General features: G+C 34.4%; 6 protein-coding genes, 1 long non-coding RNA gene and 1 other non-coding gene across 9 annotated transcripts; 4 read left to right on the top strand and 4 right to left on the bottom strand.

Moving 5' to 3' along the window:
* The first annotated feature begins 9,570 nt into the window (after window positions 1–9,570).
* On the top strand, window positions 9,571–14,094 carry LOC103874388 (ubiquitin-like domain-containing protein CIP73). Its single transcript, XM_009152799.3, has 16 exons — window positions 9,571–9,810; window positions 10,173–10,298; window positions 10,511–10,628; window positions 10,817–10,897; window positions 10,998–11,110; window positions 11,202–11,279; window positions 11,350–11,451; window positions 11,555–11,624; window positions 11,710–11,873; window positions 12,059–12,223; window positions 12,338–12,403; window positions 12,486–12,609; window positions 12,720–12,998; window positions 13,182–13,498; window positions 13,667–13,744; window positions 13,855–14,094. The coding sequence occupies exons 2-16, from the start codon at window positions 10,185–10,187 to the stop codon at window positions 13,861–13,863; spliced, it is 1,878 nt and encodes a 625-aa protein (XP_009151047.1). The 5' UTR covers window positions 9,571–9,810; window positions 10,173–10,184; the 3' UTR covers window positions 13,864–14,094.
* Window positions 14,095–14,720: 626 nt separating this feature from the next.
* Window positions 14,721–14,832, bottom strand: MIR5717 (microRNA MIR5717). Its single transcript, NR_120826.1, has one exon. It is a non-coding gene; the product is annotated as a microRNA MIR5717 (primary transcript).
* Window positions 14,833–14,991: 159 nt separating this feature from the next.
* On the bottom strand, window positions 14,992–17,304 carry LOC103874387 (homeobox protein knotted-1-like 3). Of its 2 annotated transcripts, none has more exons than XM_009152798.3 (6): window positions 16,394–17,304; window positions 16,178–16,298; window positions 15,896–16,080; window positions 15,650–15,781; window positions 15,448–15,584; window positions 14,992–15,345 (listed from the first exon to the last, which is right to left on the bottom strand). In XM_009152798.3, exons 1-6 carry the CDS (start codon window positions 17,042–17,044, stop codon window positions 15,342–15,344), a joined length of 1,230 nt encoding a protein of 409 aa, XP_009151046.2. In that variant the 5' UTR covers window positions 17,045–17,304; the 3' UTR covers window positions 14,992–15,341. The 2 variants fall into 2 exon arrangements, with proteins under 2 accessions (XP_009151046.2, XP_009151045.2); XM_009152797.3 differs by having other exon boundaries at window positions 14,992–15,353; window positions 16,394–17,302.
* A 1,076-nt stretch (window positions 17,305–18,380) lies between these two features.
* On the top strand, window positions 18,381–25,229 carry LOC117125841. Its single transcript, XR_004448288.1, has 2 exons — window positions 18,381–21,175; window positions 21,271–25,229. It is a non-coding gene; the product is annotated as an uncharacterized LOC117125841 (long non-coding RNA).
* A 2,974-nt stretch (window positions 25,230–28,203) lies between these two features.
* LOC103874386 lies at window positions 28,204–30,051 on the bottom strand. Its single transcript, XM_033272462.1, has 3 exons — window positions 29,565–30,051; window positions 28,828–28,878; window positions 28,204–28,740 (listed from the first exon to the last, which is right to left on the bottom strand). Exons 1-3 carry the CDS (start codon window positions 29,801–29,803, stop codon window positions 28,692–28,694), a joined length of 339 nt encoding a protein of 112 aa, XP_033128353.1. The 5' UTR covers window positions 29,804–30,051; the 3' UTR covers window positions 28,204–28,691.
* Window positions 30,052–30,333: 282 nt separating this feature from the next.
* On the top strand, window positions 30,334–36,949 carry LOC108872312 (zinc finger BED domain-containing protein RICESLEEPER 2-like). Its single transcript, XM_018659785.2, has 6 exons — window positions 30,334–30,982; window positions 31,198–31,677; window positions 31,766–31,916; window positions 32,002–33,513; window positions 33,603–35,253; window positions 35,365–36,949. Exons 1-5 carry the CDS (start codon window positions 30,773–30,775, stop codon window positions 33,629–33,631), a joined length of 2,382 nt encoding a protein of 793 aa, XP_018515301.2. The 5' UTR covers window positions 30,334–30,772; the 3' UTR covers window positions 33,632–35,253; window positions 35,365–36,949.
* A 2,783-nt stretch (window positions 36,950–39,732) lies between these two features.
* Window positions 39,733–44,202, top strand: LOC103874385 (ethylene-responsive transcription factor ERF003). Its single transcript, XM_009152795.3, has 2 exons — window positions 39,733–43,352; window positions 43,473–44,202. The coding sequence occupies exons 1-2, from the start codon at window positions 43,138–43,140 to the stop codon at window positions 43,966–43,968; spliced, it is 711 nt and encodes a 236-aa protein (XP_009151043.1). The 5' UTR covers window positions 39,733–43,137; the 3' UTR covers window positions 43,969–44,202.
* Window positions 44,203–53,091: 8,889 nt separating this feature from the next.
* LOC103874384 (deSI-like protein At4g17486) lies at window positions 53,092–54,668 on the bottom strand. The gene is made up of 3 exons (XM_009152794.3): window positions 54,153–54,668; window positions 53,619–53,906; window positions 53,092–53,505 (listed from the first exon to the last, which is right to left on the bottom strand). Exons 1-3 carry the CDS (start codon window positions 54,292–54,294, stop codon window positions 53,273–53,275), a joined length of 663 nt encoding a protein of 220 aa, XP_009151042.1. The 5' UTR covers window positions 54,295–54,668; the 3' UTR covers window positions 53,092–53,272.
* Between the last annotated feature and the right edge of the window lie 4 nt (window positions 54,669–54,672).

Here is a 54,672-nt window from a genome sequence, read left to right as displayed (position 1 = left end):
TTAACACACATTTATTTTAGAAAATCTCTAAGATGAGTGGGTTTTAAACTTTTAAACAACAAAAAGCATATTAATGTTAGTATAACATTACCATAAGTCATAACCATATGATTAAAGTTTAGTTATAAAGTAAAAGTTGGATCAATCTATCGATAATAAAAATGCATGAATCTCTCGAAAATGAAACTTCTTCTCGTTTTCTTTTTTTTGCTTTTCTACTAATTCCCACTTTTAAATTATGAAATACTATTTCACATAAATCTGTTATGAACTCCACACTAAAAATGATTTATAATCTGTAAACTTGTTAGACATTTTCTTAGGATTTGATTTATTGGTATGTCATATACTAGGCCTATTAGTACAATTACCATTGTTCCATCTTTATTAAAATCAATGTTAGCATCATTTCTCTCTAAACTGGTTGGCTGATTTTCGTAATTTCAAGTGTAGAAAAGTATAAAAACCGCACAAGCCAGTCTTAACTTTACCATCTCCTCCAGTTCTTGTGGACTTCTATAACGGAGATCAAAGCATTCCTGGGAAATTAATAAATTATCATAACACTACGACTGTTTACTTTGTACTATTTTGTATACCAATATAAAATTAGCAAGAAATATATAAACATGTATTATATGTTTGAGATTCTCTTAGAGGTTAACCTAGTAGTATACATGGATCAAAGAAAAATTACAAAACAACTATACAAGCATGTAAAATACTCTTGGTAATATCTCGTGGGCCACACAATCTCGTTTAACCTAAACCATCTTTAGATAATTTAGGCCCATAATTAAATAGCCCAAATGTAGACTCATTTGAGTCGGTTTAACGGGGTTGGATCGCTTGCAGTCGCTAGTTATCGAGATAAGTATGCATTTGATTGGTGGAGGAATTTTAATTTTACCCTAAGTTCAATATAATTTTTTCAAATTTGTCTTTAAATAGGAATTATTTTTTATAAATACATTAATTTGTGATAAAAATTCTCGTAGGCAAAACTGATTCGGAATTGTCTTTCATTCCAAGTCCTAACTTGTATCTTAACCATGGTAGTAGGGGCAATGGCCATGGGTTCTTGGGTCCAAAATTTTATTTAGTGTGATTTTTGAAGTAATAAAAAGGCAAATCCCCTATATATTATTTGAGAAGCATTGCAACATTTTTTTTTGCCACGTGTCATCACTAGAATAATTCTTAGAATCTTTAGAGAAATATGTTGCTCCATCTAAATATATAATAAGTTTTTTATTAAACTACAATAAATACATTATTAATGTGCTTCATTATTTCCTTAAATAAGATTACAGAATTGCCTAATGTGGCTAAAGTATATATGACAATTAATGATTTTGAATAATAAAAATTTGATAAAAATAAGTGTGTATTATAATTATATTTGTTTAATTTTAAGCTATTAAAATAAATTAAACAATCATAGTAACCATATAATAAAAATTAAAAAAATTATTTATATATTGTATTTTAATTTTTTTAAAACGAGTATAAATTACTAAAACTGTTAAAAAATTTACATTCAAATTTTGTGATCTATGATTTAAAACTTTTGTTATGACATGATACAAATAATTAAAAAATAATATAACTTGAAAGTCTCATTTAATAAGTATCAAAAATAAAAGATATATAAATATATGTATCATTTTAAATTAAACCATATGCCATATAAAAATACATAAATATCTTAATTTTGAAATTTACTTTGAACATTGTTTTGATAAAAAAATTGAAAAAATATTGACAACTTAATTTTTTAAAATATTATAAATTACTTAAACCATTAATCCCACAGTGAAAATTTTGTTATCACCAATTTAGATTTTTAGCTATAACATATACAAATGATACCACCCTCTCAGCCGTTTCAACAAGAGGTTCGTGAGGAAGTTCGAGAGGAGGGTGAGATTAGGTCCGTTGCGGAGGCTCGCATAATGCCACCCTCTCAGGCGTTTCAAGTGGAACTGGCCAATACTCAGGCTGAGGGAACAACAGTCATCTCGGATCCTACTGACGTGGACCGTGGATTGGCAGAGGTACATGGTATGCAGGAGGATCAAGTTGACTTAGAAGATGAGGATGTGATGGACATGGATGAGATTAAGGCTCATCTACTTGAGAATGGGATTGATATGGATGCAGAGGATTTTTTAGAAGAGACAGCAGAGGAAGAAACTGAGGAAGTGATCAAGGAACAGGCAGAAGATAACAATGCTCATGTTACAGATGGGGGGACTGTGGAAGAGGAGCAAGGCCCGGTTGCTGGAAATGCGGAGAAGAAACAAGGACTACGTAAGAGGCTGTTCAAGGCATCGACCGGTACTGCGGGTAGTAGTAAATTGAGAGCATTTAATGCGCTTGCGTCCCCACGCAAGCGAGCTGCAGCGAAGCCAGGAGTGCGTCCGGGAGATACCATCAAGCAAGCGGAGAGTAAGGGTGCTTCAAACCTGAAACTTGGGACACAGAAGATTTGATTTATGGTTAGTAGATGTTCTAAAGGTTTCTCAAGCAGGCTGGGCTTGTCTTATGTTTTACTTTGTTTTCTGGTTTTAATAAGCTCTATGAGCAAGTGCGTTTTCTCTGTTTCGAAGTGTTGTAAGAGACTGGTTTTATTTGTGGTTTCCTTGGGGGAGAAGCAACGATTTAATACAACAGTCTTTTGTTATTGGCTTTGTAATCGTATTGGCTATTTTGATGGATATTGGATTAGAATAGAGTTCGTTGGGTTGGAATGGAAGCAGTTAAGTAGTAGTTTTATGGGTGAATGGTGTTTAATAAGTCTATCAAATAATCGGAAATGGCTGGTGAGGTTGTTAGTTTGTCAATGGTGGCACTTGAAGTTAGGGATTTTAGATTGCGTTTCTTTGGCATTGGAAATTTTGAATCAGGTACAAGTTGGATGGAGAGGATCGTATTATGAAGCACATGTCAAGCGAATTGATGGTTCTTTTTCAAACCAAGAAGAAAGCGGGTTTGGTTTTTTTGGTGAAAGGAAAATTTTTCACGTGGGGGTAGATGGCTTTGCATATATATTGCATGTCTTTGGTGGATCGAAAAGTTATAGTTTTTATTTTATTTATGGAAGCAGAGTTATATCATTATGGAGGCTACGTGGTAGAATTTGGATTATGTTAGCGGTCTCTTTCCCGATCATTATGGAATGGTCCAGACCACAACGAACGGTTAACAATTGGAGTGTGGAAATCGGGTATCATTACACCCATAGACTCAGCTCTCAAGAGCAATTTAAAATGTTTTTTAAATGCGGGTTTTAAGTTGGAATTGTCGAGGAATGGGAAGTAAGTGGACGCTAAGCTATTTAAAGGAGATAAGGTATAAACATAAACCGGATTTTTTGTTTTTATCAGAGACAAAGCAAGATTCAGAGTTTGTCCAAAAATGGCAAGCTCATTTGGGGTTTGATAATATCGTTACTATAGACCCGGTGGGGAGAAGTGGAGGATTAGCGCTTTTCTATAATAATGAGTATCAAGTTAAGGTATTATTCTCTAGTAATCGAATGATAGATGTGGAAGCGGAAGCCCTGGGTAAAACGGTCTATCTTACCTTTGTATATGGGGATCCAGTTCAAAAATTGCGAGAACAGGTATGGGAACGGTTAACTAGGTATGGACTGGCGAGATCCGATCCCTGGTTTATTATTGGAGATCTTAATGAGATTACTGGTAATCATGAAAAAGATGGTGGGGCTATTAGGAGTGCAGATTCTTTTATTCCTTTCAATAATATGATAAGAAATAGTGGTCTGCTAGAATTTCCAGCTAGGGGAAATAAAATGTCATGGCAAGGGAGAAGAGGAAAAGGGAAAGGGGCTGTGTTGGTTCGATGTCGGTTGGACCGTGCGCTAGCAAATGAAGAATGGCATACCCTATTCCCGTGTTCTTTTACAGAGTATCTTGGGATGGTGGCCTCTGATCACCGTCCTGTGGTAGCTTATATGGAAGATAAAGTTCCCAAACGGAGAGGACAGTTTCGGTTTGATAAAAGGTGGATTGGGCAAGAAGGTCTCTTAGAATCAATCTCCATGGGTTGGATAGATTCTAATGAGGAGCGGGCAGGAGGGGGCGCCGCAGGTATAGTGGCAAAAATTAGTAATTGTCGACATGAAATTGCTAGATGGCGGAAAAATAATCCACCTTATGGAAAGGAAAAAATAAATGAACTGCAACAGGCACTTGAAGAGGTGCAAACAGATAACTCTAGGTCACAAGAGGATATTCTGGAAGTGTCGAGGAAGTTACAAGAAGCATATAAGGATGAAGAAGATTATTGGCACCAAAAAAGCAGGAACATGTGGTATTCATCTGGGGATCTTAATACGAAATTTTATCATGCTTTAACTAGGCAGCGGAGAGTTCGCAATAGAATTGTTGGATTACACGATGCTAATGGGAATTGGATTACAGATGATAATGGTGTGGAGAAGGTGGCCGTGGACTATTTTGAGGATTTATTTACTACTACTTCCCCAGCGGAGTTTGACAGTTTTTTGGCAGAGATTACACCGAGCATTACTTCCCAGATGAATCAACGTCTGGTGAGGTTAGCGACGGAGGAAGAGGTTAAAGAGGCTTTGTTTATGATGCATCCAGAAAAGGCACCAGGGCCGGATGGCATGACAGCACTTTTTTTTCAACATTCTTGGCATCTTATAAAGAATGATTTGGTAGAAATGGTTAACCATTTCTTGGTTTCGGGGACTTTGGATGCACGTTTAAATATTACCAATATTTGTATGATACCAAAAACGGAGAGACCTACACGGATGACGGAATTGAGGCCAATCAGTCTTTGTAATGTTGGATATAAAATCATCTCAAAAGTCTTGTGTCAGCGCTTAAAAAGCTGTCTTCCTTCACTTATTTCCGAAACTCAATCGGCATTTGTGGCGGGAAGATTGATATCTGATAATATTCTTATTGCACAGGAAATGTTTCACGGATTGAGAACCAACAAGGCTTGTAAAGGAAAGTATATGGCAATTAAAACGGATATGAGTAAAGCATATGATAGGGTGGAATGGGGTTTTATTGAGGTTTTATTGGAAAAAATGGGGTTTGATCTTCACTGGATTAAGTTGATGATGGAATGTATTTCTTCGGTTCAATATAGGGTTCTTATCAATGGTCAACCACGTGGCCTTATTGTGCCACATAGGGGCTTACGTCAAGGAGATCCATTATCACCTTATTTATTTATTCTTTGCACTGAGGCTTTAATTGCAAATATAAAAAAGGCGGAGAGAGAACAACAAATTACAGGAATGAAGGTAGCTCGGGCTTGTCCATCGATTTCTCATCTGCTTTTTGCGGATGATAGTCTTTTCTTTTGTAGAGCCCAAAAAGAAGAGTGTCAAACAATTCTTAGGATTCTAAAGGAATATGAGGCAGTTTCAGGGCAACTCATAAATTTTGATAAGTCTTCTATCCAATTTGGATATAAGATTGAAGAATCTGTTAGACAGGAGTTAAGGGATATCTTGGGTATTCAGAATCTTGGAGGAATGGGATCATATCTTGGCTTACCAGAAAATCTAGGCGGATCCAAGATCCAGGTTTTCAGTTTTGTACAAGAGCGTTTAAATAATAGAGTCAATGGGTGGACTTTCAAGTTTTTCACAAAAGGGGGGAAAGAAGTGGTTATTAAGTCGGTGGTTACGGCATTACCAAATCATACGATGTCATGTTATCGTTTGCCTAAAGCAACGGTGAAAAAGCTGACAAGTGCGGTATCACAATTTTGGTGGAGTCCAGGGGGAAGTACGAGAGGTATGCACTGGAAATCATGGGACAAGGTATGTCTTGATAAGGAAGAAGGAGGGTTGGGTTTTAAAGATATCACTGATTTCAACACGGCAATGCTTGGTAAACAGTTATGGCGTCTGATAGAGAAGCCAAATACCTTATTTTCTCGAGTTTTCAAAGGTCGGTATTTTAGGAATGCTTCACCCTTGGAACCGATTCGTTCATATGCCCCGTCATACGGCTGGCGGAGTATTGTTTCTGCTAGATCTCTGGTTAGCAAAGGACTAATCAAAAGGGTGGGATCAGGGTCTTCCATATCTGTATGGAATGATCCATGGCTCCCAACCACTCGCCCGAGACCAGCAAATAAAAATCAACACAATTTATACCCGGACCTTACAGTAGAGTCTCTCATTGACTCTACCTCGCGAACATGGAATTTAGGGGCAATTCGGACTTTGGTGGATCCTCAGGATGCAAAACTAATAGAAAGTATCCCACTAAGTAGGATTCAACAGGTGGATAAAGATGGATGGCACTTTACGAAAAATGGTAAATATTCGGTTAAATCAGGATATCAAGTGGAACGGATTTATCCTGACAGAGAAAGGCCACCTTTACTGATTGGGCCAACGGTTGATGTCTTGAAGGCTTACTGCTGGAAAATAAGGTGTCCACCAAAGCTAAAACATTTCTTATGGCAATTGGTGACAGGGTGCATAGCGGTTCGGAAAAATTTACATGCAAGAGGAATGCAAGGGGATATTGGTTGTGTACGATGTGGAGCTCCCGAGGAATCTATAAACCATGTGTTTTTTGAATGCCCTCTAGCTGTTCAAGTTTGGGCCCTTTCGAAAATACCATCAAATCCAGATGTTTTTCCAACGAGCGCCCTCTTCACAAACATCGATCATCTATTCTGGAGAGTTTTTCCGCAGATGGAAGATCATCAGTTTGCATGGATACTTTGGTACATTTGGAAAGGTAGAAATAATAAGGTTTTCAGTAATTTGGACATGGATCCTATGGACACGCTAAAATTGGCTGAAACAGAATCCACATTGTGGGCTGAGGCACAAGTAAAGAATGATCAGAGGATACCATTACCATCAGCAGCTACGGTACTGCCGGCGATCCCAGGAAGATGGTGTTTTACGGATGGCTCGTGGAAGGAGGGTTTTAATTTTTCAGGACAAGGTTGGTTCAGTACTCTGGAAGGTTTTGATGGTTTGTTGGGGGCTCGAAATGTGAGGGCTACTCTCTCGCCTCTCCATGCAGAAATGGAAGCATTATTATGGGCAATGGAATGTATGAAGAACTTGCGTCAATCTCAAGTGACGTTTGCAACGGATTGTTCTCAACTGGTGAAGATGGTTTCGGAACCAGAGGAATGGCCAGCTTTTGCAAATTATTTGGAAGATATCAAGATCCTGAGGGAGAGCTTCACCCGATCAGAGCTCATCTATGTACCACGGACGCACAATTCAAAGGCGGATAGTCTAGCACGCAGTGCTCGAAATCAATCGTCTTTCGTCGTTCACATGGATGCAGATCACCCAGTTTGGTTCACAGAGTCAGTATGAGTCTGTATTTTGATGACAAAAAAAAAAAACATATACAAATGATAAAAAAAATATAAGCAAAAAGCATCATCTAATAAATATTATTAATATATAACATATATATGTTACTATCATTTAAATTTAATTATATATCATATCAAATAGAAAAAATATTTTTTCGATTTATAAAATTTATTTATATGTTCGCACCAATTTAGTTATATAAGTAGTAGATAATGACTTTTTAATTATTCAATATATATTTATTATTTCATAAATATGTTATAAATATATAATATATAAAATAATTTATATATATAATGTTCATCATTCGCAAGGCGCGGGTCTTAACCTAGTAGCTAGTAACTTCATAACAAAAAGGCCCATAAAAGGTTCGCATAAATTTTTTTAGTGTGTATTGTCTTTAGTATTTATAGGAACTCATATCTATTTTTTTATTTGTTGTGGGTTATTGAAATTCTTTAGTTGAACTTAAAAAATACAATGAAAAAATGTTTAAAATAGGGTTCATTTTTTTATGTTTGCCCAAGGCTATTAGATTGTTTAAAACGAGTCTGATCCATGCGCTTCATATTCGCATGGAGTTATTCTCCTCGAGCTCCATCAAGTATTTTATATTAACAAAGATGTAGGACTCTCGTAAAATAAAACACAAAATGTCGAGCCAAGAGCACCTAAATCGTAAGACCATGTATGGGGGCTGACGCCTGCGCAGTGCCGGAAGGTCAAGGAAGTTGGTGACCTGATGACAAGGAAGTTGGTGACCTGATGACAAGAAAGCTGGCGATCCAAGCTCCAGTGAACGATTGCTCGTTGAACTCAGTGAATTGCGCAAAAGTAAGATACTAAAAATTCAATTAACTCTCCTATATATTTTATAAATGTTTAAAATAATTATATAAAACATTTATAAAATTTTATAAATCAAACACCATCGCTAAATAGTAAATACTAATCTTTAGACCACGTCTAGTAGTTCACTCTGCTTTTTTTTTCAAAATAAAATAATTCTATAATAGATTTTTGCTTTAGTGAAAAATAGAATGAAGAACAAATATTTTATTCTATTATAAAATGATAAATAACAGAGTGAAAAAGAAAGAGAGTATTCGTTGCTAATGAGGATGATGTACTTGTGATTTGCGATCGCAAATTGGATAAAAACATTCATGCCAAAATGAAGAGGGCTAACTTGTGGAACGACATAAATACGTATCTATTCGACTTAGTTGGGGACAAAATTATTGTTATCTAGTTATTCCGAGCTTGAATTTCGATTCATACAGTTTACATGTTGTTTAGTAACTTGGCTATCCTTAACATTAGTTGAAACACATTCAAAACTAGAGTTAATCGGTCACTCCATAGCACATACATTTTTTTTTTCTAAAACCACCGATCCGATCAATCAATAAGGCATACAAAAAAAATGCATTAGTACCTTCGGGGTTTAATAACGTTGCATTTCCTGCCGTGAAACTTTAGCATATATCCAATGACGTCTAAACTGAACTGAAGATGCCTACTTCAAAATCAAAACCATGGAGAGAACACGGTATTGGCACCTCAATTTGCGTTTGCAGTTCATGGCCCAAAGGTTCGAGAGATAAAAGTCCACTATGGCTTGTGTTAATTGAAAACGTAGAAGACACACTGGAGATCACCATTCTTGTCCGATATTTTCAATTAAAACATATTCCTTCCGTTTTTTAATATAAGTTGTTTTAAAGCTATGCACATAAATTAAAAAAATCATTAATTTCTTATATTTTCGAAACAAAAACATCATTAATTATTTACCTAACCACAATTCAACTAATAAAAAAATAGAAAATATATTATTATTGGTCAGACAACATTAATTATTAATAAATGTTACATAGAAAACCGAAAACAATATATAATTTGGAACACAAAAATTTCTCTAAAACGATTTATATTGAAAAACGGAGGGAGTATAATATGAAAATCTTTAATCAATAGCCAGTTTAGACTCTTTACTAATGTACCAAATCAAGAATATTTTATTCTTTTTCCTTTTGTCAAACAAATATTTTATTCCTTAAGCTCTCGGATTCTGCAAATTTTTTTTGCTAATTAAATGATAAATAATTTAATATTTCTGACAAAAATGAGGATAATTCATAAAAAAAAATCATTTTAGTTGCCAAATTAGTATATTTTCTTTTCTTTTTGTTCAATAACTTAAAATTGACTCACGTGAGCTAATAATATAAAACGGAAGAAAGAAAGAAAGAAAAGGCAGAAAATAAAATCGAAAAAATATATCAAAAGGCTCTCTCTCTCACTGTCCTCGCCGCGGAATCGCCTTTCGAGCCTCGAAGAGACTCTCTCTCTAGGGTTCATAGATAGATTCCCCCTTCCTCCCTGCCCCTGCCTCAGCTTGCTTCGATTCTCTTCATCTCCGATCGAGTTTCTAGGTTTTGATTCTTCCTCCGTCGATGTATTTTCATTTCCTAGGGTTTAGATTCACTCTCTTCTCCTTTACTAACGCTTGTTTGAATTTCGTAGCTATTGTGTATTGTTTTTGCTATTTTTCAATTAGTTCTCGAAGTTGAGCTTGTTTATTGATGATGATCACATCTCTTAACAAGTTTGCTTCTTTTGTCATCCACCTGAGGAGATGAAAAGTTTCCGACTTTGATGTTGTATATGATGAGTCAGTTCTAATTTTGATCACAAGGTTGTTTTTTTTTTGTGTGTGCGAGTAGAGTAGTTTCTCGGCTTTGTTTAGGCCTTCTCACATTAGCTAAACTGTAAGCTGATGGTAATTTTTTTTCAGAGGTTTAAAAGGATGGCACACACTGGCAACGATGAAGTTATGGCATCTCAGTGTGCTAGTGCTATGGTTGAGATCAATATCAAGACTTTGGATTCTCAAACTCACACCTTACGTGTCGATAAATGTGTAAGCTAACAGACCTTTCTTTATCATGTTTTCGTATCCTTTATACTATGAACCTGATCACATCCTTATGATGCATAATGAAGGCTTTAAACTATGATAACAATGCTTTGGTTGAAGTCGTGGAACTAATGCCTTATCTTAGTCTTCACTTGTTTTGTTTGTGTGTGGCTTATATAGCCTTTTCAAAGATTGGTGTTCTGTTTCATTTTCAGGTTCCTGTTCCCGCTTTGAAGGAGCAAATTGCTTCCGTTACTGGGGTTGTTACAGAACAACAACGCTTGATATGTCGAGGTCAAGTAATGAAGGATGATCAACTTCTCTCAGCCTATCGTATCCTTCTCTTCTTTCCACCACGTTGCCGTGGTTCTTTCTTAGAGCTTTCGTTTTATTTGTGGACCCTAGTTTGCTCATGAGTTTGTCAAACCCTTGGTTTTGACTTCCATGTTTGTTAGTGTCGTGTAATAGCCTGTAATTTTGTTTCTTTCTCTGGATAAAGTTCTTTAACGGGTCCATCTTAGATGTTGAAGATGGCCACACTCTGCATATGGTTGTCAGACAACCCATTCCACCATTAGCCGAGGGTTTAGCTGGTAATGCAGGTTTGTTTCAAGTTCCCTCTGCTCTCATGATAGTTTTCATTTTCCAATGCTTGTGAGAGATTCTATTTCGACATGCTAAGTGTAGATTTTGTTTTTTCAGCGGCTGATCCTGCTGCAAGTGCGGGTGACCAGCCGAGCGGTCAACGATCACGAGTTTTAGTAGGATCCTTCAACATCGATCAAGCAGATGGAGTCTATTCAGATCTTGGTCAGGTGGACCCTCTTTTATCCGTTTCTGTTTTTTTTTTGTATGTGTTGGATTAGGTGTGAGCCTTTTCACGAGCTATGTTTCATTATCTGGCAGATTGTCTCAGCTGTTCTGGGTTCACTTGGGATCTCTAATACAGAAGGTGGTAATGGTGTGGAAGGAGTTGATGCTATGGTAAGTGCCTATAATATCCTGTGAGTCTCTATATCATTTTATATGTAAGCGACTGACGTTTTTTTGCCAGGGTCCCCTTCTTGAGAGTCTAACTCGGAGTTCTGGAGGACGATCTGTCACATCAAATGAGGCCGACCAGACATCTACACCCTTGGCATCTTCACAACCAGCTGTACTTGCTCCATTGATTCCATAATTTTTCATATCACACAATTTTTGTTAGTAAGGTTCATTATGTTTATGTTGATGAGAACTCTATATTTTTACCACTGCAGGTAATTCCAGATTCATTGTCAACCTTATCCGAATATCTGAATCATCTGAGACAAGAATTTGCTGCAAATGGTAAGGCTGTTTCTAAATGTTTGGTTCTGTGTTGAGAACAAATCTCGAGATTCTAATAGTGGTACTGTGTTCTTTTTTTTTGCAGGTAGCAATGCTAATAACTTGCAAGTTCCTGTAAATTCAATGGGAAATGTGCAAGAGTCTGCTTCTACTACTGGAGAGGGTCGGATTCCAAGGCCATCTCATTTGGCTGAAGTGCTGCAATCGACAAGGCAATTGTTGACCGGTGAAGTAGCAGATTGTTTATCTGTATGCCCTTTTCCTTTTGTCTTCTGTCTAATGAAGTCTTATCTGAATACCATTTTTTTTATTTACTTAGTGACATACAGTGTTTTTGCTATCTTTTTTTAACTGACTGACTTGAACTGGTATTGGGTGGTCAAAGTTATGGAAACAAGAATAACTAGTTAGTGTTTTGCATCTCCCTTCTGCAGAATCTCTCAAGGCAGCTGGTGGATCATGTTAACGTGACCGATCCCTCAACCCGAAGGTCGTGCCAGTCAAACATGATTCAGTCAGGAACCCTCTTGGAGAACTTAGGCATTTCGCTTATGGAGCTTGGCCGTACCACCATGATGCTCCGCCTGGGACAAACACCTGTGCGTACCTACATATTATGAATCTGATTCTTACATTTTTTATGATGCGTTACCTTTCATATAGTTCTGTTCACTCCCATATATCTATAAGAACGTTGTTATCTAAAATATTAGGATGATGCTGTTGTGAATGCTGGGCCTGCAGTGTTCATATCCCCTACAGGAGGAAATCCCTTGCCGGTTTGTCTCTTTGTTTTTTTTTCCTCTTCTTTAGCAGTGTGTACGCCCTTTAACTTCGTATCTACCTTTCTAATTCGTGTAGTCACACTCGTCTCGGACGGGGACGAGTATTGGAGGCCTACAAGCAGGAACTACACATTCTAGCCCTTTCGGTGGACAATCAGTTACCTCTACCCCTAGAAATATTGAGATAAGAATACGCACAGGTGCCGTTCTTACACTTAATATCTAACTTCTTTCCTACTATGTTGAAAATCTTGAGTTCAAGTGTTTTTAATACACCTTATATATGGATTTGTCTTGGTTATTATATTAGGATCTTGGATGCCCTCCAGTGGGACAAACCAGAGAGAAGAAAGTAATACACAACAAACCCCTGGACAGTCGGTCCCTCCTCCACCCAGCGGCACTACTGATTCTGCCCCTTCAGTGAGAGGGCCATCTGAAACTCCTCGAAATCCCGTGGCCTTAGTTATACCAGTTGTTGCTAGATATCAACAGGTATCTACTGGCGAACGTAACTCCACAGGACTAAATGGTGGACATCAGCCTGTCGCTGAATCTTCTAGGCAGCCACAGAGTGCCAGTACTCCAGGTAACATGCCTTCCGCTATGCTGCTGATTTATTTGTTAAAATGTCGTCTGGAGGAAACTGTTTTTTGTGTCGTTGTATGTTTGATTTGACGTGCTTAGACCGGGTAGTTTTTAAGTTGCATAAAGATGGATAGGCTGTGTCATAACTCATAAACATTTTGCGTCTCTGACTTCAAACATGTAGGTGATAGCAGTTCTGCTCCAGGCGCTCGAGGCTTCGCTGAGTTCAGAAACAGAATCCATCAGATTTTGAGACCCGTGACTAGTCGAGAAGAGCCTCAGGTGACAGTATATTCATCTGCCACAGCATCAACTGAAACAAACGAAGCAGTTTCAAATGCACAAGTAGAGCCAGCAGCAACAGGGATGGATGAAGGGAATTTCATATCAAGTGTTCTTCAGCAAATCATGCCATTCATATCTCACAACGTGCCTTCCTCAAGCTCAGCTGAAACTGCAGGCAGAGCCAGCAATAGCAATAGACAAGCCTCTTCAAGACAGGTACTTTCTATCTCCACTGTTTCGCCATCTTAACTTGTTGCATACTTATTTTTATCCGTAAAAGATTATGTAACACGTCATTTCACTTTTGTGATTAGTATTTGGATTACTTTTGATCTTTGAATTGTGTAAATAGAATACTAAGGAAATCACTTGCTTGTGATACAGGAGGAGGAAGGAGCAGAGAGAGGGGAATCAAGTAGGAGACCTGAACCACCGTCATCTCCAGAGTCAAAACGTCAGAAGGTAAAGCTAAATAAAATGAATTAGCCAACTAAAGATTCTATTGAGATTCCTTTGGTTTATGTTAGATATTGTAGACATTAAGATCTGATAATGTGTGTGTTTGCATGCAGAGAGAGTGAGAGAGTTTGTTGGCGCAAGAAAAAAAGAGCAAGGGAGTGGGAAGCACACACTTTTTGAAGAGTGATAGTTTTTTTTACTTCTTTGGTTATTTATTCTGAGCTTTTGTGATTTCAGAGATGGTTTTGACATTTCAATGGTATTTGGGTAGGGTTACCTAAAACATGTCCATTTTATTTATTTATATAAAATTATGTTACTTTCCCAAAATATAACTGCATTACATTGGGTTTTGCAAGCAGAAAGCTGGAAGGTATACAAAACAAAAACAGTAGAAACTTAGTGTGCACGATATTAAGTTACTATATGAATGAGCTAGTACGATACAAACTGAATGACTAACTGCGGGTGACTAAGGGTGAAAAGTCTTCCTCTGGACTTGTTGTTAAACTTCCATTATTAACATGAGTTTGAGAATAAGTGTAATAACTATGGCCTGGACCCCATAAAGTGTCTCTATTGTTACATGGATAAGATTTTGCTTTTGATACATTAACTTGGTTTGGTTTGGTTGTGTTGGTGGTAATAAATCAGCCTCTATTGGATACAGACTACAGAGGTTAGTAACAAGTACATCATACACTACACTTATGGATGTGACAATGAAAAGAAGGTAAGGTTTTGAATTCTACTTGTCATTTAAGAACAAGAGACAAAAATTGAATCATTACAAACTTAGAAAACTTGATAATTGAGACTGGATTGGGGAATGGTATTTTGACAAAAGATCGTATGATAGCTCACCATCACCAAGGAACCTTACAAGGCCTCCGCCTGGTGTTTCACAGAGTGTGGTATGTTTTACATGTCAGCGTAACATCTCTGACATATGATCATTACAAACACAGCTCAGAAGTTTTCTTCTAAGATCCCCAGTTTGGATTGTTTGCCTTGGCAGGTAACGTTAGTGAAGATGGTGAATGAAGCCAAGGCAAACAATCCAAACTGGGGATCATAGAGAGAGAGAGAGAGAGAGATATAAAGCTTATTTTGAATAGATATCTTATCTCAATGTTGACAATATCTCTCAAAACTACGTTTGTATAAGCTTCTCAAACAAAAGCTTATTCTGACATGTTAATTCTCCATTTCAGAACCACAACAAATGCATGGAGATTATATAGCTAGTGTGGTTCAAGTAGATTAAACTAATAATATAATCGTGTGGAACAAATCAAACAAAAATTGAATGGAAATCATATGATAGTGACAACTTTTTTTACTTTTGGGATACTGTGTACTTACTACTAATAAAAACATGGCATCACATAACCAAACTGCGTACTATGTTGTTGTAATTGCACAAAAAGTTACTTTCTAATACTGTCCCCTCTCTTCTATATAAGCCCAACTTCTCCTTCATTTTCTCACCTTTAACCCCTAAAAACCCTTTGCTTCAAATCCCAACCAATCCAGCTACAAATTCACTTCCATATATATATATGTTCTTTCCTACGTGAACCGCTCTCTTCCGCTATTGTCACCTGCATTGCTTTCATCCATGCACACAAAAATAGTTTCAGACTTGAGTCTAACCGATAAGTTTTTGGTTATGTCTTTTAAAACAATGGGAGTAAGTAAAATACCTTTTGCGTTTGTTCTTCAAGACAGTGGAAGAAGATGGATTGCTATGCCAGTTCCTCTTTCTCTGATTGATGAACCAATTGTTTATCTGCTTTAGCTGCAAACCTGTCTCCTGCACCAACCTCGCCTTATCTTCCTCCTGCAAATGCTCACTATTATTACTTGGGGAGAGAAAGAATAATGAGAGAGAGAGAGAGAGCTGACAGTAGGGTAAGGCCATTTGGAATGAGACTGCCACCATGCTTTGAGAACAGAGGTGGTGTCTCCTGGTAGCTTCCCAGCTCTTCTCTTCCTCAGTATCTCCTCTCTTATGTCTACTATCTTCTCCTTGTAACCCTTTTTTCCACACCAAAACAAACAAAGCTTAGAAGATCATTCATGTAAAACCTAATAGACTTCAAGTATTGGGTCTGAAGATTATAGTAGTTAATTAGTTTTTGCATATATTACCTGTTTGAGCTCATGTTTGAGTTCTTGTCTAACACGTTCCATCAAAGATCTCTCACTCTCAGTAGGAATCAAAGGACCAAAACCCAAAACATCTAATCCCCCATCGAACATATTAGCATCGCTCTCTACTTGTTCATCTTCATCGTCAGACATTGTTGCTCCCATTCCTTCACCAGGAGACACTCCTATCTCACCAACAAACAACACACACATGGTTTAATAACATAATAACCCGACAATTAGAAAAAAAAAAAAAAGAACTTGTCTTTTACTATGACTAACCGGTTAAGCTTTGAAGAGACTGCTCAATCTCCCAACAAGCCATCACAGCTTCCATCGCATGAACACGCACGTGCTGTTGCAGTTGCTCTTTGAAAGAACACAGAAGCAGCACATAATGCGTCTGTGTTATAATAAACTAAGATTAGTTTCATTTCATAACAATTACTATTAATTAATTTCATTTATATTATATTATAAAGTTTTCATTTTTATTACCATGAACTGGTCAAGCTCCTTGTCGTCGCCGACGAGTCCCTGCCCGCCGCCTCCTAGAGTCGAGTACTTGGCGACGACGTGCTGCGACTGAGCAAGCTGAGCGTCGATCCTCGGCAGCTGATCGACCGGAGTAGCGATTCTCAGACACGCGACGTGCGCCGACAGAAGCTGCTCGTAGAGAGGATGAGAGAGGATCTCCGCCTTGTGTCTCGCATTCTGCCAGCTCACGACTCCTTCTCCTCCTCCACCGTCGTTCTTGTTCTCGCCGCCGCTCATCATCTGCTCGGCTCCTCCTCCGGTTACGTCGTCGATGACGTCTCCGACGACGGAGGCTGCGGCGTTGTTGTTGTTGTTGTTGTTTGCGGTGCGTTGGAGGAAGGAGGAGGAGCGGGACAGCCACTGGTTAGCGGCGACGGCGGCGGAGGAAGGAGAGTCAGAGCTGCTCGCGGCGGTGGCGTTGGCGGTGGTCGTGTGGAGGTTGAGGAAGTTGTTGTCGGAACGGAGGAGAGCCGTGTTGAGCCAGTTGGGAGGCGCGGCGTCCTGGAAATGTTGTTGTTGTTGAGGAGGTGGAGGAGGCGGAGGAGGTTGGTGTTGGTCGGTGAAGTGATTGAAAGAGAGGTCTTGAGAGAGATGATTCTGATGAAACGCCATCGTTTTGTTTGACTTTTTTGTTGTTGTTGTTGTTGTGTTCGAATCTCCTGTGTGTCTGAGAGGGAAAGATAAAGAAAGAAGGAGGAGAAGGTGAATCTCTGCTTCTTATTATGACGATTGTTTCATATGTTTCTTCTATTATCAATCCACATAAAAACCTTTTTTTTCTTTTATTTAATCGAAAAAGTGACAGAGAAAACGTTTATGTGTGTTTTATATATATGTAAGGGTGTGCAGACTCCACAGAGCTGAGACGAGCGAGAGACATTAGACCATTTATTCTCTCTCTTTTTTTTACCAGAGTAATTATCAAAAACTATTTTTAAAAAAAGTTTTGGAAGTGCTTGACAAAAATGTTTTATTTTTGCCAAGGAAGAAAAAAATTGGTTTCTCAATCTCCAATCACTGTGGTCCACATATAGACTTTTTTTTTTTAAAAAGGGTGATTAATGAATAAAATAGAAAGATTAGGTCACGACAAAAATGTAATTAAAGAAGTAGGTCGTCATGGACTCATCTGAGTCGTTCATTGTGAGTGACGATTGGATTCATTAAGATCGGACGGCGAAGCAAGGTCGTTGAGAAATAATAAATGTATTTTCTTTTTAAAAAGGAGTTGCTACGTGTTGTGTTCTCAGACGCAACGTATCTGTATCCACAAGCGCGTGTCTTTGACGCTCGAATTGAGCTGCCGGATGCACAAACGGAACTGTAAAATACGGTACTTCTAAAAGAAACAAAAGTACGTAGTGTGAGTCCATGTCCCAATATCACAACCTCTTCTATTTAATCAGCTTTATTGTATCAATCAAGACTCAAGTTAATTGTATCATCTCTTTGAACACTTTAAAAATATCTAATTCGTTCCCTCAATTCATACGGTTTACTATATAATCTCTGGTCCTCTAGAGGAGCCATTACAGTTTAACCAACATGCAAATGTTCCTTTATAATGATCAACGATAGTGTTGTTATACATGTGCGCACGTAATTTATTTTTGCTCTACCTCAAACGATAGATTTTTGAACTATAATTTTATGATTGTTGCACCGACGAAACTTCGCGATTTTTGTTTTTACTTTTTCTTCAAGATTGTCTTACTGATAACTTTATATAAAAAAATCGCAATACAGTTTAATCGCAATAAAAAAATCGCAATACAGTTAATTATATTCTCCTTGATAACATAATTTCAAGCAACACCATCTTAAAATGTCTCCACTAATGGTTCAATCATTCGATAAATCGTTTATTTTATTCATGGTTATTATAAAGGTCGCGCCACATGTCATCTTACCCAACCAAATAAAAGCCGAGGTTGTCCCTAACCACACGTGTGAAGATATGAATTTAACCTCTTTGTCTCAAAATATTTTTTAGTAGTGTTAGTTTTAGATTATAAAGAACTTCTAAATGTTTAGATTAAAAGTTTAAGATCCAAAAAAAAAAATCTGAACTGAAACATACACGACTCGCGTGAAAATATCACGTTTGTAATAAAACCTGTTAATGGTGTAAAAATTTTCAGAAACCAAATTCACGTACGAAAATTTTGGCCGCATGCAGGCATGCACACTTAACGATTGTTTTCTTTCGTATATAAATCGTACAGTGTAAATTACATTGAATTTATATCCTAAATTCAATGGTGAATTTATTAGATTACAAATCATGTGATCAAACAGTTTAAGTACAAACCTCCCCGCTGAAAAATGCATAAATGTTCTTATTTATATGGTTTAGTACTTTTTTATTTTCTTGATTGTATGGCGATATTTTTTGTATTGACAATAGTATTCATATACAAGTTTGAAAGTGAGTAATGACGTGTCAATAGTAATATGATAATATTTTGATAAATGGAGCTTGATATTGATATTAACCTTTTAGATGAAATTCCTTAATGTTAAATTTGATCAGTGTTTTGCACCCAAAAAATATCAGATCAATCTATAATTGGCAGGAGTAAATGTTTATCTCTTAGGAAGGGTATTTTTTTGTCACATCTTTGTAAAACTAAACATTAATAAAATCTCAAAATCTAAAATCTTTAGCGCCGACGAACAAGTATTTTTCTTGACCACGACTAACGTTTTTCTTACGTCGGTGTCGAATGACTTACGTCTCTCTTTGATGTGTCTCCTGCTCCACTCTTTCTTTTGTATCCGTCTTCTTCCCATTTTGGTTTTATTCGAAAGAGATCCTATCGTTCGACTTGGTTGCTCCAGCCTCCAGCCTTTGATTTGTTCGTCTTTTTATTTAAATCCGAAGGGTTTAAATATTGCATAATTCTCCATTATGCAGTGAATATTCTACATGTGACTCATACCTAGGTCTACTGAAATCTTTATATTTAATTGACAAATGGATAATGACAGAAAATTAACAATTCAAATCTAGTATCAAACAATATAATAAGCAACCACAGAACTAATTAAAAGCCACCGATACGTAGCCAACCCCGTAAAGGTTGGAGCGTGCTTTCCACGTCACTCCAAGGAGCGTAACAAAGTCACTACTGAATTGCTTGTTCTACGGTTCCTTTGTTAACCACATAACTCACGATTACTTTCCCTCTATGTAACGGCGAGATAACCGGCTGGCATAAATCGATAAACCGGAAATAACCACTGGTAAAGCAAATAAAGAGCAAAGGAGAGAAAAATGGAGAGAAAGAGGGGACCATCAATCATGTCGTAACTCCCGGCCAAAAACAAAAACACGTGTCGATACGACGTTGCCTGGACCACATATGGTCCCCTCCAAAGCAATAGCATGCGTTTCGGGATAAGAGAATCCCAACCGTACATCTGGATTGATGCAACCCCGAATAAAGAAAAAACATAATAAAAATAAATTACTTTAAAAAAAAATAGATACGACAAAATTATTTTTAAAAAAAATTAGTTAAAAAATTAACGTGGGGACCAGTCCTAGATTTTTTCAGACTTAGGCTGACAGCCGCCGGCTTAATGAAAGTGGACGGCCGGATTTAACCCCAACAAATTTTAAAAATATTATTATTTAAAACGTTTTTAAAAATTGATGAAACAAAATTATTTTAAGAAAGAAAGAAATATATAAACAAGGGGACCACATAGCGCGTGGGGTCTACTGACTGGTGAGGGGAGAGAAGGTGTTTAAGTAGCCAACTGTTTACCTATCTCCAAATGGTCCCCTGCCTAGTTCACACTAAAATTCTTATATAGAAACCATTTTATTTCTTTAAGGTAAAATCAACTTCGTTCTGACAAAAAAAGAAAACATTTCAATGAAAGATTTCAAAATTTATTATCTATTATATCTGACAAAAGGGAAATAGTACTCTAATTATTACTACCTTCAAAAGTATTTACTATTTTTTTGTCAATCAAAAGTATTTACTAAATAATCGTTATATAGTTTTATACTATTACAATTTGGTTATTTGGACATGTTAACTTAAAAAAAAATATTTGATAAGTTTGAGTTAGTCTTTAAAAAAATATACAAAAGAGTTTTGTGTTGGTTCTAGTTTGAGACCTAGGTTCACTTAAAGGCATGATTAAACCAAATTTTTTAATTGGGGTTCTTAACTCATTATTTGATAATTATTTGTTCTTTTTTTTTTATATTTTTGGGCTAAGAAACAATTTTATATCTTTTATTTAAGAGAAAGTTCTTAGTTTTTCTTAAAAGACCTAAAAACCGTCTCCTAACCGAAGCTAAAAATTTTAGTTAAGAAATTGAGGTAAATCATGATTTAAGGAGAGATGATATGGGTCTAATAACTTCTTTTTTTTTTTAACAACATGCGTCTAATAATTAATTACAAGTATTATCAAAGGCAATCCAATAGACCAGTGGATCCAAACTTTCTGGTTAATAAATTTAAAACTATATTTTGTAATTTTGTGTGTTTGTTCTTTCTTTTCTCTTCTTCATTTGATGATTACCACCTTTTGTGGTTCGTTGCAGTTTCATTGATTTGTTTCTTCTAAAAATTCTTGTTGAATGATCTTTGATAAGTAACGATAATTTGTAACCTCATTTTTCACTATGATTAATTTATCTGTAAAACTAACAAGATAACAAAAACTAGAACTCGTGAAAAGCAAAAAATACTCATCAAAACTGAAAACTAAATTACAGTGAAAGATTTGTAACACATCACTTACATAAAGACTATGTATCTTCAAATTTGTATTAATAATAAGATGGAAGTTATAAAAAAAAAAAATTACAGTGAAAGAGTTGTTTGAAGATTGACCGATATGTTGTTAGGGTTTATCCAGAAACACATATCGTCCATTTCAATCTTCACATCAGAGATATAATAAGGTATTAATAAAATTTCGAGCGGTGACTGAATAAATTGCTTTGCCTTTGGATCATATCTTGCGACCGAGAGAGGCGTATAGTCCTTTACTCTTTTAATGGAAGTGTGTCATTTTCACAACCTTTTGATCCTTCTTATTTCTTTTTTTTTTTATCTAAAGCTGAATACATCCACACAATTTCTCACCAAAAAAAAAAAAAATTCTCACAAGATATAACGAAAATAAATAAGTTTCGTCCACTAAATTTTCAAGTAAAATATTATATGTTATATTTACGATAAATCATTCAAACGCAAAAGCCAGCCAAACACCTCTGTAACATACTATTTTACTTACTATGCAACAGTAAATGCATGATACTAAAAATAGTAAAGAAAATTCTCTATATTTTATATATTTATATATGTGGAATCTCGCTACTCGAGATCTGCTATTTAATTTTGTTTGAAATGTTCCAGTTAAATTAAGTAAAAAAAAATGTTCCAGTTAAATTACTATAACATGAACTCGTGGTTGTGTGAGATATATTGCGTTTGTGACCGAGAGATGAACTCTGGAGTCAAGGTTCTTGTGGCTGAAACTTACTGTGATGGTATCCTATGAGTTAGGAATGAGAGAATGAGAGATGTCAATCCAAGTCCCACATTGGATAATTAGACAAGGAGTATCTAATATATAAAGAGATGTCCAACTCTAATAGTACGAGGTCTTTTGGGATGGAAACCAAAAGTAAATCCATGCGGGCCAGCCTCCTAAGGCCCAAAGTGGACAATATCGTACTAATAAGATAAAATAGAATTGGACACGGGATTTCACAATCCCAACAATTGGTATCAGAGCGGTTGACAATAAATCTGCAAGAAGACCAAAATACCCTTCGAGTAGGAACGGGACCCTTCAAAGTGATAAGAGAGGTTCGGCAGAGATTAGTCAGAAGATCCTGGAATTGTGGGAAGAGCATCCTTAAAGCCACTCAAAGTAAACCTTGCGACTAAGGGTGTCGAATGTCGAAGATGCGACAAGGCACCGAGATGATTCGCTAGAAGAAAGGGCACAAGGTGTGTGGTCCTTAGCTTGAGGGGGAGAATGAGAGATGTCAATCCAAGTCCCACATTGGATAATTAGACAAGGAGTGTCTAATATATAAAGAGATGTCCAACTCTAATAGTACGAGGCCTTTTGGGATGGAAACCAAAAGTAAATCCATGCGGGCCAGCCTCCTAAGGCCCAAAGTGGACAATATCGTACTAATAAGATAAAATAGAATTGGACACGAGATTTCACAATCCCAACAATTGGTATCAAGAGCGGTTGACGAATATCTGCAAGAAGACCAAAATACCCTTCGAGTAGGAATGGGACCCTTCAAGGTGGAAAGGGAGGTTCGGTAGAGATTAGTCAGAAGATCCTGGAATTGTGGGAAGAGCATCCTCAAAGCAACTCAAAGTAACCTTGCGACTAAAGGTGTCGAATGTCGAAGATGCGACAAGGCACCGAGATGATTTGCTAAAGGAAAAGGGCACAAGGTGTGTGGTCCTTAGTTTGAGAGGGAGAATGAGAGATATCAATCCAAGTCCCACATTGGATAATTAGACAAGGAGTGTCTAATATATAAAGAGATGTCCAACTCTAATAGTACGAAGCCTTTTGGGATGGAAACCAAAAGTAAATCCATGCGGGCCAGCCTCCTAAGACCCAAAGTGGACAATATCGTACTAATAAGATAAAATAGAATTGGACACGGGATTTCACAATCCCAACAGTGACAATCCTAACTTTTATGATCCTACGATGCACATGAAACATATTATAATAGAAGATCGGGTTAACCTGAGAATGTTAAATAATAAAAGTTAAAACTATAGAGATTGATTTATGGTATGTACAGTCTCGTAACTCAAATCATGCACAAATTCCTCTGTATATCATGTGCCTCCTCAAATGTTTCTTCACCTAGTTCAAGAATATGCATTGGTAGAATAATTTAGTGAATTGACAACTCTCACTCTCCTTGTCATCGAGGGAGCCCTCTAGGATTATTCTTCTTCTCGGACGTAGTAGTAGTGAGGGTCGGATCCAAATGACATTTATAATGGAAGGAAAATAAAACTAATATAAATGGTTAACTTAGCCCTCAAACTGAGAGTAACCATCTTATATATTCATTATTAGAACAAGTCTCTAGTTTGGATAGTTTGTGTTAAATTGTAAGAATAAAATGAATGAAGATCGATCTGAATTAATTTGCCGACAGGGTTCTATAGTATTTTGTCAACGATTCAGCTAAAATCTTAAAATTGTGGGATAGAGATGGAAACGAAGTGTAGCTAATTGACAAAGATTTCCAGTAAAACCTGGTTGATAATCTATACAGATCAGAAGCATTAATATCATTTTGATGGGTTTAAAAGACAGTACGCACAGACACTTACATACCCTTTATAAAAGTCAAGTCTTACTCATGCTGGTCTTTATTCATTGCAATATAGTATACAATATGACAACATGCATCTATGCATATATATTGCCGACAAGATACACATCATTATATATATATATATATATATATATATAACAGAAATGAAGCAAAATACATGAACACGAAATTAGGTTAAATGCAATGGAATCTAGCGCAAAAGATATCTAGTTTATCATATTTAACTATAGTTGAAGTCTATCATAATTCTGACACGCCCAAATATTTGTTGAACACTAAATAGATGATATGCAGTGAGACATTTTTGTGTGAATAATGTACCTAGTGACTATATCACATTCCCAAAGATCTTGATATCTAACAAATCAAACTATCTTTGATACAAGTACACTACTCTTAACCAATAATACTCATTCCCCTCCCATTAAGCTGATATCGAAATTGATTGATAGTGCTCAAATGTCTTCTATATCATGAATTGCTCAAATGTCTTCATATTATATTATTATTTATATTTAGCATGTGTTTGTCTTTAGTATGGTCATGAATAATGTACCTAGAGACTATATCACATTTCCAAAGATCTTGATATCTAACAAATCAAACTATCTTTGATACAAGTACACTCTCTTAACCAATAATACTCGTTCCCCTCCCATAATTAAGCTGATATCGAAATTGATTGATAGTGCTCAAATGTCTTCATATTATATTATTATTTATATTTAGCATGTGTTTGTCTTTAGTTTAAGATTATGTTTTTCAAACGTGAATCCAGAAATACACAGTTTTGATTTGAATCCCAACATTATTGATATTTTGATTGGACTCCTTTCTCACGTTTAGGGTTCTTTCCAAAAAGTTAGATGCAGCATATCTATTGTTCGACTTTATCATTGTATTATTATATACAAATATAATTAATGAACCACGAAAGGTCCAGTTTGGGGCCTACTTATCTTCTTGGCCGGCTATGGTAATCATTTTTCCAGTCCAAGCAAATCTAAGCCGAAGTAACAACGAACTTTGATGAAACGATTGCACAAAACCATGTATAAGTAGTTTTCACAGTCAGTGAAAATAATAGAAGCATCAAGAGGAACAAAAACTATTGATCTTAAATGTTCAAAGTAGTAGAAGTCATAGGAACATGTAATGTTAAGGAATGTGAAGCGAGTGTAAAAATAAGCATTGAGTAAAACAGGTATATAAGAAGTCAAGAAGAATGAGACATTTGTATGCTCCTCAAGTTAAAATCCTCCCACATTAGACTGTTCTCCATTAAAAGCGGACCACCAAAAATAGAGAAAAAAAGCAAAGACAATTTTCATTAGTACTCAATTCTTTTGAGATTGGACCACTCCTCCACTCTCCTCTCCTTTCATTCTCAATGCTTCTGCCTTTGGCCATACCATTACCACACCCACATTGCTTGCTTACTTTTGGTCATCAATTTGACACATCTGAGTCTCTTAGGCCATTTTCGCTACCTAACATCGGAAAGAAGCTAAGCAATAATCTATTAATGAAAGACATCCAGCTGGTTCTTGACTTTTATGAGAATACGGCCCATAACTTTTTATACATCCTGAAGCTTAAATCACCAGAAAATGATAAGTACGAAACGGTCTCACAATCTATGATGTGTTAGTACATGAAATGGTAGTACTACTACTACCAATGATGTAACTAGGTTCTGAGAAACTGATAGAGAACATAAGATTTGGATGATATAAAACCAATAGTTGATAGATAATAAGTATACTTTGATTCGAAAAAAAAAGTATACTTTGATTCGTGTAAGATTATGTGAGGCATGAAACTGGATAGATGCTACCAAAAGGCTATTAACAAATTGTCTGTGTGGGCATTAAATTACACCAGGATGAATTTTGACGATGTGGCATTGTAACTAACCAAGATAATGAATTCAAGTTAGATTATCCTACGTTATAATAATACTTTTGAACGTAAAATAACGTTATATTAAGAAATTTTTACACTCAGAGACACATTTTGTGTTTACAATTTCATTCAGGGACACATTGTGCTACAACACACTTTCTTATGCTAAGTTTACTAACCCTCAACTAAGAGATATCTTTAGTTAACTAGAAAACTCACCCAACTAACCAATCTTGTTAACCAATTTAAAACTAGAAAACCGATTCCTTATTTTTAACTTTTTACAAAACCATATCTTACCTTATCTCTTTCCATTTTTACGTTCTTCTTAATCTTCTCCAAAACCTATGAACCCTAATTCCTTTCGCCAGCGACATCTTCTAGATCCAAAAATCACAATCTAAAATTCGACCCAAATCTCACATTCCCAACCCTCATCTCTTTGATTTGCTTTTTCTCCTCACCAAATTAGGGTCTGTGTTTCACGTTATCATCGTCTCGCACTCAGTGTCTCGATCTCGAAGTTCTGGGTTTTTGCGGTTCTAGCGTTTCTCAGATAAACTCCAAATGGAAGGTTAGATCCCTCTTCTTAAACTTCTTGATTCCCTCTTCCCACAAATAAACTAATTGATTCCATCTGCTCGCAACAAACCCTAAAATTTTGCTTTTTGTTTAATACTTTGCAGATAACGCAGTTGATTTCCATGATCATATCTACATGTATTAAAAAAAAGTTGTCATCGCCTACCAACATAACTTTAGCCACAACCTCTCTGACCACAACCTGTCTAACCACAACCCATCTTCGTGGTAACAAAAACAACACCCCCGTAGCCACGGTCTCTCTAACCACAACCCAACCTCAATGTGGATGATATTTTAAATACACCACCGAACCACAAACATAACATCCACGACCAATTAAAAATCACTCCTTAACCCACAACTAAAAAATACACTCCGTCCTGTCCACAAATATAAAAACATAGTTCATGCATCTTCGTGGTATCAACAACATCACCCTTCTAGCCACAAATACAAATCTTTAGTTCCCTTACATCAACAAGGTCCAACTAACTTCCAAGTCTAAAGAAAACCCTGGGAGAAAGTTCTTTCGTTACAGACCATGTTTCAAATGGGTTGACAAAGCAAACTCCAAAGAGTTGGCCCTTTTGGCAGATAAACATGCCAAGTTAGAACAAAGACCTGATCCAACTAAAGCAAGAACTTCTTGACATGAAGTAAGATATCAGCGAGATTGTTGAGTTTTTTTAGTGTATTAGATCTAAGGTCTAATTCTGGTTCTAAATCCAGATCCCCAGCCATTGCCATTGCGGATCCCCGACCATTGTGCTGACTCCCAAGTCTAAAAAAGTTTCTTTAACCACAAACACACAATCCCCACGGTCGTATCCACACGTATTAAAAATAAAAACATGCATCTCGTACACACGAAACTTTAGCCAAACGGACCACAACCTCTCTAACCACAACCCAACTTCATGGTTTCAACCACAACACCCATGTAGCCACAACCTCTCTAACCACAACCCACCTTCATGGTTTCAACCACAACACCCATGTAGCCACACCCTCTCTAGCCACAACCCAATTTACATGTGGATGCTATTTTGAATACACCACCACAACCACAAACAAGACATCCATAACCAAACTAACCATGACTTCTGAAGCGACGAAACTCGAAACGAAGCTCCCTTCGCCAGTTCTATCTCTTATATCTCTTCTCGCCTTATCTCTCACCTTCGTTGAAAAACAAAACCCACAACAAGTTACGTTTAAAGAACAACATTTATTACGAGCCAAACCAATACGCCTCTTCTGAGCCATTAGATTTTCTTTTAAAAAATGATCTGACGGTCAGGAAAGAGACCCTAAAACCTATACAATTACTTTTACTTTTGCACCTTTTTCATTTATTCCAATTGAAGAAATATCTGGTTTGGTCCTTAAATGGCTTTTGTGTCCACCAAAAAGACAGCTGTCCCAACAATGTGTCTCATATTCATAAAGTGTCTTTCAGCGTTAACAAAAGACACAAAGTGTCTCTCAGTGTAAACGTCACTTATATTAATCAGGTAAACATTTGATTTTGAGTAGGCATAGCTTGGTGCCATGGACGATCCTGTTCCAAATGCGTCACTCTTACTTATGATGGATGGATGGATGGATCTAGTCTACGATGGCACATCCTCTTACATTGAATTAGGCTTTGTTGCACTCTTAGATATATGAAATGGTCAGCCCAGGGGCCAGATAACACACATCCTCTTACATTGATTTGGGCTTTGTTGCACTCTTAGGTATATCAAGTGGACGTTTTAGCCCAGGGGTCATTTGCTTTCTTTTGTGGGTCAAAATAAGAATAGAGATGAGACAGCAGGGAACATATATTTTGGGTTTATTTATAGTTTGTTTTCAAGGCGCTACTAAAGGAGCTTTGAGCAAAGACCAAATGGATAATGCTTGTTGAAAGTGACATTTAAATTCCATGTTGCTCGTTTGTTTGGATTTTATAAGCGAGGAGTCATCAAAGAACATTACAAAATGACTCCTTGTGCTAATATAGACAAACATTACAAAATGACACTACAAAAGAAACCAAAAAAAGTATTTGTTTTCTTTATCTTACACATCTGCTTATGATCTTTTATCTGTGATATATGGACGAAAATTCCTTGAGGAATTTATACGCAGATCTTTTTTTCATTTTTTCTTGAGCTCCTGCGAGGCAGACTCTTTTCTGAAGCTGAGCCAAAGATGATCAGATGAGTCCACTCTGATCAAACCAGATTCTAATGGTTTAAGTGAGTTTCCTTCATCTTACAATACTTATATCATATAGTGTTGCTTCCTCACATGGCATTAAATTCAAGTCAGGTAGCAGGAAATTGCCATCCTCATTCTCTACCAAATTACATTCTGAGAGAGACGTAGAAATTTGTGTGTTCAACTTCATTCTCTTTAAGTTCTTGTTCTTGATGTCTCCTCGTTCGCGGAGCGATGCAGTGTCCTGCTCATAAAAGAAAACACATTCATAAAGAGAAGATCTTAAGCACAGATAGGAGTGGTCAAGAATACAAGAACTATCTAGGAACACCTTTTTGCTTTGCAATCATTTGACATCAAAATCCAAGTCGGTTGCAAGAACCTGCGATAATAAACAAGAATCGTTTAATAATAAATGGTGGGGAAGTTGAGTCACAAGAAACAGAAGATGACAAAGTCCCCATTCTAATTAAATGTTTGAGAAAAATGGTCCCATGTGATGATAAAAATAACAATATGAACGCGCCTTGTCAATGAGGTTGATAACCTAACTCTCGTTTCCAAACACACACTTCACATATCTAATCCATAAACTCTCCCTACAATCCAAACTAATTCATTTGACTTGTCTTAGAACTCGGGGTGGTCCACTGTTTAGAAACTAGAGATAACTCATAGGCCGGCCCATCACAAACAACAGTTAAGTATTAGCCGATCCAGATTATTATTTATTATTAAGGAAAATATAGCTAACTAAAGTTTAATTAATAGATATTTAATTAAAGATGATTAAAGTAATTATGCCGGATTATTGCCTATGCTATGCCATTACTCGAATGACAAGGAACGAAACAGACAAACAGAAACGGCGACGTATCACACTATTCTTTTGGACAGCCTTAGAAATGACAGGAATACCCTCTCCATGTCAAACACTTGAAGTTTTGTCGGGGAAACAAAACAGGAAGAAGCATTAAAACGAGATATGTTTGTTGTGAAGATGAAGATCTTGATGGTATTCAAACAAACATAGACGATAGAGTTTGAAAGAGGAAGACAACGACGAACCTTGGATCTAGATCCGACGGGAAATGAGCCAGCGGTGGCCTCGTGACCGTCGAGGTAAGCAGATGGAGAAGAAGAAGCGCTCCAAGAGAGCGGTGTACTCGGGCTGCATCTCGCTGATTCAGCTTCTTTTCTCGACCGTGGCTGCCGGTTTCCCCACCGGAGCGTCGGACACGAGAACAGAACAGGTCTGACTTTGGCTTTCTTGAGCTTAACAAGAAGCTCAGCCACCACTTCTCCATCTCTCATCGCTGACTTCGTCCAATCATCTGACGTCACCATCTCCGGTTCCAGACTTAACACTGACGAAACACACAGAGAACCAACCAAAAAGAAAAGGTAGAAGACACAAAGCGAAAGATACTACTAACTTTGAGACAGAGAGAGAGAAAAGAGGAGAAGAAAATTTTGGGTATGTGTGTGTGTGATAATGAGATTTTTTTTTTTAATTTAATAATTATATTTGTACGTGTGGAGGTGTGGGAGAATTTAGTGGGACCCATGCTTGACATGGCACTTGGCTGCTAATCACAACAGCTTTTATAACTTGGGTCATTATAACAGTTTTTTACAAGTTATTTATGGGCTTCTGGTCATGGGCCTATTCTATGCGACCAATTCAAGGCTTTTTGTAAACAAAATAAATAAAGGGCTATTTGTTAACACTTATTAAGGAAGGATTAAATAAAATTTGTTTGGTTGATACTGAGCTACTAATTTTCTTTCTTATCTCAAGATTAACCAACACCATATTTCATTGCTGAGAAGGATGATCACTTCACGGCAGAGATGAGCGAGGAGTGCAAAAGCATAAGAGTGCACCAAGGAGAAATGAGAACAATTCGTAGGCTATAGGCCCGCTTGATTTTGTTCTTGACCCATCCCGCCAATTCGTCCAACATATGAAAGGTCTTCTTTTCTCTCTTGTTTTGTTTTCTTTTTCCTCCCTAGAACGTTTTTATATAACATAAAGTTGAAATCTCATGAATCTTTTGTACAATCTTACTTAGGTTTTGAGTCGGGAGTAGGCCTGGGCGTTTATAACGGGTCCCGAAAACCGAACCTCTAACCGAACCGAAAAACCGGTGTCGGATCGGTAACGGTACTGAGGAAAAACACCTATTAGGCTTTGTAATATCAAATGTTCGGAGGACGGGTCGGATCGGTAATAAACCGTTATCCGAATCAAAAACCGGACATAACCGACTTTAATGAAAGCTCGTGTACATATGTGTCTCCTCGATTACATCTCACCATTTCCTCGGTTACATCTCGTCGGCTCCTCTTCTCTTCGGCGGTGGAACCCTAGTTCCCACAAAAGCTCCTCGATTCAACCCCGTAATCACTGCAAAATGGCCACTATAAATCATCTGTGTTCTCTCCATTCGACTGCATCATATCTTTCCAGCAATCAATCACAGGTTCTTCTTCTTTCTTCTTCTCCTTGGTTCGAATTCTTTCGATATTATTGTTGTTCTTGTTTAAATATGTTTAGTCTAGGACTAGTTTAATCTTTTAGGAAGAAGCTTACCGTTTAATTCAATTGATATCTATGTCTACGCTTCTTCTTCATATTGATTTGAAATCGAATTTGGTCTTGACTTGTTCATCTCTTGTCGTGATTTCGTTGAAACAGATGGACTCGACATCATCTCTTGATCGAGAAACCCGTAGCAAAGAAGATGACTTTCAAACTCCGGATAGCAACAAAAGCAAAAGAAAAGAATGTGAAGGAAGTTCTCAACCATCCAAAGTGACTTCTCAACCATCCAAAGTCAAGCGGCTCCTCCCAACAAGATCAGAAGTATGGAAACATTATACAAGAACTAAGGAGGACAGAGACAGGTGTTTATGCAACTATTGCCAGAAGGAATACTCGTGTCTCACCACATCAGGGACCACAAACCTGAAGAAACATCTTGAAATCTGCAAAAACCATCAAGCGTGGTTAGCTAGCAAAAAGGAGAAACAAAAAGGTATTGCTGAAGATGGGAAGCTCAAGACGTGTAAGCTTTCTGAAACTGTGTTTAGAGAAGCCACGAATGAGATGATTCTGTTGGGACAATTGCCTTTAGCGTTTGTTGACAGTGTGGCATGGAAGCATTTCTGTAAAAAGGTATGCATTCCTTAAGTGTAATTTAGCGTTTGCTGTTAATTATTCAATACAATATTTACATTTATGTATCTGATTTATATGTTTGTAGGCAATGCTGTACACTCCTCATTCAAGAAGGACCTCATCTAAAGACATCGTAAAGATGTATGTGGAGAAGAAAGAGGCATTGAAGAGATGGTTCTTATGCAATAAGCAACGTGTGTCTGTTACTACAGATATATGGGTTTCTCAAACTACAGGTTATACATTAGAAACATACTTGATTAATTTTTCATTAGCAACACCTTCCTCCACTTACTAACATTGTATAATTTTTCTTTGTAGGTGCTAGTTACATGGTGATCACAGTGCCTTACATTGATGCTTTGTGGCGCTTGAAGAAACTGATCATAGGCTTCAAGCACATCACGGATCACAAAGGTCAGACTATAGCTACTGTTTTGCTAGATTGCTTGGCTGAATGGGGAATTGAGAAGGTCTTTTGTATTACTGTTGACAATGCTACTGCGAATAGTTCAGCGTTAAGAAAGTTTCATAGTGCGTTTGCCTTAGTGTCTGAGCAGTCTCTTGTCTTAGATGGTGAGTTCTTGCACATGAGGTGTAATGCTCACATAATAAACTTGATTGTGAGGGATGGAATGGCAGAGATAGACCAGAATGTGGCTGCTATCCGTAACGCTATCGCCTATGTCAGATCACATACAAATAGGCTGAGGTCTTTTGAGCTAAAGGTTGACTCGGGGAAGATCACAAGAGGAAGCTTGCCTTTGGACGTCAAGACAAGGTGGAATTCAACATATCTGATGTTGACAACAGCGCTGAAATTCAAGGTTGCGTTCGACAAGATGGAGGCAGAAGACAGGTTGTACAACGACTACTTCAGTGAGTTAGAGAATGGTTCTACAAGGGTTGGTCCTCCTCATCATACGGACTGGGATGCAGTGGAGAAATTGTGTCGGTTTCTTGTCATATTTTACAACTCAACATTGGTGGTATCAGCCTCAACTTCTCTCAATGCGCACAAGTGTTATGGCGAGATAGTAACCATTGCAACAAATCTGATGGCACTCGTCGAGAGCTATGATTCTGAGTTGAAGTCGAAGGCAACAAAAATGTACAAGAAGTTCGACAAGTATTGGGATGGTCTCAAGAACTTGAACAAGATGCTAATGGTTGCGACTGTCTTTGATCCCACCAAGAAGTTGGAGCTTGCAAAGATGTGCTTTGAGGAATTGTATGGATTAGACACTGTTGAGTACAAGGAGGTGTACGAGTCCTTGATTACCGTCTTGAGAAGTCTGTTCAAAGAATACAGTGCAAGACATCGTTTTGATCCAAATGATCAATCATCTCAGCCTAGCAACAAATCTCAGTCTTCTCGAGAGCAGCCTAGCAACATTGAGATAGTGGATGATTGTGCTGGTTATAAGAGGATTGATGTGAGATACAAGAAGAAGCTGAACGAGATTGGGGTTAGAGAGAAAAGGGATGAATTGGAGACTTACCTCAGAGAGAGTGTGGAGAACCCGGAGTTGATGGTTGGAATGGATTATGATGTGCTGTCGTGGTGGAGGACGTACTCAACCAGATTTCCAGTGTTGTCTGAGATTGCTAGAGATGTTTTAGCAATGCAAGTGTCATCAGTTGCTTCAGAGAGTGCCTTTAGCACCAGTGGGAGGATTCTAGAGCCACACAGGAGCTGTCTTACTCATTTTATGGTTGAGGTTTTAATGTGTTCAGAGCAGTGGATGAAACAAGATCTTGAGGTGGAGACACAACAGCCTTCAAATGCACAAGTTCTTGTTGATCTTGAAGAGGATGACAAACTTGAAAGAGGTAACACTATTAGTTCTTACTTCAATTTTTCTTATTGCTTACAATATAAATGTACATTTTAAACATTGTTTCTAACTTCCATTTTGCAGAGAATGAAGATGCAGCAATGTTGGAGTAAGAAGGCCAGCCCGTCACCAAGAAGAAGATTGTCTTTATGTTTGAAACTTGAACGATTTGCACTTGTTTTTTTAGTACTTTGTTATGCCTTTGTTTTCATTTTGGTTCCTATGTTCTTGTTGTGTTCAAAACTTAAGTATCTTTGAATTTGGGTTGTTATTTGAACGAGATGAATTTTATTTCAGTTTCGGATGTTTAAGTTTGTTAAGTTATTTTAAGGTACTTTTTTTTCGGTTACTTTGGTTACAATAAACCGGACTCGAACCGAAACCATTTCTACTTTGGGTTTTCACGGATCTTGAAATCATCCTCCGAACCGAACCGATCCCGAAGAGTTCCGAACCGAGACCGTACCGAAAAATCAAATAAACCGAATGGTGTTTATATCCTTAGATCCGAAAGACCGATAACCCGTTTCACCCGACCCGAACCCGAATGGTACACCGACGCCCAGGCCTAGTCGGGAGTGTATAATTAGTGAATGGTACACATGTGTATCTCATCCACAAAATTTTCCCAATTCAACAAATTTGTGTTACTTCATAACAAAATATGCACACAAGCAGTTCAAATTTGCTTATGTACGTCTTTTATAAAAAAGTGGATGAACTACTATTATTTGTCTATACACATGTTTGATGAAGGGTTTCATCCACTTTTTATTTATTAAATTCTCTTTAATTTTTTAGCATTAAAGTTAATCTTTTAATTTTTTTCTTATTAATTAACTAACATATGTAAATACCATTTACATTTATTTAAGATGTAAATTTTGTTTCACTTAAATAAAATATTTGTATTTGTATTATACATTATATGTTATATATATATATATTCTTATTTGATAGTATACTTTATTTTTAAAATGTGTTATTTTATTGTCCGAAATTTTTTTGAATATCTAAAAATTATTAATGTTTAATTAATTTTAAAGCTCAAGACAATTTACTACTTTATAAAAGCACATTTTTAAATCATTTAAAATAAGATACATATAATTTAAAGCTTAAAACAATTATATGTGTATTAAAATTATTTTTTTCTGTTATATTTTGAATATAAAATTTAGATTTATCGCATTTTATAAATTAATTTTGTAAAATAACTACTCTAGTTTAATATATATCTAGAACATCAACGCGTTGGTATCGGAAAAAATAGTTTTAAATTTATAAATGTTTTACTTTATATCATAATTTTTAGTGTTATCTTTTTATAATTAAAAAGGATAATAATAATATCCAGCACAGATTGTTACAACAAAAAATTATATGAATCATGCAAATTATATTGAAATCATATGAACTTTATTTTTCAAAAAAGATATGAATCCTTTTATTATATTGTGAATCTTAAATTTAATATCAGAAGGAGCCAACCAAACTTATATTCGATGCTGTTGTTAGGCATACTAAAATAATACAAATGAACAAAAGCACATGGGAACGAGTCGAGAGATAGCATTTATCATGCCTGACAAACATTTCACCTAATGGTTGTAACTTGTAAGTGCCAAAGAAGGAGAGGTTATTTGAAACCTTAATCTTTGAATATTTATTTTTAATAAAAATAATGTTTAACTATTACAAATAACTAAATATTTGTTTATATCATCAAAAAGAAGTCTCTGTGGATAACATACAGAAGCAACTTGTATCAATGTCTGTAGGAAACAAAGAACTTTCAAAGGATGAAGAGATGGGGGGGGGGGGGGGGGGGGGGGGGAGAACAGAGATCCCATGGAGTGCGGTGAATAAGAATGACAAAAAGTATCTTTCATTTTGGAGTCAAATGAAACAATTCACTTGCTCTCACTTTCCTCCAAAACCGCGTCCCATTTAATTTTTCTCCAACTTTTGCTTCTAAGTTTTAACTCTTTCTTCCTTTTCTAATATGTAATATACACATTTGAATCCGAGTAACACAAATCACTTAACTCTATGTCCTTGTTAGTCTTGGATTCTAATTCAATGATTAGAGCTTATAATCTGAAACCATTTGTAATGTTACTATTGTATTAGACTCACTTTTTGATTTCAGTTGCGTGTGTGTGAAAGTTATAAAAACCAAACAATGTTTTAATGCTGTCTTGGTTTTGGAAAGGGCAGGCGACAACAGATTCCGCTGAAGAAAATATACGATGAATTTCTGTGAGATTTCTTCTTTTTTCGGACATAATACACAAAAAGGCAAACAAACTTGATACTCCCTCCGTTCCTAAATGATTCATGTTTTAGAAAAATATTTTGTTTCTAAAAGATCCATATTTTACATTTTCAATGTATGTAATAATGGAAAATTGTAAATTTCAAAAACATTAATTGTGTTTACTGAATTTTGATTGGCTAAAAATCATAGGAAATAGCTAAACACAGAAAATCATACATTTATTATCAAAATTTTAAGTGTTTTCTTAATAAGTGTAAAAATTCTAAAACATAGATTATTTAGGAACAGAGGGAGTATAATATACCATAATATGTAAATATTTCCAAATTTCGAAATGATAATTTGGAAAATTTGTGGGAAAATTCCTCAAAAATACACGGACTAATTTTTATTTGCTAATAAAATACACGAACTATTTTGGATCCCCGTTTAATACACAAACTAATTTTTGTTGTCTATTATATACACAAACTTTTGAAATTCGCAGGTTTTACACATCGTTTTAGACGGAGTTAACTACGTTTAACGGAAGTGAACACGACGTTAATGTTTAATTAAACATGTGTCTAATTTATGAAAAAACAATTCCTTAAAAATACATGAACTAATTTTCATTTGTTAATAAAATACACAAACTATTTTGGATCCCCATTTAATACCCGAACTAATTTTTGTTTCCTATTTAATATACAAACTTTTAAAATTTGTAGATTTTACACATCGATTTAAACAAAGTCAACTACATATAACAGAAATGACTTTAGTTTTAACTAAACGTATGGTTAAAAGTGAAAAGCACACTCACCCTCAACCAAAACCTCTCGAATCGATTGATACTTATATTCAAGCTAGCATCAATTCAAGTTTGACACCCTAATCTATTCCAACCTCTTTTACTCATCAAACTCTGTTCCTTTTCTTCTTCTTCGCTTTGATTTCATTTTATATTGCTTCAAAGTGGAGATGATTTCCATGTCATGAAAAATGACGAAGAAAACTAGGTATACCTAGTTTTCTTCGTCATTTTTAAAATTACGTAATTTTAAACGAGTTTCTGATTTTGGAATTAGTTTCCGATTCTTATTTTTTGTCAATCAAAGTTAATTTACACTATGCAAGTGTTATGAAGAAGAAAACTACCAATATAATCTATCAGAAGGATTTTTAAAAGAATTTGCCTTTCGCAGTTTAACCACATGTTTAACTAAACACTAACATCTACTTCACTTTTGTTAAACATAGTTGACATCCACTAAATCATGTTAAACATAGTTGACGTCGTCTAAATCGATGTGTAAAATCTGAAAATTTTAAAAGTTTGTGTATTAAATGAGAAGCAAAAATTAGTCCGTGTATTAAATGGGGATCCAAAATAGTTCGTGTATTTTATTAACAAATGAAAATTAGTTCGTGTATTTATTAACAAATAAAAATTAGTTCGTGTATTTTTAAAGAATTTTCTTTTCATAAATTAAGCACATGTTTAATTAAACACTAACGTCGTCTCCACCTCCGTTAAATATAGATAACGCCGTCTAAAACTATGTGTAAAACCTGTGAATTTTGAAAGTTTGTGTATTTAATAGGCAACGGAAATTAATTCGTGTATTAAACGGGGAGTCAAAATAGTTTGTGTATTTTATTAGCAAATGAAAATTAGTCTGTGTATTTTTAAGGAATTTTCCCAAAATTTGTCAACATAGATTAGATTCGCTTCTACCAAGAACATAAGAATGCATAGATAACACCAAAAGATACTGCATGTGTGTATGCAAGCTGAGGAACAACATCTCTAAAACCTCCAAAGTCCATGTTGAATTACATTTGTTATATACGATATTAAATTTATGTGACCTTTTGTTGTGGATTCAATGGACCCTCCATATTTGCATGTGCCTGAGTGTGGAATGGGACGAGACAATGGCGGTCTTTGACATGGACGTCGCCTAATTATTTTAATTTCATCAATGAACTTTAACTATTTATATAATTAAAATATATTTTTTGTTATCAAGATACATACTTAGTTAAAATTTGGGAAATCACCTGAATAACTTTTTGTCCATATAAACGACGAAAAATGATTAGTCAATTTTCTTTCTTGCAATTTAAATAAATATTAATTATATTTTAACGTTCTAACTTAAAATCATTTACGTTTATTTTTTAACACAAAATAATTTATATTTATAAGTCGTGTTATTCATTCCAGTACATGTAGAAGTTTATACTCATCCAAAAAACTGTGATATGAAAGTTTCATACATTTTTAACAAGTTGTTAAATACTAAGTCACTAACAATATAATTCCTAAATTGCTACCGTCGTTATAAAGTTTGTTAGAATTCATTCTGCAGAAATTTATACACCACTAAATGATAACCCACGGGTATACGGGGAATGAATTTTTTATATTAATGTTTGTTTATTAAATAGTTTTAATATTTTGTAACACTACAATCTTTATTGATTGTAAAATGACGAATACAAATGTTAGTTTCTTAAATTTATCGTCGTTGTTGAAGATTTAACGTATTATATCTCATTTTAATTATTTTTAAGATTTCATATAAACAAAAGAAAATTAAGTTTTGCGGTCAACACAAATCACAAAAACCAGATAGACAATATCGATTGTAAAATGACGAAAGGAGATTAGGTTTTCTCCTCTCTATTTGTTCACTATTGAATAATCTCCATAAGTGATTTCATTTTCTATCTCTATAATATTATGCTTTTGTTCTCGTTTATGTTTCACTTATATGAGTTTTGTTTCCTTTTTAACTTTTTTTTTGTGAATTCGGTGAATTATATAAATGTCAATTTAAAAAGATTAACATCTGTAAAAATTAGTCCCACTCCAGATACATATCTAAGAATCAAATTTTTGAAAAATCACCGGCAAACTCTATTTACAAGTTAATGTTCAAATCTAATATATTAAGCTGTTATAGAATATAAGTACACTCAAAATATTAGTGTATGTCTAGTGTATATTCACTAGTTCGGTTTAAAACTTATCTTATTCTACAACAACAAAAAATTACTTATTTTATTAACCTATGTTTTTGAGGTTTAATAACTTAAGAGTATACCGATAAAAATATATATCACTTTACCGTTCCAGTATATGTAAACTATGTATAAAGTAAGAATTGTTTGATTTATTAAATGATAAACCATAAAACTTTTAATAAATAGTTCAAATATCTCATTCTTACAAATATAATAGCTAGATAAGGTATTAAGGAGAAAAAAGTATTAAACGAATGATCAAATATCTTATTCTTCGAACAAACTCAAAAGGAGGTGATTGAAATCTTGTCATGTATTTCCTTAAAATATTTTTAGGAATTAAAACTAAGACTAAAATATTTAATCTGAATGACATAATAAATATTTACATATTTAATCTGAAATAAATAAAAACTAATACCTTTTGTTTATTTACAATCATATTTTTGGTAAGTAAATAAAAACAATTATTTTATTTACTTTATATCGTTATAATTAAACTTTAGTGATATTGAAATAGATATATATATATATATATATATATATACATAGTATATTTTAATATAAATATTTATTATTGACATTTTCTACTCATACGATTTTATCAATATTTATATATTTGATGTAACAAATATTTAAACGGTTAAACACAAAATTTTTAATTTGAGATTTATCAATACAAATTTCAAATTAAAATATTAAGATCTCAATAATTTTTCAATGCAAATTTTAAAATTAACATATTTATATATTTTATATAGTATATATTTTAACTGAAATTATATTAATATATATATAATATGAATATCTATTAACGAAAATTCATATTCATACAATTTATAATTATTTGTATCTTGGTTGAACAAGAAAATATTAAACTATTGATCACAAAATTTTCGATGTAGGATTTTTACCATTTTTAATAATTTTTAGTCGTTTAAAAAAAATCAAAATATAACATATAGAAAAAAATCTTTTTTTTATTATATGCTTAATGTAATTTTTTAATTTCTTTTAATAATATAAAATTAAAACAAGATACAAAAATTGTTATCAAAAATGTATTATTTATAATCATTAATTGTCATATTTATGTTAATCATAGGTAATTTTGTAGTTGTTATCTAAAGAAAGAATTTGAAAATATTATTTTGTACACTACTAATCAATTTGATAGTTAGTTTAATAAAAAAACATAATATTATTTTTATGTAGACCAACTTATAAAGATTCTAAAAATTATTCTAGTGATGACACGTGATTACGAAAGTTGTAATGCTCCATGATTAATATACAGGGAATTTCGAAACTCTAACCCGTTCATGTTTTTTGTTATGCACCCCGTTCATGTTTTTTGTTATGCACCCCGTTCATTTTCTATTTGTTACCGGAGGTTAAATCACATAAGAAAAATAAGAGATAAGAGTATATTTGTGAGATCAAATAAAATTTGAGATCTGTATAAAATAGATGTATTGTTACCAAAGTCTTGGTGGTCTAATAGTAACACAAGAGATATTTTTTTGTTTTCCGGGTAACTTTGATAGAAAGAGTAATTTTTGAATAAAAAATATTTAAAAACTGATTTCTGATCTAGAAGAATTATGAGTATAAGATCGGGAACTATTAAAGAAGTGTTTTAAATCAGTTCTTGGAAAATACATACACTGAAAAGTCTTTATGTGCGTGGCTATTTACAGTTGAATAATTGTAAAAACAAATATGCTTATTGTATATATACTGATTTGGGGTAAAATGTAGTTTACAGCCGAATGCAGAAAAGGACATGAATCACAATCAAACCCATTTTCATCACCCATGTTTATATATACGTAGTGGCTCCCACGTCACGCGTTTACTATCTAGACCCAACTTTATTTATTCATAATACTCCTCTGAAATTCCCATAACTTTGTATGTAGTCCCAAACAACTGATTCGTGTATGTTCTCGACTCTCTTTTCTCTCCAGTGTCGACAAAACTAAATTAAGATGTGTGATATGATCCACCAAACATATGATGACCCTCTATTCTACAAAAACAAACAATTCAGACAACACAACCTAGAAGGATAACCACACTACTCACACGTGCCAAAATAGTAGCAAAGAGACAAAATGAGCAATTCAAACAGTCTTTGGAGCTACCCACTCCCACATGATTTTGATTTATTATCTGATCGACCTATAGTCATTCAGGGCAGTAGAATATAAGAACATATCAAAGGGGGCAATATGAAAATCTTATAACAACTATATTTTCAGAAAATCAAGGGTGGCAGCTGCCCCTCCCAAAACCTATCTACATCATCCACTGCCTAATAATACTTAAATTTAAGATAATGAATGCAATACATTGACTAAAGAGTATATTGGCCATCTCATAAGACTATGATTAACCCCAGTTAAGAGACTAGGGTTCTTAGCTTCAGATAAGAGACGGTTCTTACATTTTCTTAGATTTTAACTAAGAAAAACTAAGAACCGTCTCTTAAATAAGAGATATAAGAGTTTTTTTTAGCTAAAAAATGTTAAAAAAATGTCAAATCATGAATTAAGAACCTCGGCTAAGAAACCAGGGTTAATCATGCTCTAATTGGAAAAGTCGATCATGTAACTTACTGATACGTTGCCTCTAGAGTAGAGATATAGTTTTTTCTTTTCCTTTTTCTTAGGGACATGATAAGTTATTAGGGTTTAAATTGATTAAATTATTAATAAAAGTTAATGACCCTCTAGTGATTTTTTCTTGTAGTCATAATTGATGTCTAAGATTCTTCCATCAAGTTGTTACTGGATTGACCCCAATAATGTTGGCACTTGTTATTTCGATGGATCCATTCTAACAGCACACTTTTTGCCTAACATATTCTTCTAGTATCACTTTTTATTCTAGTTACTAGTGACTCGAAAAGGATATAATGTCTGAATTTGAAAATAAGTTTTAAAATGCTTGCGACCGAATATAAATTACAAGATTTATTTATTTCAATTGATAAACAATTTAATTATGTTTTACGAAACGTATAGAACAAAAGAGAAATATCGACCAAAAATACATCTCCTATATATAAGAATCCACAGACGAACTGGTTACAGAGTGTGTCATTTCCTACAAAAGTACCATATAATACTAACAATAAAATCGATACATCCTATACAATGCATAACATTAATTGTTTTTATTATCTTTTTTACTCTTCGAATATCATCTGGTAAACTACACTCAGAAATCATGGGTATGATCAGAAAATATTAATAATGTTTGTTTCAATAATGACCTAAAATAAACAAAATATATAAAATACATAATAGTCGAAGATGATTTTAATGTTTGATTGAGTCATTATCGAAAACTCACATGGGTGAAGAATGGTGATGAAAGAGTCCCGCTATAGTCATCAAACTCTTTTTTTTGCTTCCATTTATTATTGCTATTATTAATTAGTTGGAAAAAATCTAGAAAAATTTGGCAGTATCTATGATGTACAGACATGTTGTGATGATCAAACCCATGTGAAAATGTGATGTGGGTTTGAAGTTTTACCGCAGCCAAAATTTCTTGCATCCAGCTTGTTCACAATTGGGAAATAAAGGAAATGGATACTTATTAGTTATTACATAACATACATATTGTCATAAAATACATATTGTTAGGAGATCTCTGGGGATTACAATATCACTTAGATATGCTACATGTAGGAGTTAGGACAGTAAATAATTTTATAGCTATTAATATATTTTTCTTAGCTAAAGAAGTATTCACTCATAACCTAGGATTTATGTTTGACCAAAAAAAAATCTAGGATTTATATGTCAAACGATAGAAGTAAGAACTAAAGATATAACTGAAATCCGTTTTATAAGAAAACTATTGAATATGTATATATTAAAAGTTTTGATAAATTTCGTTTTGCATAGGTCTTATTCTCTTTCTCTCAAATGAAAGTACAATGATACTTTCCAAAAACATGGTTAAAAAACAATTTATTTCCCTACATACAGTTTAGCTTAGAATATACAGTTTATAAGTTTTTAATATCCACTAAAACTTTACAATATGTGAGAGCAATAGATAATCCATTGCCCATGTCGCGGCAATTACACATACAACAAATGAGTTTCAATTTAAGAATAAAAATACATTAGCATATGTCTCTTTCTCTCACTCCGCTGATGTCTCTCATCAACAAAAATCAATGAGATTTTCTGGATCGTATTGGTAATGGTGTGGGTCCCGTTTAGTACCAAATTGATTGCCAGTTAATTTAGCAAATAAATTAATTACACAACAAAAGCATCTCTCAAACTCTCTTTTTGTCTCATGAAGCCAACAGTACTTAAAGCCACCCTTCACTCTTCCAACAACACCTTTCATCACTTTCCTCTTTTACATTTTCCCACAAACACTTTGATTGATAAACACACTGGAACATACCTGACCCCTAATATTCTGATGGCACGACCACAACAACGGTTCCGAGGCGTGAGACAGAGACACTGGGGCTCTTGGGTCTCCGAGATTCGCCACCCTCTCTTGTAAGTCTTTCTCACAATTACCAAACTACCCTTGTTTTTTTTTTCTTTCTTTCTTGAAAGTTAATCAAGAAGTTCTTGACCTTGTTGGCTAATTCGTTTTTTTTCTTTGTCTTGTTTCAGAAAAACAAGAATCTGGCTCGGGACTTTTGAGACGGCGGAGGATGCGGCAAGGGCCTACGACGAGGCGGCGAGGCTAATGTGTGGCCCCAGAGCTCGTACTAATTTTCCTTACAACCCAAACGCCGTTCCTTCTTCCTCTTCCAAGCTCCTCTCCGCCACTCTCACCGCTAAACTCCACAAATGCTACATGGCTTCTCTTCATTTGACCAAACAGACGCAAACTCAGTCTCAGGCGCAAGCTCAGAACCCGAGACTACGGTCGTTATCCTTACCGGACACGGACAGTGTCATGAACATGACGGCAGGTGGAAATCATTATGACAGAGGAGGAGGAGTAACGGAGACGATGAAGGAGATCAAATGGGAAGATGGAAACGCGAATCTGCAACAGAGTTTCAAGCCATTGGAGGAAGATCACATTGAGCAAATGATAGAGGAGCTGCGTCATTATGGTTCCATTGAGTTTTGCTCTGTTTTACCTACTCGGTCGATGTGAGAAACGATCCTGTCGTTTTAGCAGTAATTCTTATTTATTTTAAGTTTAATTTTATTTTTCCTTCAACATGACGGCGTCGTGGAGTAGTAGAAGAGAAAAAGGCTAATTTCAAGACATTTGATCTGAATTGGCCTCTTTGAAACACTCATTCTAAGAGCAATCGATCATATGCTATGTAATGTATATTATTTTTATTATATGAAAAAACGTTATCTAATATCTTAATTTGCATCATTTCTCCATGCAAACCAGTACTCATGTGTTTGTGTTCGTGTGTGAATAAGTGGGGATTTTATGTAGTGAAAAGATACAACATTGGGAAGGAAGATATCAAAAGAAGATAGAGAGATGAGATTTTGTAAGGGTCTGAAAATTTTGTAGTTAGCTTTTTGGTTTTTGTTCCATGCATGTTCTCATTTTTCAACGGTGGACCTTACTTTCTTTCCTTTTAAAATTTCATTTCACCATCTCTTTTGTTTCTCTTTTCAATTTGGGATTGCTGCTAAGTAGAAAGTGTACCTACCTGTAGCCTAAACAGGACAATCAAATTCTAATTTTTAAAATAATTGTTTTTCTAACTTCATTGATCTGTAATATAGGGTTTTGTTGTTTTATCAACGTTTTGAAATAATATTAGCTTTGATTGTTGACATGAGTTAAAATTGATTAAGTTTGAATAAGAGCATAACTCAAAAATGTTACTAATCATAAAATCATAAATTAATTTTAATTTTTAAGTTAATGTTTGAGTTAATATGTTTCTTACACAAAGAAGATTGTTTTCCTTGCTGATTTAAAATGTGTATAACCGCAATCACTCTGTATAAACAACGTTTTACGGATGCTTGCAAATCAACCAATCACGCCCTGAAACAACTAGTATCCACACTACTAATTTCTTCTTTACAATAAGTTAATAACACAACTGCATCAGTAAATGATCAAGTACTACGTACGCAGCAGCCATGCAGTAAAATACGTTAGTTTCACCACTCCGATCAGATGATTCTTCTTGCATGCATGCGTATACAAGTTATCAGTTGTTAATACAAGCCAAAACAAAACAAAAAGAATTGAACTAATTGAATTATAATTTAGAGTGGCTAATTAGCTCTTTGCGATATAGACTGTACACATGCAATGCATCTAAATTGCAGCAGCACATAATGATTTGACGTTAGGAATTATTTGGATCCAAAAAGATTTCTTGTCCCCTTATTTGCATGCTATAGATAAATTAATAAATAATCAATCTAATAAATCTCAAAATAAATAAAATAAATTACGCAAGCTATGGATATTTTATATTGTATAATTTATGATTATTATATAAATAATCAAAATAAATTATGATTTCGTTAGCTTTTAATTTTGCTTTGATTTCATGAGAGTTCTTGCCATATTTTGGATGCTGCGGACGTAAAAAACAAGCTTATAATTTGGTGATAAATTAACCTTACAAAAATGTATGTTTTTATATCTAACTGAGGAAACCGATGGAAGATCTTTTATATATAAAACATGATTTTTGAGTATGCGATAAAAGCCTCTATTTACAAGGTGACAATGGATAGAAAAAGCTGTAGTAATGTAATTGTAACATATAATCTCACATAACTGCAACAAGGGGAACCAAAGGAAATTCTAAGTTTTTAAACTACTTCATTGATATGCTTAATCCATTACAAAAAAGATAAAACACAACATTTTTATTTTGAACAACTACTACTTCATTGTTGTAGCCACTCGGCTTGAACAAGGAAATTTAAGTTATATTAAAAATCTAGTAAGATATATTCCTTCTGTTTTTAAAAGATGCATATTCTAGACTTTTCACATATATTAAAAAAATTCATTAAATATGCATTGTTTTTTGTAAATAACAATTTTTCATAACTTTAAGCCAATAGAAATTCAATAAACGTCATTAATTTTTTTAAAATTTATAATTTTTCATAAAAGCATACATTGAAAAAATAAAAAATATATTTTTTTGAAATAATTTTATTTTTTAGAACATACATATTTTAAGAACGGAGATAGTACAATTTAACTTAGAGTTCTGTAGGCGACTAGGCGTGCATGCGATTACAATTTCTTTGGTAGCACAATATAGTAGTCAGCCACTATAATATTTGGTGACATCCATAACCAGTTATATGGGACAAACTTTGTCAAACGATAGAAATAGATTAGAATCTCAACGTGATAATATTTTTTGGATCGAGGTCTTTATCGAATGGAACTTATAATGATTATTCTATGTACCTGTTTGTAAATTGATTTTGTTTTCCCCACACTTTTTCAAAAAAGTAAATAAATAAAGAAGAGGGAATTATAAAAGTGCAGTTTTATTCTAATTATTTTGTTTTCTTAAAGCATTTTGAAGCAGCAAAGGTGAGATTTAAAATAATGGCATGCTTGTGAATTCATCATCATTTCTTCTTTGAACTTCTGTGACCCTTTTTTTCCTTTTAGGAAGGTCCTTTTCTATTGTCCCAATAAAATTTTCACTGAACTCACCAAATAGAGGATAAATAGGTAGAGGTATATAGACTCAGATTCATATGAAAACGTATCTTGTCCATTCCTATTATATAATATTTAGTTATGTGTTTATCCCCTGGGCCCTGTTAATTAGTGCATGAAAATGTTATTTTGTTCACTCAAATTTAATCAAAAGTATTGCCCATTTACGTATTATTTTTGTTACTGAACTTATTCTAAACATCGTTAGTTAAACGTGGTGTGCATTAATCTTACTGACATTTGATAGGAACAAGAGAGAGAGGTTGTTGAGTTTGGACATGTTTAGTTTATTATATATGATCCTACTAAACATACGTACTGAAAACAAATCTTTGGACAAAACAGACAATTCACCTATATATCAAAGGCTAACCTGGGCATTCAAAGATAGATCATTGCCATGATCAAGCTTTATTAGTAAACGAAATCAAACAAGCTTATCGTTGTGGTTCTTCTACCATATTACTATTTATGGATTTACAACTGAAATCAATTGAACATTAATAATATATATAGGTACGTAGTTCAGTTAACGACTTCCTAGGCTAGGTATAAAAGATATGGCAATCTTCATATGCACATGTAAGAGAATAGTGCTAGATAGACATCTCCCAATAATCATGTTTGGAAAAATGTTTTAAGGAAAATTCATAGTTAGGATTTACGACTAGGCAATAAGGTATAGTGGTTTACAACATTGATACTGCAGTTTTATCATATAATCTGGATTAGTATAATAGTATGGGTGTATGAGTTATAGATGATAAACAATCTCAGACCGATAAAAGACGTTCAACTAAAGTCAGTTATTGAAAACAAATCTTTGTAAATTGCTAAAGATTACATGATTAAGGTCAACTAATTAGGTCTCTAGGATTGCATCTATTTCTGCCACACACATTTTGTTAGTATTTTAAATTACACTAGAGCTTGACCCGCGCGCCCGCGCGGATGTTGGTTTTGTTTTTTATACATTGATTATTGCTTTTCATGTGACCATTATATACTTTAGATATGTTTCCATTATATAATGCAGTTGTAGCTAAATAATTTTTGGTATGCGTTTTGTGTATGGAGACATTTGGCACTAACATGTATATAATTTTTTAAAAAGTAATTTGAAATACAATTTAATTATTTTTACAAATTTTATTTAATTTAACAAATAATATGTACACTAATATTTTAGTATTTGTATTACCAGATCAATATAATATAAGTGAATTTTATGGAGCTACTGAAATAATAAAGAATACAGTTTTATAACATTTAAATATATATATTTGTAATTCTGTTTTTTTTTTGTTAAAATTAATAAAAAAAACATCATTATCAAATGGGTAATTCTCATAAATAGACAATTTTCAAGTTTTGATCACAAGAAGGAAAATGACCAAAATGTTTTATTTAATAGGTAAAATGACACTAATACCCTAGATATATATAAAAAAAATATAATAATAATAATATTTTAAAATTCGAACTTTTTTATAAATATTTTTTTGAATTTTTGAATTTTCTTTTCAATTTATTTTTTGTAATTCGAAAATATTTTTGAAACTATTTTTAAAATTTTTATTTTCAAATTTCTAATATTTATTTTATATTTTATAAAATTTTAAACCTCAAACCCAAGTCTCCACCCCTTAACTCTAAATCCTAAGGTTTGGATTAGTTAACCCTAAGAATATAAATGTATATTTACCTTTTTAATAAAATATTTTGGTTATTTTGATTATTAGAATCTATATTTGTGATAGAAACTTTTTCATTGTTCTGATTCTCAAGAAAGAGAGCGGAAGGGTGATTTTTATATATAGGGTCATGCATATCAATACAAACTATTATGATTTTGTATTTAATAGCTAGATTTTGTGGAGTCAATCTTAAGATCTACATTGTAGGCACACATATGTAAATTAGTTAATATATATGAAAATATTCCCTTTTTATACCCCAAGATCATTTGAAATATTGATAGAATTTATTGGATAAAGAAGGTGAAAATATGAGTGAATCACGTAAAACTTTAATAAATTCATTTCTTTTGTTAGTTCTATTTTTTTTTAGAAATAAGCTATGTATATAAGTGGATTGCGTGATATGTGGGAGATACGTTTGTAAATTAGGATATGTTAAGTTTAGATTTTGTCAACTAATTAGGATTAGTTTAGATTTGTTAATGTACAATTCAAAAATGATGGAATACTGAAAGAGATGGTATAATGAAACCGGTTTATACATTTTGGTAATCACGAAATCTATAACCTTATAAGAGCAAACCAAAACTATCGTCTGCTAATTCTGGTGTAATCAAAAAATGCAATTAAACTGTGTATAAACATCTTTTGAACACTGAAAACTATGTAAATCTGGATTAATAATCGGTACTTGAGGTGTTCTTCATCGATATTAAATTTGCCTAAAACAGAACTTTAAAAAATGTGTATTAACATCTTTTAAAAAATACAGAACTGAATTAATAATTAGTACTCGATTACTGAAGCTTAATCAAGCATTGTGTTTGTTTTTGTACTTTGATGATCAACCTGTATTAATCTTGAATTTTGTGAGAATTTTTATGGAACTTTTGATCAAGCTCGGTCTTTCATTGTTGCAGGTAATGAAACAGAGTAATGTTCTTAGGGTAGATGTTGAGTGAGAAATCAAAAGAAGCTTGATCAAGCAATGTGTTTGTTGCTGCACTTTGATGATTAAACTGGATTGATTAATCTTATACTTTTAGAAATTTTGACAGAAAAACGTGAGCAAGCTTTGTGTTTTGTTGTTGCACTTTTGATGATCAAGTAATGTTCTTCGGGTAAAAGTAAAGTGAAAAATTGAAAGCATCGTTGTGCAGGTAAATAGCATTGAATATCTGTAACAGACTAACCCTTTATAAATAATGATTAATTTTCTATAAAAATAGTTAATATTAATTCAATGGCATTGAGCTGTAAATATTGTGTAAGTTTAAGGGTTAGTTTTAATTTGTACTTCAGTTTTAATAGTTTAGATGAAATCATTTACAGTTGTTGACCATATCGCATATTTGGCGGCTTTATTACCACACAAAATCACTTTAAGTCAATTATTCTAACTATAAAGGCCAGCAATATTTCGATGAATGTAGTAAATCTTTCGTAGCTGTTATATCATCTTTTATTTCAAGTTAGACTTTGCTTTGATTTGAAACTCCGCTTAAAATTATTACTTACATGTAGAAAAAAATCTTTAAAACTGCTACATATAGAGAAAGCATGTATGCTAAGAGCATGTGTATTGAGGGTTTATGTGGGGAGTTCACACAAAAATTAAAAAAAAAAAATAATAAAATAACTCAATCACATGAACCCTCTCTCCTAAAGCTCTCTGGACTGAATCCCTCTCTCCTAAAGTTCATCACTGTAGCACGGACTCTACGTGTCGTAGCGGTCCGCGATTGGTCTAGTTTTTTTTTTTTTAAAAAAAAATCAAAAAAAAAAAAGAAAAAGAATTTAATAATAAAAAATTGAAAAGATGAACCCAAAAAGGGGGTTTGCTGATGCTGATGCTCCAAGGGTTTATATGACATCCAAACGAACAAACTTAAGGAAAATCAAAATTATGCTTTAATTGGGAACACAGAGTTTTAGTAGGCACTAGGCACCTAATCATAATTCAGAATCTGAAATATGATTTATATAAGGGACATCTACAAGAGACAAGACATACCAATGACCTATTTTCATCTCGACGGTCTTTTTAATCAATTAATGATTGACAGTAAGTTTAACTTTTATTGGTAAGTAACTAATTTTACTTAACTGATAGGTATACAAAAAGTGTGACACGGAGTACAAGATATACACATGATAATGCGTTCATGTATACATCTCATAAATTTATAAATATATATGTATATAGAAAAATAAGGAGGAAAGTGGTCAAAGGCAATAATGGAAAAGAGAATGATGGTGTTGAGCAATGTAGATTCTCATGTGAATTGTTGGTTCCAAAAACGCCAAACCATGGCCTTATACAGGACTGGACATTTTATCCGTTAAATTTGATTCGATTCGTTATTCGTTTCGATTCGATCCGAAATTTTCGGATATCCGTAAACTTTCGAATCAAAACAAATACTAAAAATCAATATCCGTTAAATTCGAAGTAAATCACAAATATCAAAATTTTGGAAAGCGAATATCCGTTCCGATCCGGAAATATATATACATCTTGATTATACTTAATGTTTTAAATGTATAAGTTTATATAATTATTACTATAACATATAATTTGACAAATTCTATTCACATTATTACTTATGTAAAAGTATTACATAAAAAAGAAGAGAATTTTTTTTAAAAACAATTATAACTTTTTTCTTAAGTTTTGTGTTATTATAATTGTTAACTAAGTTTAAAATTTACAAAATATGTAGTTTCACTATTTCTTTTAGTTTTATTTTATATATCACGCAAAAAATATATTAAAAATAAAATTATATTAAAATTTTAAGATTATTTGTATTGATCAAATCGGATGAGATATCCATAAGTATTCGTAAATATCCGTAAATATCTATTTATTTTCCGGATATCCGTTTTTTTGGATATCCATATTTTTTCGAAGTAAAGCAAATAAAAAAATTAGATATTCGTAACTTACAGAGCAAATCACAAATACCTTAAAAAACCCAGATATCGGATCTGTGTCAAGTCCTAGCCTTATATATGGTGAAACTCTTTTTCATGTTTTTACTAACATCCAATTCTTTTTTTTTTGTGCGCATTTCCGGTTAGTCTATTTTTCATTACGATAGATACCTTAAAATAGTTTTTTTTTTTTATTTGGCTACCTCTTGTTATCAAAGTATATAAACAAGAAAAGCATGAAACAGAAGTGAGAGTCTCCAAAATACAATCAGAAGAATGTACATAGAAAATTTGTTCCATCTCGATTTGATATTATATTATATAATGCCCATCCCGGAACTGTTTGCTAAAGCACATACGTGAACCATTTCCATAATTTGACATTTGTATAAGATGCATGTGTGTGTTAAATACCACATGTGCGTTACCTTCTTTCTTATCAATCAATTTTGATGAGCCCAAATATACTCCATTATACGGTTCATATTTAAAATAGAAACATGACATGTTCTTCTGCCTACAATCTTTTAACTCGAATGTTTGTCATGACGTATTTATTTTGAGAAATATACCACGATACTATAATGTAAGTGTGCATCAATCTAAAACTAGACTTATTTGATGGTTGATTTGAGGAAATATAGAAAGTAATTAAATTTATGTAAACTCCTTTTTTAACTTATTTCTTACTCTACTTCTTTTGATTGGGAGTTTAATGAGTTTGTGGTATCCTAAAAACACGGCTCTCTAATGTCCCTGAAGTTTGGAAGTGTATCTACTGCTGTGGCATCAATACCAGACACCTAACTTGACTTATCCTGCAAGACTACATACAATTTAAACGATATCGTCTCGTCTTTTTTCCTTGTAACAAATACTAGAGAGAAAATACGAAAGATGACAGTTTCTTGGGTAAAAAAGATGACAGTTGTTGAGCTCTACACAGCGTAAAGGGTGCAACTGTTTCGACATGTAAGAGAAGAAGTCGCCTCCTTTGTCGAGTTCATCAAGCAATCTGCTTCATTCATTGGAGAACCCAGTTAACTTCAACCAGAAGTTACTGAAACTGTTTGAAATTGTGATATGTAGGATTGGATTTGGGATAAATATTAAAGGAGGGAAACTTGAAAACACCTATGACCAAGTCATTGTACAAAATATTTCAGGTGTTGGGGTTTTTAACTCAATAAATTCTTTTTCAATCAAAGCTATAATAGCATCACACAGAAGAAGAATGTATTAAGGATGATACATTGACTTGCTCCTGAAGATGGAAAGGAGAGAGACTGGACTTAGAGAGTATCAACTTAGTCAACAACACACCAAAGGAATTCTTATGATAAGATATGCAACGGAGACTACCCAACGATATCTCAATAACGCAGCTTGTGCCACTTTCAGTTTCAAGAGAGGCTTCAAAATGTAAAGATCGTAGGGTGTGACATCTCAAAGAAAACATGGATCTAGGCATGCAATTTCGGATAAGTTCAGTTCGACCAAAATCTTACCAAACTGAACCAAAAAAATTTCTTTGATATTCAGGTAAATTCGGTTTTTTAAAATTTATCCAAACTAACCGAAATTTATGGTTTCGATTATACTTCGATAAAAAAATTGGTTAAATTCAGTTGAAAATTTTGGTGAATTCAGTAAGTACAGTTGGAAATTTGGTTAACAAGTTTTTAAAAAAGATCCAAACTAACCAATTACCGAACCTAAAAGCGAAGCTTTTTTGTAAACCTGCCAAATTAAACCAAACTCGTAACCGAATCGATTCAAAACCACAGCCCTACATGGGTATGTAAGCGTTTGGAAAGCTCCAGAGCTGTTTTATATACCGTTTCCCATTGGAAGCATGGGGAAGGAATGGAGGCAAAAGAAGTTGATCCTTGAAGAATCATATGGACTTATCCGTCCTAAGAAAGTTGGGTTTCAGTGTATCCCGGTCCTTACATAGTGGACTTAACTTATCTTCTTCACTTTATAATTGTTCAAAGTAATGTAATGATATTATACCATTACCATCAATAAAACGTTTGTTCACATAAACACAACTTCTTGAAACCATTACAACCCGAATCAAATTACAAAACATAAAAAAAGAAAGAGTAAGAGATTTTACTAGGAGAATCTAAAACCTAAGCAGTCACAGGTGGTGATGGAGGAAGACATTGTCTTCTCCTTTCCCCTCCTCCTCTTCTGCTCCTGTTCAAAGACCCCGACGAAGATAGCGAAGGACCAGGTGGAAACCTACTTGACCTGCTCCTAAGTTTCTTCTCTTCTGCTTCCGGAACCTTCTCCTCTTTCGATCTAACTTGCCTCACCTTCGTCTCGTTCAGCTCCGCAGGCAAAACACAGTTGCAGAACAAACCTAAAACCAAAAACCATAAACACAAAACATAAAAAGTCATGACCTTTTTACTAAAACAGAGTATCAAAACAGAGTAAACCAATGTTCTGTTTTTTTTTGGGTAAGCTTCTTACCAAAGCGAGCAAGACGGTTAACCCAACTAGGGATAGATCTTCTTGTCAGCTGAACACAGACATCATTGCAAAAGTGATTACAGTTCTTTGTAATGAGATGGTAAGTGTTTCCGCTGTACTCTTCAGCAAGCTTCTCCATAAAGGCGCGGACTTTCTCAGGATCCAAATCTGTTCTTCCAATCAAAATAGACTTCCTGAACGTGAAACCTGGACACTGCTTCGGTTCCACCTCGAAGATCCCCGTTGTCGAATGCTCGTGTGCTCCGAAACCGTACTCAACCCCATGAACTACATTTTTTTGGACAGAACATATCTAATGAGTTTATTATTCATTAAAAGTCATATAAAAACAGAACACAAGTCAAAAAGTTTCCAAATTTGGAATCTAATGACACCGGTCAACTTCAATTACTACAAACAAACAAACATCAAAGAAACTTAAGTTTCTTACTTCAATCCCAAAGATTCATACTTTAAACAAAACCCATCAATAATTTTGAGAGAGAGAGAGAGAGAGAGAGAGAGAGGAGATACCTTCAACGCCAGAGTGGTAGACCCCAAGTCCTAACCAGTAAGCGTAGCCATTGATGGGTGTGAGATCGTATACATTCAGATAAACCGGAACCGAACCGGCTTTCTTCTTCCGGCCGGTCACCACCACCATTCTACACAACATCTTTCCTATTTTAACCGGACAATCTTTAAGGGTTTAAAGAAAGAAAGAAAGAATCTAGTTCTCTGTGGGATTATTATTCTGCTTCTTTTGTGGTCAATCTGAGAGAGAAGCTTCTGTTCATGTTTCCTTCCTTTCTTAAAAGCTACATTCTTTTTTCTTCTGCTTTCTGTCACCCTTTTGTTTACGGCACATATTCTTTTAGCCCCTGTAAATTTATATTTTCACGTTTTGACCCCGATATTACTAATTGGTGTTTTCACGTCAGCGACGCCAACGAGGACTATTTTAGAGCTAAGAAGAGTGATAGAAGTGCACGTAAATGTTGATTAGTCGTATAAATAGTAAAACTCCATGGCTGTTTAGCGGCCAAAATCACAT

The sequence above is a fragment of the Brassica rapa genome, chromosome A06, assembly GCF_000309985.2.
Source record: "Brassica rapa cultivar Chiifu-401-42 chromosome A06, CAAS_Brap_v3.01, whole genome shotgun sequence".
NCBI lineage: Eukaryota > Viridiplantae > Streptophyta > Magnoliopsida > Brassicales > Brassicaceae > Brassica > Brassica rapa.
Note: the sequence above shows the minus strand (reverse complement) of the source record. Positions and strands in the feature narration are given on the sequence as shown.

Excerpts from the sequence above, each read along its gene's own strand:
- LOC103874388 (XM_009152799.3), top strand. The coding sequence starts at position 10,185 with ATGGCACACACTGGCAACGATGAAGTTATGGCATCTCAGTGTGCTAGT. Across the intron at positions 11,111-11,201 it reads TCTATTCAGATCTTGGTCAG|ATTGTCTCAGCTGTTCTGGG; the intron begins GTGGACCCTCTT and ends ATTATCTGGCAG. Across the intron at positions 12,999-13,181 it reads ACAGAGTGCCAGTACTCCAG|GTGATAGCAGTTCTGCTCCA; the intron begins GTAACATGCCTT and ends TCAAACATGTAG.
- LOC103874387 (XM_009152797.3), bottom strand. The coding sequence starts at position 17,044 with ATGGCGTTTCATCAGAATCATCTCTCTCAAGACCTCTCTTTCAATCAC. Across the intron at positions 16,299-16,393 it reads AGGAGCTTGACCAGTTCATG|ACGCATTATGTGCTGCTTCT; the intron begins GTAATAAAAATG and ends ATTATAACACAG. Across the intron at positions 15,585-15,649 it reads CCAAATGGCCTTACCCTACT|GAGGAAGATAAGGCGAGGTT; the intron begins GTCAGCTCTCTC and ends GAGCATTTGCAG.
- LOC103874386 (XM_033272462.1), bottom strand. The coding sequence starts at position 29,803 with ATGGAGAAGTGGTGGCTGAGCTTCTTGTTAAGCTCAAGAAAGCCAAAG. Across the intron at positions 28,879-29,564 it reads CCGTCGGATCTAGATCCAAG|GTTCTTGCAACCGACTTGGA; the intron begins GTTCGTCGTTGT and ends TTATTATCGCAG. Across the intron at positions 28,741-28,827 it reads AATGATTGCAAAGCAAAAAG|GACACTGCATCGCTCCGCGA; the intron begins GTGTTCCTAGAT and ends TTTTATGAGCAG.
- LOC108872312 (XM_018659785.2), top strand. The coding sequence starts at position 30,773 with ATGAAAGCTCGTGTACATATGTGTCTCCTCGATTACATCTCACCATTT. Across the intron at positions 30,983-31,197 it reads TTTCCAGCAATCAATCACAG|ATGGACTCGACATCATCTCT; the intron begins GTTCTTCTTCTT and ends TCGTTGAAACAG. Across the intron at positions 33,514-33,602 it reads GGATGACAAACTTGAAAGAG|AGAATGAAGATGCAGCAATG; the intron begins GTAACACTATTA and ends TCCATTTTGCAG.
- LOC103874385 (XM_009152795.3), top strand. The coding sequence starts at position 43,138 with ATGAAGCCAACAGTACTTAAAGCCACCCTTCACTCTTCCAACAACACC. Across the intron at positions 43,353-43,472 it reads GAGATTCGCCACCCTCTCTT|AAAAACAAGAATCTGGCTCG; the intron begins GTAAGTCTTTCT and ends GTCTTGTTTCAG.
- LOC103874384 (XM_009152794.3), bottom strand. The coding sequence starts at position 54,294 with ATGTTGTGTAGAATGGTGGTGGTGACCGGCCGGAAGAAGAAAGCCGGT. Across the intron at positions 53,907-54,152 it reads CTACCACTCTGGCGTTGAAG|TTCATGGGGTTGAGTACGGT; the intron begins GTATCTCCTCTC and ends AAAAAAATGTAG. Across the intron at positions 53,506-53,618 it reads TAACCGTCTTGCTCGCTTTG|GTTTGTTCTGCAACTGTGTT; the intron begins GTAAGAAGCTTA and ends TTTTGGTTTTAG.